The sequence below is a fragment of the Lycorma delicatula genome, chromosome 6 (genome assembly GCF_047948215.1).
Source record: "Lycorma delicatula isolate Av1 chromosome 6, ASM4794821v1, whole genome shotgun sequence".
Lineage (NCBI taxonomy): Eukaryota > Metazoa > Arthropoda > Insecta > Hemiptera > Fulgoridae > Lycorma > Lycorma delicatula.
In genome coordinates this window covers 49,163,252-49,235,340 of record NC_134460.1, presented here as the reverse complement: position 1 = coordinate 49,235,340, position 72,089 = coordinate 49,163,252, and the positions used below count along the sequence as shown (strand labels likewise).

General features: G+C 29.5%; 3 protein-coding genes across 8 annotated transcripts in view; 2 read left to right on the top strand and 1 right to left on the bottom strand.

Moving 5' to 3' along the window:
• Mp (collagen XV/XVIII-type protein multiplexin) overlaps positions 1–7,501 on the top strand; it is a 1,718,393-nt gene extending 1,710,892 nt beyond the window's left edge. For both annotated transcript variants that reach the window (XM_075369827.1, XM_075369826.1), the window contains 3 exons: positions 2,637–2,831; positions 5,559–5,674; positions 6,468–7,501. In XM_075369827.1, coding sequence (XP_075225942.1) covers positions 2,637–2,831; positions 5,559–5,674; positions 6,468–6,768 — 612 coding nt within the window. In that variant the 3' untranslated portion in view covers positions 6,769–7,501. The remainder of the gene's footprint in view (positions 1–2,636; positions 2,832–5,558; positions 5,675–6,467) is intronic.
• A 25,937-nt stretch (positions 7,502–33,438) lies between these two features.
• On the bottom strand, positions 33,439–38,499 carry mRpL52 (mitochondrial ribosomal protein L52). Its single transcript, XM_075369203.1, has 4 exons — positions 38,331–38,499; positions 36,467–36,548; positions 33,894–34,026; positions 33,439–33,635 (listed from the first exon to the last, which is right to left on the bottom strand). The coding sequence occupies exons 1-4, from the start codon at positions 38,359–38,361 to the stop codon at positions 33,501–33,503; spliced, it is 381 nt and encodes a 126-aa protein (XP_075225318.1). The 5' UTR covers positions 38,362–38,499; the 3' UTR covers positions 33,439–33,500.
• Positions 38,500–38,750: 251 nt separating this feature from the next.
• LOC142327052 (serine/arginine-rich splicing factor 7-like) lies at positions 38,751–65,916 on the top strand. 5 transcript variants are annotated; one of them, XM_075369822.1, is made up of 6 exons: positions 38,751–38,806; positions 46,132–46,196; positions 47,089–47,242; positions 53,345–53,536; positions 62,553–62,702; positions 65,520–65,916. In XM_075369822.1, exons 2-6 carry the CDS (start codon positions 46,139–46,141, stop codon positions 65,557–65,559), a joined length of 594 nt encoding a protein of 197 aa, XP_075225937.1. In that variant the 5' UTR covers positions 38,751–38,806; positions 46,132–46,138; the 3' UTR covers positions 65,560–65,916. The 5 variants fall into 5 exon arrangements, with proteins under 5 accessions (XP_075225937.1, XP_075225936.1, XP_075225939.1 ...); XM_075369821.1 differs by having other exon boundaries at positions 38,780–38,864; positions 53,348–53,536; XM_075369824.1 differs by having other exon boundaries at positions 38,780–38,864; positions 62,583–62,702.
• Positions 65,917–72,089: the final 6,173 nt, after the last annotated feature.

Here is a 72,089-nt window from a genome sequence, read left to right as displayed (position 1 = left end):
AACTCTATAAGTCGGTCCCCTCTTTCATTCCTTTTGCCCAGCCCGTATTCACCCACTATATTTCCTTCCTTGCCTTTTCCAATGCTTGCATTCCAATCTCCAACTATTATTAAATTTTCATCTCCTTTTACGTGTTTAATTGCTTCATCAATCTCTTCCTAAGAAGAGATCCATATATTTTAATTATAATTATAATATTTATGGGTTAGATTTCTAGGTATGTCGTTTGACCAATGACTAACATGGGTAAATATATTTGAAGGAGCTGTAGGTAAAATGTCTAAAAATGTTAAAACATGCTGAGAACTCTATTTAATACCCGTTGTGATGCAAATTGTGTATGCACATTGCACATCAACTGAGCTCTGGTCCATTCTTGTTCAGACTACGGCAGCATAGCTTATTCCTCGGCACGGTCTATGACACTAAAGATGCTTGTGATGCAGCAGTCCATCATTTGTTCATCTGTCTTGCCACAGGTGCTTTTTTCTCAATCCCCAAGGTAAGTCTGCTGGTGGACAGTGGTGAGCCATCTCTTTGTATAGATGGAGGCAAATAATATGCTTCTATGTGGCTCGTATTAAAGTACAACCAACTCGCTCAACCTTTAATGTGATATTCTCAAACCATCATCTTAATTAATATCAGGAAGAGCCGAGATCTACAACTTCGTTAGGCACAAGAGCTTAATGCCTTTTTTCAACTCTATGTCTACAATTGCTTCCAGTCCTTACTATTGTGCCATGTTATATTACCTTCCTTGGCAGCCCTCTCATAATTGCTGCTTTGATTTTTATTATTATAATAAAAATAACACAAATCTAATTATCGTACAAAGTGTTCTTGTAGAACTGTATGCCATTGGAAAAGCCTTACATATAATTAGCCCAAAATATCGGCATGTTGTTTACTCAGATTCCATGAGTGCCCTACAACGATCAATGACATGTACTCTAAACACCGTGTTGTCTGTGAGATTCATTGTGTCATTTCGCAAATGACTAGTTGTAATACAACAGTGAGCTTCTACTGGATCCCCAATCATATAGGAATTTCAGGTAATGAGTGTGCAGATAGTGCAACAAAGGAGGCTTGTCTCCAGCCTCCTTTCACCAATCGTGTCACTTCTAACGATATTGTTTGTTTCCTGAAGAGGGTGGTTCATAATGAGTGGTAAAGTGAATGTGGGTGCTACCATGAACAACAAACTTCGTCCAATTAAGAACACTATTTCACATGGAGCTCCTCATGCAGAATTATCTGCCATTTGTGAATAGCGCACACTAGGCTTATACGTGGATATTTGATGACTCAAACAGATGCACTAGTTTGTGCTCGCTGTGACTGCTGACTGTTTACCACATCCTTGTGGATTCAAAGAATTTAGACAAACTTTTTTTTTTCAGTTTTCATTACTCCACCATAAAATTTAATGTAATTCCAATGTATGAAAAATAAATATTTTAAATTACAATATAAATTAGAAAGTTTTCATGTCTTTTTAAAAATATATTTTCATATACTTTTTTTAATGTTGCTGCTTTCTTTATTTTAAACTACTTTCTTAAATGTCTCTTCGCTACAAATGGAATTTTTTTCTACTTTTTATTTAAGATCAATTTTAAAATTTACAGTACAGTAGTTTAATGCTTTTCATACACCATAAAACATTACCTTTACTATTTTGTGTTAATTTATAATTTTATCTTGTAAATTTTGGGTACATATATTTTTTTAATCTCGTATTTTTGTTTTTATCTTGCTTACTTAATACAGTGGCATCCAAAAATGGTAAGTAATACACTAATAGTAATAATTAATTTAAAGATTATTTAATCTTTATGTTACCAGATATAATTTTATAGAAAATATACTTGTAACAAACTAATTCTGTCAATAGAGCTTCTATTATCACATTGAAAATTACTGATAGTAGTTCTTGTATATCAGGAAAACATGATTTTAAAATGTTGTTAGGTGATGATTTTAAACTGAGTTTTTTTCCACAGACTTTTTTATAGCTCAATCATATTAGGTTCATCATGTATTTATCTAGTTAAATATGGTTATTGACATATGAAGAAACAATTGTTTGTTTCTTCATCATGGTTTATGGTAACTGTTTTTCTTTCCTTTACTTCCTTTTTATATCACTTATTCTTTACAGTCTCCATACCATCAAAATTGATTTCAGCATCAAAAGTATCAGAATCTGATAATTTTATAGGTCTCTTAGCTTTCTGTTCTTTTTTTAGTACGTAGTTTTTATTGCAGAGAAAAAATTTCTACTAGAGCACAAATCTTACCTAAATTTTGTTTTCAAAGGATACTAGATTCTGCCTTATTTTTCAAGATAAGATCCATATCTCTAAATAATAGTAAATTCAGGGTTCAAATCCTGTTTATGCTTGTCAGTTTTAACATGCTACAAAATTCATCCTCATAAACAGCTATAATCAGGAATTAATCTATAGTTAGTAAAAGAAAATAAATGATGTATTTTCCTGTAATTCTAAATTTGAACAATTATTCTTCCATCTTCCATAAAGACATAATCCTTCTTTCTTTTTTTTTTTAGTTCTGAATTATTTATTTATAATTATTATCTTAATATTTAGTTTTTAATGTTTTTTTAGCTTAGGATGGCTGCTCTTAATGAACCATATAGTGGAGATATAAAAGGACAACGTGGCGCCGATTATGCATGCTACAGACAAGCTAAGCGAGCTGGTCTAAGAGGCACATTCCGAGCATTCCTGTCATCTCGTGTTCAGAATCTTGATTCAATTGTCAGATTTTCTGATCGAGATTTGCCTGTTGTCAATATTAAGGTAAATTTAGAATAGATTACCTTCATATCATAGTTAAATTCGCTACTGTATTACTAATAAATATATTTAGAATATGTAATTAATATCTAGTTCATCAACTCTGAAAAAATTAAAAAATTCTAAACACTTTATTTTAATTATAATCTGCATACTTTTTGATTTAATGATGATATTTTAGGAAAATAAAGTGTATCTTCTTTCAGATACATAAACAGTTTGTTTATGGAACCAATACATTTCTTTTCTTATCATAATTGCAAATTATTTCTTATAAATACTTATTTTTAATATAGACAACCGTGTACCTAATTTTCAGTCAAAAAGCTGTTGAACTTCAATGTGTAACACAACATCAGAACTGTAGCAACTATATTATATAAATCCAAATTCAGGATTGACAATTATTTAATTAGAATTATTATATGTTAATTATATAACTGCATTTCACAATCAGTACATTTTATTTTTACTTTCTTGACTTATATCACAAGAGATGAAACTGTTGGTTGAAAAAATATCCCTTTAGTCCCAAATTTTTTTTAATTTCTCAATATCTTTTAATACCTTAGCCACAACTATTAAAAATCTGTTGAAAAATTGTGTATAATTCTGTACTTTGTTAATGTGATATTCTTAACCCAAAAATAAAAGCCTTATTAATTTTTCCAACTTTTTACTACTCCTTTTACAAGTCAACAACTACTTTGTTTATAAGATTTTTCTAAATTAGCCTTTAGGTCAAAAGGAGGTTAAGAAAATAACTGGAGAAACAAAAATAGTTTTTCAGTCATTATTTTGGAGATAGACTAAATTTTTAATTTAGATTTCTGTACAAACATCTTAAAATATTACTATGTTAAGTGTTTATAACTGTATTTTATGGTACCTTAGAAGGCAGACTTAAAAAATAATTCACAGATTATATATTGATGAATTTATTTTGGTTTTACAAAGTTTTTCAATAAAAATAGGCTATGTAATTTTATCTCGATCACTAATATTATTGAAAATACACTAGTAATTGTATTAATTTGAAGTTGTATTTGTTTTGTATTAGGCTATTTTACATCAACTTTCTCAGAATTAAATTCTTTACAAGTTTTGATAATAAATTTTACACATTTATTAGTCATTTAACAAAGTTTTTGTATTACAAACGTAAAAAAAATGTGTTTTTAGATTATAAATTTTTCTGTTTTATGTCGGATATTATAAAAACCTTTTGAAATATGGTTCTGGAATCTGTTTTATTCAATTTTTCAGGTCAAAAACCATAAAACTAATCAGGTTTACTTCTTAATTTGGGTTCCTAGAATTTCAGTATGGTTTTATTTCACTATTTTCCCAGGAATCCAGGACAAAATCTTTCAATAGCCTTAATTGCTAACGGAGCGTTTCTAGAACCATGTTTATATGAACTTTTTTAATTATTTACACTAGTAGAATGAGCTCAGAAAGCACTGGTAACGCTATGTGAATCACTCTGTATTTGATATTGCCAGTCACTCCAGTACAAACTAAATGCAAACTGATTTAAAAATAAGGTTACAAATTTTAATGAGGAAAAAATTAAAAAAAAAATTGTTTCAAAAAATTATAAAACGTATACAGAACATTTTTTAAATAAATACTTTTTCAAATCTCATTTTAAATTTGATAACACTATAAAATTAAAAACAATTGCCAAAAACTAATAAAATTTAAAAAGAATTGAAAGTTTTTTTTTTATTTTTTGGGGTTTTTGTTGTTTTTTTGAAGTCAGCTTTATTTATTTTTTTGTAAAAGTTTACTTCATTTGCACCTCTAAATTCTGTCTCTATTAATAATATGGATTAGTAACAAAGAATCAACACATAGATAAAGTAGCAGTTTGAAAAACCATGAGTAGAAATAACACATAATTTGTACAGAAATGACACATAAAAAAACTAAAACTTTTAACTAAAAAACTAAACTATGTTGTCTTTTAGAAAACATGAAAAAATTGTTACTGAGTATGCATTAAGAATTCAGGAATATTTTTTTACTCAAGTTTTCTATTTAATTTTCTTAAATTTTTGCAGAATAGTTTAAATACTAGAATAACATATGTTCGTTCACTCTAATAATCCAGTACTAAACAGTGGTAATGAGATTAATATTAATAACATCTTTAAGTTATATACAAATGCGATTTGTGTAAAAAAATTAATTCTTCATCTATAAAATTTTCTATTCGTATAAAAAAAAACTTCCAATGGGTACAACAAAGAAAGTTTGCTCTCAAAAATATAAAAAAATCAGTCCATTTGATGAAAAATAAACTTGGGATACCCACAAAAAGATAACATAAAGATATATATGTCATGAATTAAGAATCTCTGTTACTTTTTAATTATGTTTAAAGAATGTAACATATTCAATAGAATTAAAAAGAAAATTTTTTAATGCACTTTTGCAGATATTAAAACTGAGGATAATGTTCAAATAGCAGTAACCTATTCAGTATTGCCTTGGGGCTCTTAACAAAGAATACTGTAACTCAAGATTGTATTTTTCTTTACCCTGACTTCAACAAATTATCGCTGAATAAACTTTATTTTCTTATATGAAAATAGGTAACAGCTTAACAGTAATGATAATTTACAGTTTTAACACTGCAGTAAGGATTATATTTTGAGCTTTATGTAATTGCTGGGTAAGAATTGCTAAAATTTTTAAATGATACATATATTTATTTTATTGCAGGGAGATGTATTATTTAATTCTTGGAAGGACATATTCAATGGCGATGGTGCATTTTTCTCACAACAGCCAAGAATTTATAGCTTTAGTGGAAAGAACATATTAACTGATTTTTCATGGTAATTACTACTTATTAACTTTTTTTGTTATTTTAAGTACATACATTCCCATATGCTGCTTTTTGCCTGTTTTTTATCAACATAAATATTTACTTAGAAAATTTTTCATAAAAATCATCTTAAAGATAGTAAAAAATCGTTTTTAATAATTATAATCAATATTTTTATTTATCATATTCTCAATCTATAACTTTGGCAGAAATAAGTATTTTGTTACAGTCTGGTGTTAGAGTAATTACAGAGTGTTGTCTTCTAATTATTCTTAAAGCATATAAACAAACATGTTGGTAAATATAACTGATGTACATTTATTTTTTCTTACAAAGTAATTTTGATTGTAAATTTTCAAATTTTTGAAATACTTATGATGAAAAAGTAGTTTATAATTCATAGAGGACTCTCTATATGGTAAAAGGCAATTTCAACAAATGTTTTGTAAAAAAGAATCTAATCCAACGAATAAGAAAAACAGAAAGAAGATAAGGTTAGAAAAAGGAAATAAGTTTAAATTATAGTTAATATGACTTTTTCTAATATAAAAACACTAAAAAAAGTTTTGTACCTACTTTTGCATATCAACAAAACAAAAAAGATGTTTATCATAAATCAACAAAAGTATTAAATCATTTACGGCAGTAGTTTAGAGGAATGTATACATGAAGCATAGGTAAACAATTGGTAATAGAAAATAAGGATATATTATTCTTTTTAAACTAAATTGTTCTTGTTTTTTTTTCACTGAAAATAATTTAAAAAAAAATGGAATTAATAACTAAATGTATTATGATTTTAGGCCTCAGAAATATATATGGCATGGTTCACATAAATCTGGGGAAAGAGCTATGGATTTATACTGCGATGCTTGGGATTCAGACAGCTCTGATAGGCTTGGGCTTGCATCATTGCTTCTTAGTAATAGGTTATTAGATCAGGAAAGATTCTCTTGCAATCATCGATTTGCTGTACTTTGTATCGAAGCAACTAGTCAATCGAGCAGGCGACGGCGTCGACGTGATCTTGATGATTCATTGAGGGAACTTCGAGAAGAAGAATATCAATTACTTTTACAAGACTTACTTGGTGATAAAGACTGACACCAACCGACTTAGTTCTTTCAAATGAAATCACAGTGTTAACTTAAATCATTAAAAAAAAACTTAATATTTGATGGTATGATGTATGTATTGTGCGGATGTATTTGTTTGTATGATTTATTTGTGTTCATGTTGTGTGGATGTATATATAAATATATGTAAGTGTTTGTTAAAGCAAGTGCAAGATAACCATGTGCGTGTCTTAAAGTGCACATGAGTTTTGTAATTTATTATACATCTGATATGTAGTCTATTTATAATTCAATCCGTGCTCTTGTTAATTAAATATTTATACTACCAACCACTCACTTTGTGTTAAATGAACTAAAACAAATATAATCTGGTACTGTACTTAATTTATTAATTAAAACTTTTTGAAATAATTTAATCATTTTAACAATGAAAATTGTCAAATAGGATATCATATATTAATATTATTAAAAAAAATAATAATATGGTTTTCTCTATGGTGTAACAAAATATGATATATATATCACTTACTATTAATATAAAAATAGTTCTGAAATTCTTCATGTTCATATATGCACACATAAATGTGCATAATGTTGTCAGTAAAGCCTAATATGGATAAGTAGTGACTGTATATATATGCATTACTTTCAATTATGTTATTTTTATTTGTATAATTATAAACATCATATATATCAGTTTGGCTTACAAATTCTATTTAAATAAGTTTAAATAATTGAAGTGCTTAAATTAAATGTAGATGCTCATAAAGGAAATGAATTATAGATTTTGAAATCAGTCATGTCTTTTTTATAATAGTATATTAAAATAGAAAAACATTCTTAATAAATTTAAAATCATAGTTTTTCAAATTCTTAAATGCTAAATTATTTGTGTAATAAAAACTTTTATTACTAATACTTATTTAAACCATCTTTATTTCTTTTGAATGTTATTAACCATTATTCTTTCATTTTATGAAATTATAATAATTTCACCGTAATATTTGTTTATTATATATGCTTTAAATAGTCTGTAAGTTCAACTAAATTTCAGCATTGTTCTTGTCCAATTATAGTTGATGATTCATTAGACACTGCTGTTAATTAAAAGTGTTATTTTTAATTAAAGTGATTTCATGTTTGCTGTTACATAAAATAAAAATAATTAATTTGAGTCTGACTGTACTCCAATTCCTACAGTTATCAGTGGCTGTAGACATCCCTCTTATTTTGGTTTTAGTTGTTATTAATAAAATGGTTATATTTACTCTAAATAAAAATGGATATTTTTACTCTAAACATAAAAAGAAAAACTTAATTTTATAAAGTTGTATAGCCATTATACCTTTCTTATTTTAACTGAAAATGACTATTCTGTCAAAATCTTTTATAAAATACTAGCAGACCTGGCAATGCTTCGCTATTGCTAGATTTTAGTATATATATCGATGAATGAATGCAACTGAAAGTCTGGTAAAACATTAAACAACTGAATATTACGGAACTTCACAAAATTTAACCTTTTCCTTTATCCCTTTTTACTTTTTTCCTTTTCCCCCTTTACTTTTGTATATTTCCCCTTTTTCATTTTCTTTTTTCTATATTTCCCCTTCCCATTTACCTTATTCCCTTTATCCTTTCTCTCCCTTTTTCTTTTCCCCTTTTCCAATTTTCTTCTTACCCTTTCCTCCTTACCCATTTTCCCCTTTCCCTATTTTCCCGCACGCAAATCGGTCCAGTAGTATTTTAGTCTATAGCAAACACACATACAAATTTCCTTTTATTTATATATATATGTAAGAAGAAAGTCTGTTTGTATATTTGTTTTTTTTCGTAAATATATAGCGGGTATAGTTTTTGATAAAATTTATCTTTTCATTAACTAATGCTGTAATTATAATTAGCATCGTATTGGAATGCACTGAGATTCAAATCAGCATGAGTGGTTGTTCTGGTTCGAGCAGTGCTCACGCGAATGGTTTGCAGTCTGGATTCTCGTTGCTCGTTTTTTTCTGATGAACTTGCTCGAACATTACCTTCTCGATTGGACTCCAATCTTACTTCTCGTTGCTCATTTGTTTCTGATGCTCGTGTTGCCTTTTTCTTTCGTGCTTGAGACGTAGAACGACCGATCGCTCATTTTTTGGGAGGCACACCTGCACAGAAATGGCGTTGAAATTGGTTGAAATTAAAGTGTTGAAATGCAATGTTCATAACTATTGAAAGTTTTATATTTTAATTTTCAAAATAACAGATTTAAATTAAGTACGCTATCATTTAAAAAAATATCAAATCACCTTTATCTTACAATTCTAAGTCTGGCACCTATATATGAACTCCAGTTTTTTAAAGCACAATATTATTTTTTTAAATGTCTCATTTTATCTAAGCATAGTAATTGTAGGAGTTATTCAGAAAAGTTCGGGAAATTTCGGAAAACCTCAAAACACTTGTTTCTTAATTTTTAACGGGATACCTATACACCAAATTGCACTACTATATCTCTATTGGTCCCCGAGATATGAAGGCTCCATACTCCTAACTTACACCATTTTTAGTTTATTTTAGGATTTATTCGGAAAAGTTCCGGAAATTTCAGAAAACCCCATATTTTACTAACTCAGAAACCTTCCCTGGCATGCGTCCAACCATTCCCCAAAGTTTCATCGCTATCGGATGAATGGTTTAGGAAGGCATAAGAAACATACAGACTGACAAACATTCATTTTTATATATATAGATTTGTCTTATTAAAAGTTCAAGCTTCTTTTAAAAGTTATATTTTTAATTTTTCAAAACCCTGTTAGATTGTGTTGATTCAGAAAAACATTGTACACAAAAGCAGATTATGTTTCATCAATTTTAAAGGTAATGTTATTTATTTCTACAGTTATTTTTATTAATTTAATTATAAATTCATTTGTTACATAATTACATTACACTATTATTTTATTTAGTGCATTCTTAGGTGAGCATTTAGATATTGATTATAATAAGGAAAATGAAATGAATAGGTGACAAATAACACCAGATGAATCTTTTTATCAAAGATTCATCTGGTGTTGTGACAACTAAATCAGATCAATCAATAAAAATATAATAGAGAATCATATATAATAACCAATTTACACCACACATATACAAAAGATTTAATAATAAAAGTGAAGTGAATAAATGAATGAAATGTATAGTACATATTGTCTTAATGTGATAATTATAATGTAAAAATATTGTACATTTATCTTTTAAATAAATATTTCATATCACTTATAGTTAAGAAGACATATTTTTTTTATGAATGAATTTTGTTTTTTTCACATTTCTGCTTTGTGTAATGTTCATACTTTAAAAACTTCATACTAGATATCAAAAATTTATAAACAAATAAAACCTCAAAATATAAACATATAAAATAATTTTTTTTTTCTAAATTTTGTTTATATTCTATTAATTTTAATTTAGATTTTGTACATAACAGTAAACATGTCTCTCTTGATAATAAAATTTCTTATTATAATCTTATTAGCAAGTTATTTTCATTATGTAATTTAAGCATTTCTGTCAAATTCTTACCAGACCGATTAAAAACATTGTGTTATAACTTAGATATATTATTTATTCTTTGTATGTTGTAATTAATTTATCATATTTGCATGAATGTGTATGTTTTATATATAAGTAGTACATTTAAACATAAATTTTCAAAGAATTTCTTAGTGTTCAAATTAAAATAGTATATAGTATAAAAATATTAGTACTAATTACTATTAAAAATACTCAGTATAATATTCATTTTCAGTACACCATGATTTATATTTTATTTAAAATTTATTGAAAATAATTATATAATCATGCTCAGCAATTATTTTTCTTGTCACTACTATCTTGGGGTGACAATTAAAACCATAATTTTCTTAAACACAACAGCCTATTACCAAACTTAACAGCAGAATTATTTTTATAATTACACATTTTATAATATAGTCACATAATTCTTTTTTCATTTTTTAACTGTAATATAAACAAAACATTAAATAATAAATTTTGTCTTCAATTTATAAAATGTCATTTTAAACCAGTTTCAGAATGAATGTATTTTTTACAGTTTTATTTATATATATCCTAAATTTTGAATAGTTAATTTAAAATAGTTTGAATGGAGTCTCATTATTGAACAATATTTGAATACACTAATGCAAATTTTCATTAAATAGCTATGTGTTTCAATTCAGCTAGTAACAATAATACTAAGCAACAGCATTATCTCCAAGAAAACTGTATAAATCTGAAAAAAAACTGGCAGACTAATTTTCAAAATTAAAAATATTAATTAGAGTTTTAATTATCATTAGTTTGTAATAGAACAATAATCGTGAAAGCAATTTTATTAAAAATAACATCGCACACTGTTATGATTTGTTTTAATAAAAATTCTTATTGTAAAAAATCCATATTACTACCTTGTAAGCCATGTCACATCCATAAATTGATCATTCATGATTAGTATATCGCTTTTTATCATTTGTATGTTTATTATTATGCTTTATTTATATATTTATTTATGATCCAATAATAACTGATGTAAGAGTTTTTAAAATAAATTTTACAACTAATAGTAGTATATTTTTATGAATATGTGTATATGACTGTTCTGTTTCATCAATATTCCATGTGTTTTATACCACGACATTAATGGTAATGTCTCATAAAATATTTATAATAATTAAAAATTTAAATAAAACAAAAAAAAGATCTTTATTACTATTCTTTCTGTCATCAATCATTTCACTGATTTAATGTTATTTTCATTCCTTTCTTTTTTATCTATACTAATCTTTTAAACTGAATTCAATTTTTACATCCTACTTTCAGTTATCTGAAATAGCCTCCCAGTAAATTTTATAAATTTCTATTCAGTTAATATTTCTCTTTTTAATTTAACAGAAAAAATTGATCATAGTCATAGGTGAACAATTTATATGGCACTATAATATAAAATTAGTATTTAACAATTTTATTAAAATTTGGTATTTCAATTTTTTCATAGGCTATATCTTGTGATAGTATCATAAAGAACACTTTTCGGTATTTAATGTTTGTTTGATGGATGATTAACTTCGATAGATTTTTATATTAAGGGTTAATCACTATATATCTGGTCAGAAACGGAAATTATGTATTCCGTAACTAAAATCTATAGAATTCATCACTGCAGAAAAGAAAAAAAACTTTTTTTGTTTTGTTTTTTTTTTTATAACTAGTGTTGTGGACAATTTTAAAATTCCATTCATGTGTGTTCATGACAGCTAAGTTACCTAACATTAGATGCCACGTTTGAGTTCTAATGCCAAATTTAGATGTATGTGGCATTAGAACTCAAATCAGTCCCATAGATTGGCTGAAGCACTTTTATCCTTTAAATAAAATATGTAAGAAATTAAATTAAGTTCACTTAACAACAGACGTCATCCAAACAGATAAAGAAGCATAATTTCATATTTTTAATTAAATGAAAGTTAAAAGTTTACCGGTATCATTGTGTTAATTTTATTATTTAATTTTTTAGCACATGTACGTAGACTACATCTTTACTGATTATTATTTATATTAGTAACAGATCTGCTCATTGTATTTTGTATTGTCTGCCTGTCACCAAACTATGAAGCAATTAAATATAATAAAAAACTCTTCCATGAAACTAATTTTAATTAACTAGGCTAAGCAATGAGTTCTGCTCTTCTATTTTTTCAGAATCCTCTCATTATTAATAAATATGATTACTTATTTCTAAACTAAACAAATCTTACAGCAGTACAACCAAAAAAGCACTGTAGTAAATTTGATAAAGAAATATAATTAAAAAAAGAAACCTTTATGAATCTTACCATATACTTATCCATATAATTATGTAATTATAGGATTTTTTTTTTACAATCCAGACAGAAAAAAAAAAGAGAAGTAAAGAGAAATTTCTTCTTACCACAGCTAAAATCTGTTGATACTGTTATTTACTTCAATTACACAAATACTTCAGCATGTTTTTGTATAAACAAGAAAGTAGGTTTCTTGGCTAAGTAGCTTAATAAAAGTAGCTTCTAAGGCTACTTTTATTAATACTAGTTCTAGATTAATTGAATCAATTATTTTTTATTTATATTCAAAATAACATCAACAACTATTTAGTTCTATTTGCTAGGGCTATAATAATCTCTCTTAATTAAGCATTCGCATCATAAATGTAGATACAGTCATGAGCTTGCTAAAAAAGTTACAAATTATTCATCTTTGTTTTACACAAAGCATATTATCAGATTTTTTAAATTGTTAAATCCCTAATACAATAATAACTGAAATTAAATAATGGATCTTCATCATACTTAATTAGTTACCTAATACTAAATACATGTAAAATTAGAACCCAAAACAGTCCAAAAATTGGTTGAACTACTTTTTACCATAAATTAAAACATGTAAATTTTAAGAAATTAAGTAAATTTTTGTATTTTTTATCTTTTACTGTTTATTCTCTATATATGAACAACCAGATTTAACATCACGTTAAACATTTTTGGAAGCATCTTCATCTGAATCACTTGAATGATCTGATACAAGTCACATGCTTATTTTCCTATGTGTCTTAAGACAAAAAAAGTCTTTCATAAAGGTCTACCATAACATTCACCATATTTATCTAATAATTAAAATTTGTTATCAGTAACTATGATATTTATTACTTATATTTATGATTGATTCTGATATTTTAATTGGAAATATTGATAATGATGATAAAAAATTGCTAACTTTCTTTTGATTTTTTTACAATTGCCTACAAATAACTGTCTTTATTTAGCCACAAACCATGTAGGTTAGGTATGTGGCTACCCAATCATCTTACAAAAATTGTTTTTAAGATTTATCATGTGTTTTATGATACTAGAGAAACCAAACTTCAAATCTAAAGAAAAATATAGTTAATCTCTTTTAAATTTTGATGCTATTGTTGTATTTTAATCATTGGGATTTAATTAATGGCACCCTTTTAGATTTAAACTATAAGAGATGTACAAGGCATAGCTTTACCTGATGGCATCTCAGATACTGGTTCTTGATGGAAACTCCAGGTAGCAAACACAATTCCTGGTTTTTCTACCACCAGAATTGTTACCCTATCAAGACCCACTGAAGAAGCACTCATTGATTAAGAGATGTGCCATTGTATAATCATTAACTATGCCAATGCAGTAACTGATCCAATTCCCAGGATCCCTGTCCAGAAAAAATATCATGGATAAAGAAAGGGTAGAAGTAGTGTAGAGTGAGATGAATAACCACCCACAGAAGAATTGCTTCAGAAGACCATAGTACTTCCATTGTCCAACACCAGATAACTTTTTTTATCTTAATTTTCCAGGAGAAATAAAGATAAAAAAATTATTTTAAAAAGTGATATAATAAATTATGATTTTTAGTTTTTTTTTTATATTTAAACTTCATATTGTATAATTTTAAATATAAAAACTTGCACCTTAATTTTTTAACTTGAAATCATTCTGTTATGAAATGTAGAAAAAAAACAATAATTTTACAGCAAATGGTTTGAATAATCATTATAATACTGATATGAATTAACATAAGTATTTAATAATTAAGTAAATTGTTTTCATCTAAATTAGTTCCTTACAATTAAGTCTTGATAAATAATTAATCATTAAAAAACCTTATTTATATAAAACATATTACAGGTTTTCTTTTTATTTGATCAGAGATTTTTCAATCATTTGTGATGCGAGAACATATTACTTCAAAACAGGTTTAAATTTATTGATTATAATTACTATAATTAATTACTATAATTACTATATAATTTACTGAACTTCAACAAAAGTATGTGCTGTTTTTATAAATAAATGTTTGATTTATTACATTATAAATACCTATTTAATATTTTATGTTTTAAATAGCCATTAATTACTCAAAATTTATCACTATTCTTAAAAAAAGCAGGCTTATTTATAAAACTAACAAAATTTTAATATATGAGTGCTAGAAAAAAATAATAAAAATTTATAACCTTTGCTATACATAAATTTTCTGATGTAGAAGAGGTGAACTAGGCAACTTTCCAAGTCCTTCCATTATGTACTTTGAACAGATAATAATATCACCATCTCTTACATCTCATTTAAATTTAAAAAAAACATATTTACAAAGTTGATCACACTGATGAACATAAACCCCCCAAAAAAATTAAGAACTTTACTTTTATTTCCGTAGGAAAATAAATTTTTGTTGAAGCAAATATTTAATCTGATCTAGCAAGATAATTAATCAGGTATACGCTGTACGCATCTAGATGAAAATGCCATGATCTCCTAAACAGTTATAATCATGAAGGGCCTGGAAGGAATAAGAGGAAATATTCTTCTGGGAGGGGTTATTTTTCTCACACTGCTCTGAGAGTGATTCTTCCTTTATAGTAACATCTTTTCCTTACTTGTATCCCATTACCCAATTTTTGGTTCTTGCTTTTTCCAATTTTGAGGATTAGGGCCATAGAGCCCTGGCATTATTGTATCCTTTTTATGATCTTATAAGAAGCTACATGAAGATTGATGGAGAATTTTATTTCCTGAAAGGTACACAGGTGTACAGTTGGAAAGGTATACAGCTAGGTTAAAGTGTAAGCTGAAGGATACAATAAATAAATCAAACCTCAAAAAATACAAAATACCTACTTAGATATAAAATAAAAACATACATAGATATAAAAATAGAAGTACAAGAAATTATTTACTGTCAGTATAACCATAAATTAATACAAACTATAGAAATAAAATAAATTATAATAATGGTGCACTTAATATTGACAAAAATAATATTGTTCTTATTAAACAAAATAACAAAAAAAAACCTGGAACAGCAACTCAGATGTAGATAATCTAATCCTAATTATTGTTCTTTAATAACAGTGACTAAAAACTATGAATTTTATTAGGTTTCAAAAATAAGTTAAATGCACAATCAGAATAGAACTGTATAATGGATGAACACATTCAAGATAATGATTAACACCAGCTACCAATTCAATATCATCAGACTTTTTAGAATACCAGTAAATTTTAATTTCTAAGAAACAATTTAGTTTTTTTCTCATAAGAAAAGTGTTATCGTTTTTTTTGCTTATAACATAAATCACATAACAATAATTTGAGGAGCATATTTTTTTCATCACATTACAACAACAAAAAAATCATTCATTAATTATAAATCAATCACTTCAAAAACTATTAACATTATTGCGTAAATATTAATATAGTTACACAAATTACCAAAAAAAATTCAAAAAGATCTTTTGTTGTTTGGTAAAGAAATTTAAGTTTAGACATCATTTTGCCATAGAAGCATTCAGTTAATCACTAATCATACAAGAGCAAGGGATCACCATTTTTTTTTACTAAAAATGTTTAAAATACATGCAAAGTTTGGGTTGGGTGAAAGAATAAACAGATTCAAGAAAGGGACACAAACTTCACGCAGACAATAACAGTAACAGTAATTTGTAAAAAAATATTGAATTTTTTTTTTGGTCCATTTAAATATTAATTAACATTGAAGCTATCTAAACTGCTATTTTATACAAATACTTTCCTTTTTATCTGGTTAGCAGTATCACCAGACAACAAATATAATTGCTCTTCTGAGATGCAGCATGACTAAAATTTTACATTATTTTGGAGTCTGTGTACTTTTTGGTCATCAGTTTTTAGTTCTTATAAGAACTGAAGTTCTGTATGTCTTGCACAGACAAATTCATACCTGGACAAGACCAGATGTCTAATGGTAATCAAAATAATTATCAGTTTTGTTATAAAAAAATGAATCATTTACATCATGTATCATATCTTTAATATTAAAATTTAAAACAGTGCTACAGTATGAATAAATATGTCCACAAGAATATTAGGTTTATTTACAGGGATAATTTTCTAAAACTTTTTACCTATTTTCTTGGCAATTCCAGAATTGATAATGATATTTTTAAAGTAACATTTTTAATAAATATAATATTTAAATGTATAGTTTTTCTTTCCACATACTGAGAAGTTTCAGTTCATTAATAAATTACCATGATAATTAGTGGCTCTATTACTAATAACAATAGTTAATTAATTGAGCTATTTTCAGCCAGCATCAGTATTAGAAAAAAAAGTAATACATTGTAAAAATTAACATGATGTAGATTAGGTTAAATATTGTAATATTAAAATACTAACTGAACATTTAATGTTATTATTATCATTATTATTATTATTATTATTATTATTATTATTATTATTATTATTATTATTATAAAAACATTCAACTAATTTATTGTAATTTAAAATATATAAAAAATATCGAATGTTCTATATTAGTTTCCATGATTATTATAATGCTAGTGAATAAGTTGTAAATTTAGATTTTGATACTAGTTTTCTATTTATGTTATTTTTATTTATCACTGAATTATAAACTATTATTATGATACTCTACAATGTTTATAGTAATTTCGGTTACCATTATGAATTTAAAATTTGAAAATTTGTTGTATATGTAAATGCAAACAAGTGTGCTGCATTATTTAAATAAAATGCATTGTTTGAGATGTACGTTTTTATGTGCGAATATTTTACTAATCATTTTTCCCTCATACAATGTTTCTGACCACCAGAATTATTATTTTATTTTTAAAATATGAATGAAAAACTGAAGTACTTATTTTTTAAAAATTATTTTACTTCAAAATTCACAGAGAAATACTAAGACAATCATTGTTGCATTTGAATTATGTAAATTACAACCAGAAAGTTGGTGTGCAAGATGAATAATAATGAACACATTACATGTTATACAATGGATACAACAGTAAGTTACACAAGGAGTAATAAATTATGTATTCTAAGTACTTCACAAAAGAGGATATCAATTAACCAATATTTGTAATCAAAAGAGAGGTTCTCAAAATGTATCGTAACAGGATTATAGATGAATGAACTTCCTTTATCACTTTCTGCTCCAGTGGTTTTCTCGTTCTGAAAAAAAAAATTATTGAGTAGGTACAGGTGGTGCAACGAATCTTGATGCTTGGTACCACAGCAGTGACAGCTGCAATTCTAATTATTCTACTATCCTTGTAGCGTAACATTTGCTTCATTACCTAACAAGGCAAATGGGCCTTTATAAGATGTATTCTGGAATTATTATTAGATCGTGAACACATTTTTTTTAAATTTAAATCACCTCAATGTATAACTAATATTTTGAACATTATTAAATTTAATTTAATTATTTATACAAATATATTATATACATAACATTTATAAATTTAACTGGCTCATGAAAAATTTTGAATCGGTATCCGACCTTTTTTAGTGAAAATATACATTATGCATTTGTCAAAATGGTAAACATGACAAGAATTACAGAAGTGTTTATGTGAAGCTGAGAATTGTACAACAGTAGGCCTACACATAAAATGGTCTAACATGCAAATCAAAATGTATTATCTTCATTGCATGCTGGTGTTCCATTTCATTTTCAAACAGATATTCAAAAGTAACAAATTTATTTTTAAATATTTGAACAAAATAAAATTATTTTAATTAAAGAGGGTGAACGCCATCCTCTTCACAAAAAAATATTCGAATTTATGTGGTTACTGTCATCAGAAACATCATCATAATCATCAATGTCACTATCATTGAGTAAAGAAATAATAAATGATTCCATAATCTTATCAATGGTTTTTTTTGCTTACAATCTACTTCTGTTTTTCCTCACCTTCATCACAATACACCTTCCAATTTTTTTCATTCATGTTGACCACTTTAATTTCACATAGCTTTTGAACACCTGATATCAGAGGTTACATGATGACTTGCTACAAATCCTTTAACTTCTGGCCAAACCAACTTGATAGGATTTAAATCTGGGTGGTATGGAGATAGTCGAACATCATGCCCTTTTTTTACAAAAGTTCATCAAACACATAGACAGTAAACTTTTCTGTTTGCTTTTACCAGTTTGTACAACTGTGGTTTCAGCATAATGTAAGAATAAGAAACAGAATGCTTCTTCAACCACCTTTATCATATCTTTTTTTCTTGAAATGGTGATTTTCAAGAAAATCATCATCATCAGAAATTACCACAGGATTATCAGGAAGGTTTGGAATTAACAGCTCTTCTGTCCATTTTAAGTAATTTTCTGCTTTCATTTGACTACTGTAATTGTCAGTTTTTAAATTTACTTGCCAAATTGGTAAAGTGGTTTGGATAAACCCATTTCTCCTCCAACACTATAAGTCTGAAATAGGAACTTTCAACCTGTCACCTGAATCACTACACTACAGTGATTGTGATGTTATCTTCTCACCCAACAAATATTTATTTGTATTGTGAGATGATAATATATGACTCATCGTAAATATACGAGGTGCTATCCAAAAGTTCGGAGAATTTGAATTTCGTGCGCAAACCACTGCTGGTACGCCCTGCTGCTGCTAGATGTGGCTAACAGTACTCATTGTGAATCAGTGTTCCAACAGCTGTGACAGTGAGAGGCTGCATTGTTGACTTTTGAGCGGTTGTGTAACGTTGTGTTTTACTGCTTCGGCGAAGTTCTAACTGGCAGATTTAAAGAGCTAAAAACCTGCATAAAATTTTGCTTCATGCTTAAAAAAACTGGTGCAGAAACCCATCGCATGCTTGTGGAAGCATTTGGTGACAATGCTATGAGTAAATGTAAAACTTTTTTGTGGTACAAACGATTCAAAGATGGACGAACGACAGTCGATGACGATGAGCGTTCAGGAAAACCATCAACAAGTGCAACACCAGAAAACATCACGAAAGTGTGAGAGGCTATTGTTGCAGATAATAAACAATCCATGATGTTTGTGCAATCGTACAAATGTCATATGGGTCCATGCAACGCATCTTGTCGGACAATTTGAACATGAGACGCATTGCTGCAAAATTCATACTGAGACTGTTGAACAGCGACCAGAAACAAAATCGTGTAGCTGTCTGTATTGAATTGAAAAATTCAGCAAGAGATGACCTTAACTTCATCTGCAACATCATAACAAGTGATGAAACATGGGTGTACGGGTATGACCCTGAAACTAAGCAGCAGTCGTCGCAGTGGAAGTCGCCAAGTTCACCGCAGTCAAAAAAAAGCACGCCAAGTTCGCAGCAACGTGAAGTCCATGATGATTGCTTTTTTCGAGATCAAAGGCATTATCCATAAGGAATTTGTTCCTCTTGGTCAAACTGTTGATGGGATGTTCTATTGTGAAGTTTTGAAGCGGTTACGTGAAAGCATTAGGTGCAAACGTTCAGATCTGTGGGGTAACAACAGCTGGGTTCTGCACCATGACAACGCGCTTGTGCACACATCGCTAGCCGTTTGGAATTTCTTGGCTTCCAAAAAGACGGTAGTGATTCCTCACCCACCCTATTCGTCAGACCTTGCCCTGTGCGTCTTTTTCTCTTTCCGAAAATAAAATTTCGTTTGAAAGGCCGTCGTTTTAACACAATTGAGAAGATTCAGGAAGAAACACAGAACGTGCTTCGAACACCTACACCTGCAGACTTCCAGGGATGCATGAAATCATAGCAAAACACTGGGAACACTGTATCAATGCCCAAGGGGATTACTTTGAAGGAGACAGTGGAAATTATAAGTTATGGTAAGGTAATTTAATTTTATGATAAAATTCCCCGAACTTTTGGGTAGCACCTCGTATGGCTATACGCTGTAAATATTTTTTTGGCAGTCAGGTACTGAATATGGTTAAACCTTAGTTATGTTATTCAGTGAGAACCTTCCTGTTATTTTCGATTTTTCTGCACCACAAGCCCAATTTTTGTTATTTTTCTCAAACTTGTCTCTTTTTCTGAATAACCAATAGCATCTTTAAACGCTAACATTATCTTTTTCATTGTTAGCAATTGTTTTTGAATTTTGTGAAATTCTTTTATAGTCAATCTCACCACCACACACCTTGTCAAAGACATCTAGTCCTGTTGCAGGCATTTCCCAGGATTTGTATTTTTTGGGGTAGAGAAAAAGTCTTCGCAGAATTTTTGGCTAATTTTTCTAGCAACTGCTTTTTCTCTTTTTTCACATTTTTTAATGTGGATAAGGTATTTATTATCTTTTTCTGGCTTGGGAAATTGATCACTTTCTTGTTTCATAAACTTTTCTTCTCTGATTACATTTCTCAATCAAAACTCAAAAAGAAAAGCAATGTGCACAAATACTTTTGCAGAATCAACAAATACAGGACAACTTGTTAATTGGATTATACTCGAGCATTCAATCATGTAGGTTTATGTGTAATTATTTATTTCTACAAGTAATGTGACACAAATTTTTGGTCGAGATGAACTAGTTGGACCATAAAAGATAAAGATTTGAAAAACTTGTTACCTCACTTACGACATGATCACCATACTTCCCCTTCAATATAGCTACTCTAGCTTTAGTCAGCGGGAAAGTAATACATTCATTACTTTTTAATGATGGTTTTATAGTTTGAAAAATAATTTTTAAGTGAGTGATTGAAGGGCTTTCTGAGTTATTACCTAAAGGTTACAATCTCAATTATAAATAAAGTGAAATTTTTTCTGTCTCCCTATGGTAACAAGCTAGTTTCTTTCTTGTAAACACTGAACCTATCCTTTGAGTTTCTTGTGTTAAGTAACTTTGAATGTTACTTACCATGTAGTGTTGAGAAAAGTAGACCGCTTCATTCTGCTCCTCTCATTTGGAGAAGATAGAGTAATATATATTCTTCTTACAAAGAATGAAGAGATACTTTTGATAATTGGATCATCTTCAGTTCCTAATTTAATCTTACAATTTACATTATGTATTTCTATAGCCTTCACTTTTTATTACACTGCTTATATCAATCACATTAACATAAAAAAATATTAATACCACAGATTAAAAGAGAAATTCTCTTATTAGTATAGTAATAATAATGTAGGGTGTAAACTAATTATTAAAAACTTTTGTTGGTAAATAAATTGTGCTTCTTGCTGACAGTTATTTTTTTGGGGGAAAAAGTAAAAAAAAATTGGTTTATTGATTACAAAAAAATAATAATGCACAATTTATTGCTGTCAAAAAAACAAACAGGACTATTATTTTGTCACTGTTCCTACAAAGTAGCAGATATTATGCAGAACAACATGTTGTGCTGCAACACTCCAAGTATTGCAGTTTTATTATCATAACACACAAATTAAAAATTTGAAGTAGTGAGCGGTATAATCAGCTTTTTCTCCATTATAATGATCTTTGTTCCAAGTCAGTCACAATGCAGAGCACAAGCATAACCCACCAACTTGCTAACTCCTTATAAATTAATCATACATCAGGTGCCACACTACTACTTAATTTTATGTTAGAAAATGGTATCTAAGGAAGTATACTAGTCACAACGTCTCTAATATTCACTCCATTGGCTATATAGTGCTGATCTTTGTTGCCTTCTTCACTAAGTCAAATATATGGTTGCATATCAGTATCTCAATCACATTGACATACAAATCTTATAAATGACAGCTTCATTCTGTTCTCTTGTTGCTAACATTATATTATTACTCTCACATAAATCAAATCTGGTTAATGCTTCTTGTACTTCACACTCCATAGATATGTTACAGCCATATGGAAGACTGAGGCGGATAGTGTAAGGCAAATATCAGGTAAGTAGTATTAAACAAACAATATTCAAAAAATTAGAATTACTTCTGTTAGAATGATTTCTGAATAACTATTTAGCATATTGCTTTATATATTATATTCCAATGAGAGCTTTAACACTCCCACATGGACAACTTTTGTTTTATATACATAAACTAATAATAATCATAGAAGATCCATTAAATACTGTAATATATTCTTCAGAGAAAAAGCTGATTGTACTGCTCACTGCTTCATAATTGTGTTATGATACTAAAACACAGAGATGCTAATAAAACTGCAACACTTATTGGAAGCAAAAAACAGTAATGTATGAGGAATATCTCTAAAGTAAAGACCGTTGGGAAATTCTCTCCTTAAGGTTGGTGAACCTGTGTCTCATTCATGGCCACACTAGTAATGTACGCACTGCATTGTTGTCTGTAAGTTGTCACGTTATAGTAGCTTTGATTATGAGCGAGTTATTACGTTATAAAATGAATAGGAAAATTAATGTTGCCACCAACTATAAAATACACGGTCATACATTTTTTTAAAACGTTAAGCCAGCTGAAATAGATAGGCAGTTGTTGCTGTGTACAGTGATAATGTAATGAATGAAAGAAACGTCCAAAAATTGTGTCATTCTCAATCATCAAGCAGACCAACAAAGATCAAGCCACAGTCATTTGGACGCAAACTGATGGCCAGACTTTTGGGATCGATTAGGCATACTGCTGATTGATTTCATGCCATGTGGAACAACTTTACATGCAGAAGCCTACTGCAAAACTCTACATAAGTTATGGTGTGCCATTCGAAATTGGCGATGTGGGTGCCTGACCGACGGTGTCATCCTGCTTCACGATAATGCATGTTCACATGTTGCAGATCCAACACGTGATTTACTGAGAACATTACAATGGGAAATTTACAATCACCCACCATATACTCCGGACTTAGCTCCTGATTATCATTCGTATAGTCTTCTTATAAAGAATGAAGAGATACTTTTAATAACTGGATCATTCATAATTGCACAAAGGCTGGAGATACTATCAAGTCATTCTTAAAAAATGATCTGTTTATTCCAATATTTCTTTCTAATCCAGAGTTAACATCTGTATTTTAATAAGCAAGTACAGTGAAGAAATAATTGAAGGATCTAGAAATAATTACCTCTAGGATCAAGATTTGTTTCGCAGACTAGTTTGACTTGAAGAATATGTGTATGACTCAATTTTTAATAATTTTTTTTTTAATATGAATAAGTATTTTTGATCAAAACTGACTAAAGCAATAATACCATCATTTTGAGCAAAATTGGTTCATGGGGTATATATTTATTCAATATAACTAACTCATATTAATCAGATATTTTATTGTAATACACATATGAAAAAAATTTATGAACAGTTTACAAAAAAGGCATTATCCTACGGAGGTGAATAAAAAATAAAGGGTATTTTTATTTTTTTAATTTATTGATTAATAATATTCACAAATCATACCTTCATCATTTCTCTACATAGTCTACTGCACAATCTACACACTTTTGCCAATGATTTGGAAGCTTGAATATTCGTTGTTCATAAAATGTTTAAGGACAAGTCGTCAATCAATTGCACACATGCTCCTCGATGTCTTCATTGTTTTCAAATCGTTCTAATTCAAGCAATTCTTTCAAGGGTGCAAACAAAATATAATCACACAAGGACAAATCTGAGCTGTAGAGAGGGTGGTCGAGGGTTTCCCAGTACATTTTTTTCAATTTATCCCTTGTCAAAATCAGTGTGCAGCCTGGTGTTGTTGGGAAGGATGACATCTCTGATGGGCATACCCTGTTTTTTGTTTCAGTAACTTTTGTTGATTGTAGCACCTGACAATGGTAGGCCACATTCACCATTCATTGATGGTGGAGAAAATCAATGAGTAAAACTCCCCTTGAATCAAAAAAAAATCATTGCAAGAACTTTTCCAGATGTAATGGGTTTTGGCCTTCACTGGGCAGCCCTCATCCTTCCTTTGCCACTCCTTACTCACCATTTTTGACTCTGGAGGGAAATGATGGACACGTCTCATTACATATGATGATGCTCCTCAAAAAATCGTCTCCTTTTTGCCGAAATCGATTCAGAAGCCTCTCACAGATCTCCAACTGACCTGTTTGTGATTTTTGGTCAACAACCTCGGAACCCATTGAACACTAATTTTTCTAAAGCCAAGATGTTTAGTGATAATGGATTGAGCATTTCCATAGCTGATACCCACTTCTGACGTGATTTCTGCAACAGTGAATCGGCGATCACATTCGATAAGCTCTCAAACGGCATGGATGTTGTCAGCTGTGAGACTTGATGTTGGGCATCAAGTTTAGTTTTCTACACTTTCTTGCCCACGTATACACCTGGTTCTAGTACAGTATAGCATCTCCAAATTGTATCTTTAAACGAGTAAATTTTTCCTTTGGTAACGCCTTCATCAGTTAAATCCAAGGAATCTTTATGATTATACGCTGTTCAACAGACGACGGAACCTCTTGCTTACTCGTGGCATACTGACAACAGAACAAAGCAGAAAAGCTAACAAGCTCTCTCAGTCTCTCTCTCTCTCTCTCTAACAAACCGAACATTAACTCCCCATTCTGTCATCCAGCTCTGAACAGCTTGCTGTGTAGAATAGCAAAATTACCATTTAAATTTGATTCAACATTGTATTTTATACTACTTTTGTTAAAATTAATGGTTTACTGATTTACATTAAATTGTTAAATTAATAACATAATCCAATAAATTATAGAAATAGGAAAACTAATTTTGCAGAAATGTAAACTAATTTAAAGTTATACTTTCAGATTAAAATAATTTCTTTCTTATCCAAAGTAGTTCTAAAAAAGGTATTCAAACAAAACTTGAAAGTCATGTTCCTTTCCTCTCTTTTCAATGATGTGTTAAAAGTTCATGAAGTATGGTTTTATGAGTGATATTCTATCACTCATATGGTTTTATGAGTGTAATTTTGTTGTGTAGCTCAAATAAATCTAAAATATAAGAATGCTTAAATTTTTATACATTATTTTACCACAATTCGAACAAAAAGCTGGCAATGTTTTTTGTCCAGCAGTGAAAATTGTGTAAATTAATTAAATTAAACAATGTTTTGATAATTCATGCTGTTAACACTTTTAGTTTCTTTTACAGCTATCTTCAGTGACCAATAATCGAGTGTTTTCACACTCAAGCATTACCTGATAATGCATATTTACTTCTAGCCATTTTTTTTCTGTGTAAATTTTTTTTGACTTTTCAGTTCCTTTATTGTTAAAACTGTGACCCTTGTTTCATCTACTTTTGGAGGGATAAGTTTTATCTTTGCGTTTTTTCTTTTCTTTTGTTTGATTACTAACACCGCCCCTCATGATTCGGGTAGGTTAATCCCCTTGTTTTAGATAGTGTAATTTTTTTTTTGCCTTGGTTTATAACTATTTTGAAATTTTTCTTTTGTATAAAAAAATAATAAATTATCAATTAATTATAAAATAGTATAGTATAAAATTTTATTATTTATTATGTAAATAATGCTGTAACTTTTCTCTAAAGATATACAAACAATGATTCTTTCTTTGGTGGGAGAGGAGTTGTATGATTTTTTTTTGTTTATTTTATCTGGAACATTGAACAAAGATGATTGTGTGCATTCATTATTTATTTAGCAGTTTTTTTTGTCATTACAGTCTTTTCCTCCATCCACTCTCCAACTTCCTATCCTGGGTTCCTTCATCACACAAACTATGCTCCTCCATGCTCTTCATCATATCCTCCATGGCCTTCCTCTTCCTTCTATGGCTGTCATTCCCAAACTTGATGCAGTCTGTCTGGATCCATCCTGTGCATATGACCATACCATAGTAGCTGTGTAACTGCTGCAACCTCTATCAAAGATGATGTGACCTTCAAAACTTCTCTTACTCAAATTCAAACTTGGCAACATCTTCTCTAGTACACCATCTCTACAGCTGTCAGTCTGTTTCATCATTTTATGTAGAGTCCATAGCTCAAATCCATATGTTACACTGCTTTCAACTAAAGTTTTAAAAATATTATGTTTATTTTTCATTGAGATATGGCTATTCCACAAAACTGAATGCAACCTTCTTACAATCTATAATCCTATTCATAATATCTGTAGAATCTCTGCCATCAGATGTTATGTTATCCTGAAATATTTAAATTCATCAGAATGCTTTACAATTCCTAATAATGTTTCTAAATCCACTCCTTTTCTTCCAATCGCCATGTACTGTTTCTTTCCTACATTAATTTCCAGTTCCCATTTCTTGTATTCAGTTATTAAGCTCTCCAACATGTACAAAATATCATCCTTATCTTCTGCCAAAATAACTTTATAATCTGCTGCAAACAATAAATTGTAAATATAGTTTTCCTCCATCAGAACTCCCATTTGACCACATTAATGAGTCCGGCATTTCATAACTTCTGAAAATAAATTTTAAATAACATTGGGGAAATAAAGCACCCCTGTCATAAACCCTTAGTGACAACAGTCATCAGACAATTGATCAGCAACCTTTACCTGATAAAAACCCAACCTTTTTAAAACCCTGATAAAAATTTTTAACTGCGTTTATATGAATTTCTTTAACTCCACAATCTTTCATATCTGTCCAAAGATATTTAATAAGAACACTATTATACGCTTTTTTCAAGTCAATAAATACCATATGCAGCTTTCTACATAGGCTAATGACTTTTCAATAAGCTGTTTTATGCAGAAAACATTCTTTATACAAGAACGGCCAGGTCTAAAATCACTCTGCTTCTGGAATTCCTGATCTGCCTTTCAATACACTGTATTAATACCCGCCTATAGTTTAACCACTGACATCTCTGTAATTTCTACAGTCCAATTTATCACCTTTTTTAAATATAGATATTATATTTCCTAAGTTCCACTCATGCGAAATGTTGTCACCCAAGCAGTGTTGGACAACAAGCAGTGAACAAATCATAAATTATTTCCGGCACTACTAGTGGAGAATTCTTAACCAGCTCAATGGGTTTCCTTTCAGGGCTCAGTGACCTACTGTTCTTCATACCCTTTCAAAGCATTCTTCACCTCGTCCACTGACACACTAATGGAACTAGAATCTACTGTTTCTGGGACATAATCAATCTCTGTAAATTCATCTCTTTTCTCTGACAATAACTATTGGTAATATGTTTTCCACTCTTCAATGCTAATAAGTTTTATCCTTAAATTCTGTTTGACATTTATTTTCATCAAATTCAACACCCTCCATACCTCTCTTGACCAAAAGCTTTCCAACAAAGTATTTAGTTTATTATATATTCCTTCCCAAAAACCTTTTTTCATCTTTTTAACTTCAGTTACATCTTAGATAAGTTTTTCTATCTTCAAGGTCTGCTGAGAGCACCCATTTTTGATAAGGCTCTTTTGCTCCACCAATCCTGCCAATTCTTTAGATACCAAAAATCATTTTTCTTCCTCACTTTTAACTTTTTCTCCCAATGCTTCTTTGGTGATGCTATGAATAATTTATTTTATCTTTCCATACTGCTGCTTGTATCTTCCTGCTGGAAAGATCTCATTTTCTCTGCTAAACATATCTTGTATAAGAAGACTTAGAATCATCCCTCAAAGAACCCAGGTTGTACTTAATATCATCTCACAAATTTCTCGTCCCAAATGTGATTGCATCTTTTCAGTTTACATATTTACACCTAAATTTCATCGTAGATTTTACCAGAAAATGATCTGATCCACATATAGCACCTATAAAATGTTTGGCATCCTGTACATCCATCTTTGAGATCTGTTTCATCAAAATATAATCTACTAAGAGTTCTAAAGGTATGTTAAATTTTAATTTTGTTCATTCCATTTAGTAAATCATTGTTGAGTATTTAATTACTTTATTGCATTCAGATATATTAGAATGTAGTAATTTTTTGTATATGTGTACAATATAAACAAAATTCCATAGCAACATAGGATTAATATGTCATAGGTGCCAATCATATCACCAATACAGATCTGCCAAAATTAGTAAAATCTTGATATTTAACAAGCACAAATAAAATATAACATCATGAAAAATTCAAACAATATGAAATATAAAAACAGAAATTCTTCTCAAATTTTGTTTTCACAATATGGAACACACAATAAAAAAAAAAAATAACCAGTATATTTTGGAACCACATTTCTAAACATGTATCCTTTAAATTAAAACTAGTCACCAGCAATAACATCAGCTCATGCCCTGGTGAGAGTTTCAGAACTATTCACTGCAGACAGACAAAAAAAGCAAAAGAAATACTCGTATAAGTCCTAAGAGAGACAATTATAAGGGGATCACTTTTTCTGACTTCCTGTTCGTCCCAGACCAAAACCCTCCCAGATTTCCACCGATCCGAACCTCTGCTATCCCATGACCCCAAAACCGAAAAAACCTCCCCCAAAAAAATCATCGCCAGGTCAAATTTGTCCATTTCTAGGCGTTTCACGGCATTTATGAACTATCTGACCGCTGACCCAAACTACCCTACCCAAAAAAATATGTGAAATGAGTAGGAACGGAACGATTTGGCCTGGTGAAGATTTTTTTTTGGTGGGGGTAATTTTTGGATTTCGTGTCAGGAGATAGCGGAGGCCCGGATCGGTGGAGATCCGAGGGGGTTTTAGTCTGGGACAAACAGGAAGTCAGAAAAAGTAATCCCCCTTATAATTTTCTCTGTGAGGACTTAGAATATATTTTGTGTTTGATTTCAGTTTATATATGATTATATTTCAGTGGCTTTGAATTCAACCTCCGCCCACTTGCCTCCCACGATCTGCAGGAGATCAGCCAATTTGTAGTTTTCCAGGGGAGTTCGGAACTATTTTAAGGCATCCAATCAAACAAACTTTCAATGACATTTACTGTTCAAAGTAACGAAACAGTGAAGTTTTCGCATAGCATCCTATGCAAAAACTATTTTGTTACTGGGGACTGGGTTTTTTGGATTTGTATTATTGGAAAGTGTTGGTGTAGTTTTATGATTTTTGGTGGACAGATCAATTTTTTATTTCAATATTTCTGATTCCAAGTTTTGTTCTATAAGAGCTCGTGTATTTCTATAGGAGACTGCAGTTGAATATTCAAGATTTAGCAGGAGTGTGACCAAGTTGATTATGTCATTAGACTAAGAAAATGTTCAACATTTATACAGGTGAGCAACTTACCTTTTTTTCTAAGTGCTGGCAGCAATTATAAGTGGGATTTTCTACTCATTATTTTCTTTCTTTTCCGATCCTATCCTCCCCAGATTTCCATCAATCCAGAGACCCTGCACTTCTGACCCCCCAAAAAAAATTCAATTTTTTGTGGGATATATTTACCCCCCCCCCCTCGTAATAGTCATGTGGAGGTGTCTTAAGACATTGAGTTGGCATCACAGCAAAATTCTGATGGTAAGTTTTTGTTAAAATCAATTAGAGACCAGTAAGATGGAGGAAACTCCTTTTAATTCAGTAGGAAGCTGTAACATTCATCGGTTGGGAGAAATCTGACAGGACAGAGTAAAACAACACCTGAGCCCATGGAGGCAATGGTTGAGGGACCGTTGAAGGCGGTACAGAGAGAAATAGTGGCATCCTCATTTTTGACACTGAGAGTTGCGTCGTCAGAAGTATAGGACGGTACAGTGAAGAGTCTGTGGATGCTGGTGGCCAGGCCAGAGGAATTGATAGACGCTTTACACGATTGTGTTGACTGTAATGTAAAAAAAGAGATTCAAATTAATTTTTGTAAAATTGTAAGTATAGTCCTAGTATAATTGTTAATATAAGTGATTTATTTGATACTGATAACTTACTGGATAGGATTCTGTGATGTTCTCATGTTACTGTGATTCCTGATGAAATTAGGGTGATTGTATTTAAAAACGGTACTTCTATTGGATTAAAAGGTTTGATTGACTTTGGTGGTCGGTTTATACTGATTTCAATTGATGGAGCAAGACTTGAGTGAAAAATTATTCAAAAGAATGAAAAGAAGAATGTTATTTCTGATATGATTATTCCTATTTTTATTAGTGATTTCATTTTAATTGTGTGATTTCCTTGAAATGAGAATTCTAGAGTAATATCTCATCATCATATGATTGAGATGATCGACGTTGTGGCTCTCAACATTATTAGGTTGTATTCTTTTGTTTGGATTCATTTTACAGTTCCTGTCAAGCTTGTTATTACATTGATTGATAAAATGATTGGTCGTGGTCTTGTTGAAACTATATGGAACGGGTGATTTTTTTCCTAAGGAATTTCTCTAGAGTACACTGTTACAAGTGCAGCAAATACATATGCTTGAATAATTGAGATTGCTAGTTCAAATTATTTGAATCGGTAGTTCATTTTTTAATAGGTTAATTGACGGTGTGTTCCCTAGGAGTTATTAGTAGGTTTCCTGCAATTACATTTGCTGTTAATCGGACTGATAATGAGATTGGTCGGATGATGTTTCCTGTTGCTTCAATTAAAATTATTATTGGTGAGATAATCGATTTGGTAAAAGATGTTTAAATATTTCATTTGTGAATTTTGTTCATCTGTAAACTGTAATTATAATTCATCTTGGTAAGGCAATTGACATTGAGATTGATAAACGTCTTTTTGATGTAAATACGTAAGGAATTAATCCTACTTATGTTTCTTGTTAAAACGAATATAAATATTGATATTGTTAAGATTAAAATTTATTTTTGATGGGTTATAGATTTAAATTCATTTATTAACAGATGTTAAAATAAACTGCATTGTTATTTTTTTTATTTGCGTGAAAAAAATTTCATTTTTAAAATATCCTGTATTAAAAATAAATAATCTTTTTTAATTTTTATCCTTTTTTAAACATTCAGAACCTTATTTATCAATTACTTTAACTCAAATCTTAATGACCATTCCCTGTCTGATTTGTTTACAAATAATGTGATCTGATTTACAAAGAATTTAACTTATGATACAAACGACTTTCTAAACTTAAAAACCTAACTACAAGTTAGAAATTCTGTTATTTTCTTTTCTTTTTTTTTGACTGTTGTAGAAGAATTTGTAGAAGTTTAACGTTGTTACAAAGGATGAGAGTAATAAACAAGTAATAAAAGAGGTGTATTCTAAGAAGTAGGAGGGCCCGACTTGTGTTAGATGCAGACATCTTCAGCAGGACGATAATGACAATCACTCTGTGAACAGTAAGTATTAAGCGCGTTATAAGCGGGCTCACATTACGAATTACAATTAAATATTATTAGATGTTTAAAATTCAGCAATTAATTTCGTAGAGTGCTTACATTGCACAGATTGAACTCTGCAAGATCGCCATGCGTAAGGCGTTGGATGTTGTCTTGTTGCAGGATTTGCCAGTTTTTCTCGTTGGAAAATACTTTATTTTGGTTCTGTTTGCATGTCTGATGCACTGTGTAGAAAGTAACAACATTCGACAATTCGCAAACGATCATCACGTTGTTGTCCGTACGGATAATCCGAACTTTGATCCGTAGGTTGAAAGTCATATTTTTATATACGAGGTGCGACAAATAAAGTAATGAGACTGATTTTTCTTTGCAAGATGTGGCACCCTGCAGCTTGCGTAGGCACACCATCTTTGACCTTGGTCTATAAGCTACTTCTAGTCCAAGCCGCACATTGATGCAACTGCTCAGTCATGAGTTGTGCTGAAATAAGTGAACACGTGTTTGTGTCTCTCGTCACAGGAATGAAACCGCAAAATATTGCGCAACGGTATGCAATTTCTTTTTGCGTTAAATTGGGTGAAAACGCGACAACTTATGGTAAGCTTCAGAAGGCTTTTGGAGAGGAGGTTATGTCAAGAGCTCAAGTTTTTTGGTGGCATAAAATTTTTAGTGAAGGCAGAATGAACGTTGCAGATGAAGACCGTCAACCTCACGGACAGATGTCAACTTGACCAGGGTGCGTGAAATCGTACGATCTGATCGAAGATTATCCGTGAAAATGATTGCAGAAGAACTCAACATCAATCGAGAAATGGTTCGTCTAATATTAACTGAAGATCTTGGTATGAGAAAGATTTGTGCAAAAATCTCACACAACACCGAGAAACACGGAAAAATGTGGCAGCCGATCTGTTAGCGCAAACGGAAATCAATCCAGATTTGTTGAGCCGTGTTATCACTGGTGATGAAGGTTGGTTTTTTCAATACGATCCAGAGACAAAACGCCAAAGTTTGCGATGGTGCTTAAAGGGATCACCCAGACCAAAAAAAGCTTTCATCTCAAACTCAAAAGTGAAATGCATGCTTGTGTGCTTCTTCAATTCCAAGGGAATTGTTCATAAAGAGTGGGTGCCTCCTGGACAAACAGTTAACCAATATTTCTACAAAGAAATTTTAGAAAGACTTGGTAAACGAGTTCTTCGTGTCCGTGCCAACATTGCTGAAAATCGGATTCTGCATCATCATACTGCTCTGTCAGTACAGCAATTTTTAACCTCAAAACAAACTTCAGTACTACCACAGCCACCTTATTCACCAGATATCGCTCCGTGCGACTTTTTTCTATTTCCAAGAGTCAAAATGGCGGTCAAGGGACACCATTTTCAAACAACACAAGATCTCTAAAAAGCTGTGACGAGGGTCTTGGAGGATATTACAGAAGATGAGTTCCAGAAATGTTACCATCAATGGCAGAAGCGCTGGAATAAGTGTGTGCAATCAGAGGGTAACTACTTTGAAGGAGACAACACTAAACATGACTAAAACGGTAAGCAACATTTTTTCCACATCAGTCTCATTACTTTATTGTCGCACCTCGTATACTGCAGTAATATATATAAAAACTTATGTCTACAATTAAAGAAGTAATTTGGATTTTGACAATAATTAATTAAAAAAATAAAAATGATTAACTAATTATTTATTTTATAAATTTACAGATACTAGCACAAGTATATAATTAAATTTATTTTAAAAATCCACCTTTGGGTTTTAATTTTTTATTCAAAATATTCTTAATTTCCTGTTTTTTCTCTTCTTCAATCCTTTTAAATCTATCAACAGCAAAATCTACCTCTCCTTTAAACTCAACAATTTGTTCCTGCAAAAATAAAAAATATAGTTTTTCTAACAATCAAGAACAGTTTTATAAAAATTAAAAAAAAATCACTATGGGTAATATAAACACTACTAACAATTTACAAAACGACACTATTGAGCATATGTACAGTTAGCTCATTGTCAATTTACAACAGTAATTCTCTTAAAAAAGTATAGCTACCATACAATAATATTATATTATATATATTAGTTAGTATATTAGAACACATTAAGTAAACCAATACAATCAAATACTCACTGCTAAAGATCTTTGAGCCAGTAAACGTCGATACTGTTTAGATCCATAAGGTGTAAGTCTCCCATCTAAAAATCTATAATCAGCACCATCTAATAAAGATTTATGATGATTTATATGTGATGGAAGTTTGTGTCTGCATGTAACAAAAAGAGAAAATTTAAATTACTCTTGTTACAATAACAAAATATTTATTATTAATTTAGAAACAATTTATTACTGTTCATCAAAGTTTAGAAAGCATAAATACATATATTTATAATAGTTGTACCTGGGATGTTGGAAGTAGTGTTGGTACATAGAAGGGACTTTTAAAGTTCAAAATATGTGGTAATTTTAATTTTAACTTCCTAGACAACTCCATATTTAAAAAAATAAATTATTACCTCAATTTAGATTGAAAGGAATAAATATTTCAAACTCTCAGAAATTTCACTATCTTTTACCAATTTACCAAACAACTTACTCAGATTACCAGATTAGACAAGATTACTTTGACTTACTTAAAGACACTTTAAATTTTACCAATTTATCTAAAGATTGTTTACAATTTTTTTTCAGATCTCAACTGTTAAATTGCAATAGCATCATTTAATAATCAAACATGCGATGAGACAATGATTACTTTTATTCCTTTAAAAAAGTGATTACTAAAGGTTTAATTAGAAATATGAAAACCTTGTCAGGAACAAATCTGGAAAGTAATATTAAAATTAGAGTTGATAAAAAATTGTAACCCTTTCCAGAAACCTTCTTTTCAGCTTGCCCAGCTGAAAAAAGGAAACTGTTTAAATGCAAAAAGAAAAATATATGGATTACTAAAATAATTATAAATTCTGGGTCTACACTAAGAAATCTCTGTGAAAAATTAAATATAATTTGTCTGATAACTTCCAGAATTATTTGAAAAATTACAAATAAATTTATGCTTAACTTACTCATAACGCTAAAATATTAAACTCTGATAATTTAAGACCTAATTCAAACAAATCCATAACTGTGAGTTACCAAAAGTGAAAATGGCTTTGGAAATAAAATAAGGCATATAACCAACCCAAAAATAGAAAAGAACTCAACTTTTGTAATCTCCTCTGCTACCCCATTCGGGTAGCAGAGGATTTTATAAATTCGTTTCCAGTATTTCAAATAACAATGAAAATAATCCACTTCAAACAAAATCATCCAACTTGATTGGGTTTGTTGAAGAATCAATATTTTTTTGCCATTGATTATTAGGAAGTTAAAATTTTTAATTAAAATATAAAGAGTAAACATTGAGTGGTTATTAATAAACTGTCAATAATATAAAAGAAATCATAGATGCTATTATTGTTTCTCTTACAAATTTAATTAATGAATCTTTCAACAATGGAGGATTTCCTATCTGCCTAAGACTATTGTTATTTTCCTCCTTAAGTAAAGTTTGACACAATTTACAGAACTAGACTAATTTCATTTTGTCTGTATTTTATAAAATATTTGAAAAAAATTATAAAAAATAAACTTTTCTTAAAAAGCATACATATTAACAAACTTCCAGCAAAGTTTTAGGAAAAATAATATACTGACAGCCATTTCTCAATTTAAAAAAATATTTTAAATTGTGAAGTTGACAAAAAATTCAATTTTTTTAGTTTTCACAATCTCAGTAAAGCATTTAATTCAGTTGCATATTTTTTAGTGATGAAAGAAACCTGGTAGCTAACATATTAGAGGAGCTGTTTACATTATTAAGTCATACCTTATTAATTGTAAACAAGTAATTTAATTTTATGAAATTACTTGTTTACTTGATAGTACTTCTGTAAACCATAAAAGATAAACTACTGGATGTTTTATCAGTTGAAAAATTCTCTAGGATAACCAAACCTACTTTGCAACAAAATCAAACTGTACTAATTTAATTTGAAATGCCTTAACAGAATAAGTTTTCATTTTAAATTAAATATTTATTATGCTTACATATATTCCTACATACAGAAAAGTCATCTCTCATGGCTCTCCCAAAAAAAGTCAGAACCAATTTTAAATATATAACTGTAGATTGTCAGATCATTTAGTACCCAAAGTATGAATTATGTATAGTAATATTTAGAAAATTAAAAGTATTAAATTATCCTTGTACGATTTTATAATCTCTTCTAGAATGAATAATCACTTATTCTTAAAAAATTACAAGATCTCCCTCTACAAACTAGACAACAGAAATACTCAATGCTTTGTCTTACAAGAACTGCCTTAAGTTTATATACCATTTTTTTTAAATTTCCCAACCATTAAAAATAATCTTTTCACCAATTTATGTAAAATACAACTGGTGGATTTTCTTTAAGGGAAACAATATTGGTCTGTTGATAAATATAAATGTATACATATATATGCTCAAATAATTTTTTTATAAGTGAATTCCTTTGTATTATATTTTATATTTGATATTTTCATGTAGCATTTACCATATTTCATGTATTTATATTTTAAATAATTAATATGGACTTTAATCATACTAAAACTAAAATCACTAATATGAAAAAATTTATATCAATGATGATAAAACCATACAAAAAATTTGAACATACTGTTCTCTCCATTTTCTTCCTTCTCTATTAATTTTATTAGTTGGATTGTAGTTTCTGCAAGGTACGAAATTGCTCATGACACCTAAAATAAATTAAAAAAATATGATTAATTTTACTGTTTATAATATATATCATATAACAACACAAAAAATGTATGTATAAAAAAGAAAGCCCTCACTTTCTTTTCTTGTTTAGAAAAAAATTTCGCAATTCTCTAATATCATTGTGTCCACCTCAATTGTTTTACTACCAAAATATGCCATCTATTTAGAGTTTAGAAGCAGAAAATTACATGAATGAAGTTGCAAAGCGTTCTAAGTTAACCATTTTGCATTTTAAAGGTTTTTTAACAATTTCTCATTACTTGATAACCAACTAACTTAATGAGAATTTTTTAAACTGCAAAATTAACACTGCAATCGCTAAGTGTCGCAATGCATTTGTGAGGGTCTCAACTGCTAAAGTCGTGATTGCAATGCATTCAGTCACTGTTTACTAATTTTCTTACAGCATCTTTAATTTTGAGATAATTTCAATGTTTTAGTACCATTTTAAAGAGGAAAATGTGTTATATAAATATTTTGTATCATTTAAAATTTTTAGTGAATTATGTATAATTGGCTGACCTGCAAAATACGGGAATATTTTGAGCACAGTCAGCTGTTGTTTGTTGTTGTAACCGAAATTGATACTTTCATTTGTGGTTTGATCATCAAATATTAGTAAATTATCAAGAAGTAGTGAAATTTGTGATTATTTATGTGAATTAGACGGCGAAGAAGTTAGTGATGTGGCGATAGATGATTTGATGACCATATCATAACTGGCTGCCATGCCAAGGGCAAAATTGGTCAAAACAGAAGTGGCAAACAAAATTTTAAATTCCTCCCTCCACTTTCGGTGGTCCAATAAGGCAGGCAGAAAAAGAGGAAGATACGCTCTGAAGATACGAAGGATGAATTCAATTAGAGTTTCTTAGAGCACCAAAATGTTGCATATAGTATATAAATAACTTAATTTTTTTTCCTAGTAATGTAATTTAACAAAAAGTGTACATTTTCTTGATCACCACAAAATTGTAAACATTATGTATATAAGTTTGACTATGGTAGTGTTTTGTTTCGGGATGTGGACCAAAAGTGAAAATGGTTTTTTTTATTTTTGTGATACATCATCAGGTCTTTCTCAAACAACTTTGAGAGTACAACTATTGTATTATATTATTATTTTCTAAAAACAATGATAAATAACGCTTATGATCTATGAAAGAAATTTTTTTTTTATAATTGCTTGTAAAACTCCTTAGTGGCTGAAGGTAATATATTCAGCAGTTTTAGTGTTAAACCCCTTACTTGGTGGTCAAATTGTTGCTAGTTTGTGTCGAGAGTAACCTTCCAACTGATAATATATAAAATGTTAATACTCTTAAATGGTCAGAATACTTATCTTACAGATAAATTAAACTTTTCAAAATTATTCAAACTTTTAAATATGGCCATAATCCTAAAAATAGTTTTAAAAAATCATGTTTAACAAGGCTATTTGCTTTTACAAATTGTATACCAACTTTAACTAAAAATTACAAAAATCTTAATCTGAACAGTATTACGGCCATAATCGTATTTAATAGAGAGGTCTTTTAAAACCCATACATAAAATACATTAATATTACAGGGCATACAATCCTATTAAAATCTGGGTTGGCAACGTTCGAAATAAATTTGCAAAACAAACTAGAATTGCATACAAAAACAAACAAGCGCTTGTGAACAACCATAGTGCTACTATTACTTTTAACTACTAAACACACATTTGTAAATGAGGGATTTCAAAAATCACATCTGTAACACATATAAAAACTTACTAAGTCTGCCATAACGATATACGGACATCATATTAATAATATTTTTCCCTATACAACACCAATAATCAGTGTTTATAGATTAACGACGATCGCTCCCAATTAACCAATATTTTCCTCACCAATCTAAACACTGTATCCAACCTGAAACAACACTAAATAATCCGTGAAAAATTACTTAACCCCATGTAAAATACAAATAATATGATATATCAAACAGTGCAGTTATATAAAATATTTTAATCACTAATTTTCAGAATTACTTTGAAAGTTTAAAAAATTTGAATTATAATACAACCAAAAAGTAAATTAACTAGTTATTGAGTAAACAAAAAATGATAAAACATAATTTTAAAGTTACTGAAATTATTTAACATGTTTTGTTTATGCAGGTTTTTGAGTTGAAAATTTACAGATACAGAAGGCAATGAAAATTGTGCTTCCGCCCACTGCTTGTTTTGGAGCGTCGTCTTGTTGGTGTAAGTTGTTGTAATATTATTTTTAAATATAAATTTTGGCGTCTTTCAATATGTTTAGGTACACTTTTGTATATTTTTATATTTCTATAGCAAGCTATTAATTAATTAACTAATATAAGCTTTGTAAATCTTTAAAAATGTACTTATATCTTGTGTATTTTTAAGTTTAATTATAGGTGGTTTTAGCTGTAGTATTGCTGCTATACATCAATATAGCCATTTGTACAGGTTGCCATATTCATTATTTGATGGTGAAAGAACTTGCGTAGCTGTTTTACAATTCTTTTATTGAATTATACATTTCTTGAAATGATGAATTTTTTACGTAGTATTTCGGTTATAATTGTGAAAATCATATTATACTTGATTGTTAAACATTTCGACCATTGCTGTTCTGGGGCATTTTTTTTTACCGATGTCCAAGCCACAGTTTATTTTTATACGCATCATAGATGATTGTATATTGATATGTAGGTGTAATGGAAATAATCTTGTTTTTCCGTAATGATCTTAGTTGTTGAATTTGTATGTATTTTTATTCTGCTGGTATTTTTCTTAACTATCGAATAAGCTCATTTTACGAGAAAGTGTGGATAAAAGGTTTGCCTGTATGTTTATTCGACCATTTTTTCATTTAGCAATTTCATTTTTATTTTGCATTAAATCCGAACCCTTAACACAACGTTGTTGAATGAACGTCAATTTAGTGCCCGGTTTTAAAACTACCATCTTAGAGTTTACAGTTTTGCCTTCATGAGCAAAAAAAATATTGTTTCACATGTAGTAATATATCTTGTGGCAAGGGCGATGTCAAACCACTGCCCCAAGGGTCGATCACAAGCCTGAAGGAAGAGTTTATCGTTAGGCCTTAAATAATAAGGAAAGTAATATTCAAAGAATATTTTCGCAAAAAATCATTTTTAATTAAATTATGTTTTAAAATTTTGTATCTTAATATATCATTTTTCCCTGACTGTACATTTTAGGACAACCACCAAGAAAAGTAATTGTTTCAGTTTTTCTTTGAATAAATATGTGAAAGTAAAATTACTTCCAATTTTTTTTATACCAGATTCTTTTATTTTTCTTATATAATAAAATAATATAGATTTTTAGCTTACAAAAGTTACAACAGTTTTTGCCTGTAACTTGAAAATGCTTTAACAATTTAGTCTGTTATGACAGGCAAGATTAACAAACTGAAAGATGGGTATAGTCTGTGATAATGAAGAGCTGGCAAGCTTTTTGCATTGTTTTATTAACTAATTTTTTTCTAATCTGTACTTGTAACATACTTAGAGAAAAAAAAAATTGATTTATTTTATAAACACGACATTGTGTTTTCATAAGCTATATTTTGCAAAAATACTATGAAATGGCTGACCATTTCTTTTGTAATTGAAAGAATTAGCAATAATATTTCTTAGACAATACTTTTTTTTTCCAAAATAGTAATTTTAATAAATACTATTTTTTGTACTAGGCATATGAAACTGACATTTAGTAATGTAATAGTTTTTTATTAAAAATATTTGTCCTGTTCTGAACAGCTTTATACTGTTTGCAAAGTTTGTTAAATATTTCAAATAAATTTTTCTCAAATGTTTTCAAGTAATGTAGTTTCTATATTTTTAAAGTTTAATTAGTTTCTCAACTGCTTCAGTTAATTTAAACTTACTTGTGTAACTACATTCCCAAATAAAAATAAAGTTTTAGACTCTTTTTTTTTTCATTACGAATCTTTAAGTAGCGAGTTATTTATGACTCGGACTGTTTTTTAAGTCCATAGAAAAGGACATTTTTCAAAAAGTGTCAAATTTTGTGTTGAGTTCAAATTTATGAAACCAAAATTTTGTAACATTTCAAGTATTAAATGATTATGTTTATCAAACATGGTAGCACGTAACAGAAAAAAAGAAGATTAAATTTCAAACCATCATACATGGATGCTATTAATTAAAATTGGTTTTTCAATGAAAAAAGAATTATCAGTTTATTTCTTATGGATTGACAACGTTTCCCCTTTTCTGGCTTTGTGCTCAGTGGCTACAGCAGTGATTCAGTTGTGATTAAATTTTGTAGGTAATTGTAGTGGAATTCATAATTATAAGGGTGTTCTGTTGCTACAGAAGAATATCAGGAATGAGGTATAATATAAATTATTGTAATTACTTACCTCCTGTAACAAAAACATTGTGTTATTAAAAATGTATAAGTAGTTGTAGGCATTTTGAGTGTGATTCAAATATAAACTGGAATTTTTTTATTGCTGACACGTGGCTAATGGATTGGGGCATGGCTTCTTATGTATGTAGGGGATCCCACTCTTAGAAAGCCAGCTCACTACTTTTTCTAGTCGGTATCACAATGTCAGAGCAGGAGGTATTGCATATTGTGCAATGTATTATTAAATTTCTTAGCAAAGGGTGTGAAACCATTTGAAATTTTAAGAGTTCAGGGACAACACACTTAAAAAAGCTCAAGTATAGGATTGAAATAAGGAGTTTTCAGAAGGACGAAAACTAGTTGAAAATGGTCACAAACATCGCCCAAGAACAAGTGGTACTGCTGAAAATGTTCACATGGTTTGTCACCTTATTGAGGACGACTGTTGATTAATAATTGCAAAAATTGCTTCTGAGATTAGAATAAAGTACTGCAGTGCTCAGGCAATCATTACTGGCGATCTTGGATGTAAAAAAGTGGCAACATGATGGTTCCCTTGTTTTCTCTATGAAGGTCAGAAGATCTATTGGCTAAAGGTGTGCCAATCTTACCAAGCTAAAGGTGACTTTTTTTGGCTTTGAATCATGACCTGCAATTAAACTTGGATGCACCATTACACCCCAGAATCAAAACAGATTATTAGATTTCATAAGAAAAAACTACCTATTGTAATGGGTACCATGATTCGATTTCTGGAAATTTTTAACATATCTTCATGTTTCATATCCACCACAGTCAGCCCAAAAGTTTATATATATATATATATTTCACTTTCTTGTGGACACAATAACTGCCATAATTTTGCACCAATCACTTTAAAATTGTTCCTTATAAATAACTTGTCACAAAATCTCAGTTGAGTTCATTAACAGCCAAAATCAGACCATGGAGTGGAAATGGGGGCTTTTTCAAAAAAAAAATATCACTATAACTTTCTTATTAAGTAAAATATCGAATTTGTTTCAAGTTCCTGCTATTCTTTAGATAAGGGCCTAAGACTTGTGTAAGTAAAGTTTTTTGATGTCACCAACCATTGGCCCAGGGGGTGGTTAAAAAGGATTTTGAACAAAAAAAAATCATACGTCTTAATATGCACAGTATCAAATCTGTCTAAAGTGGTTGTTAGTCCTCTAAACATTACCTAAAACTTTTGTTTGAAACAATTCTTGATATGACCCAATCCTGACAGCAAGGGATGACCAAAATGTTGCTGGCATTGTAAAAAGATGGGGCTTGTCATATGCTAAATATGTGAAACTTTTTTCCATGCAATCATTTTAGTTTTGTGTAAATTTGAAGTTTTTCTTAATTACAAGGTGGAAATTTATTTATCCCCTACTTAGCATGGTGAAAAAATCTTCCTTTGCGTTCTGGCGTGCTGAAAGGGATTTTTTTTATTTCAAAGGAATTTTGCTTGTTGATTTGTTCCATGAATGTGTCGTACAGTGAATTCTGCATACTACTGCAAAGTTTTAGACAAAGAAAAACTTGCATATCGTAAAAAAAGATTCATTCTGCTTCACAACACTTGGCCTGATACTAGGGCTCAAATTCAAAAAATTGCATCCTTATTCTGGACTACATTGGAGCACTTTCCATATAGTCTAGTCATATAGGATTTATTGCCCTACGATTATCATTTGTTAGGCTATTAAAAAAAAGCACTTGGAGGATAGAAATTTGAAGACAATGTAGCTGTTGAAGTGTTCATGCACAATTGGTTGAAGTCACATCCATCTTCATTTTACGATTGTGGGATCAAAAAAGCTACCTATCCACTAGGGAAATTGTTTCCAAAATATGAAATTATATAGAAAAATATAATATTGTGTGTATTTTTATTTTGCTTCAATAAATTATATAATAAAATTTCCAGTTTATATTTGATTTACTCTCATACTTGGCGATTGATATAAATTTATTATTTTTGATGAATGAACCAGTCACTAATCAATGTGCAGCAACCACCTTTATATGGATGCAAAATGTTTTGACGGCAGTGTAATTTATAGTTTACTTTCCGAATATCACAGTGTGAATATTTTTGCCCATGAATGCAATAAAACATTAAATTTTTACATTTCAAAGAAACATTTGGTGGTGTTTTTATACATTTACAGAGCTTATTAAAACAGTTTCAGGGATGGTCCTCGACATAGAAATAAAGAAAACTATATTCCATTTAGCCAGAAATGCTTAAGTTTACCAGCTGTATGCCATTTTGTATTTTTAGCAAAAAAAATTTTTTCAGGAATTGTTAATTGTATAGCTGAAAATTTCATATACTGCTGCTAGGGTACTACAGATTTAAATGTATAAAAATATTAAACCTGATCTCCACCCATTTCAAAATGGCAGCCATATAAACTTTTTAATTGTTAATATCTTTGCAATCACTGGTTTATTTAAATATTACTTTATTACAAAAAATGTTAAGCATTTTATGACAAAGAAAAAATGACACCTTATTTATTCAAATTTGTTGCATAAAAAAAAAGTTTTTTTCAAAAATTCTTGAAAAGAGAAAACCACTTTTCATTTCCTCCCAAATAAAATGGACTAACTCGACGTGATAAATAATTTAATAATGAGGTGGAAAAATGTTTATATTTAAACATTTTATTTTTAATATAATGAGCCCCAGTAAGCATGGCTGCAAGGTCGTCTCCCAATCTCAATCCTCTTGGCTTGACCATATGAGGCTGTTCAAAGTCATTTTAATGCAACACCCCTGTGGATATCATAGAAGAATTGCACACAAGAATTCTAAATGGAATTGTGAGGATTCGTCAGACACCTGGAATGTTTGTCCGGCAGTCAGTGAAAAAATGCTGGTTGTATATATTTTGAATATGGGCTGCCGTTTTGAAAAGCTACTATAGTTTCTTTTATTATGTGATATGATAATTTATTTTTGTTAAATTAATTTTAATTAAAGAAAAAATAAAGATTTTCGTTATATTCATTGCCTGTTCATTAAACCAAAAATGTGAAGAAAATTATTTTTTGGTATTATTTATTATTGTACAAAGGTTGTTCAATAAGTCCTTAGAAAAACAAATTATTTTGTGTACATTTTTTTTTCAACATAATCTTTTAATTCTATACACTTTTCCAAGCATTTCTCCAACTTTTTTAAGTCCAAAAAGTAGGATTTTGGCAGGTTCCCAAAATTATCATCAGTTCAGGCGATGACCTCCTTGTTTGATGTGAACCATTGCTCGTTGAGCCATTTTTACTTTTACAAGTATGGAAATTAAAAAAAAATCCCTGGAGGCCAAATACGATGGATTTTGTAATAATTTTAACTTTAATTCCATAATTTTGGCCATTGAAACTACGCAGGTATGCACTAGTGTATTGTCTGATGGAAAAGAATCTTTTTTTTATTGCTTCGCTCAATCAGTGCTGTAACAACGCATAATACTTTGACAAGAAAGTCATTGTTTGTCCTTTTTCCAAGTAATCAGTATAGATGATAACACGTGCATACCAAAAAACTGGCCATCACCTTGCCGGCTGATTTCACCATCAAAAACGCACTGTTTTGATAAATTTTTTTTCTCAAGTGTAGTAGCATATCCATGTTTCATCAACATGTATTGACGCAGAAACTCAACAGGTTTGCAACGGAAGAGCGTCAAAACAGCCTCAGAGTCAACCACACAATTGTGTTTATTCTCCACTTAGAGAAATTTTTTCACACCCAATTTTTCATGCAAAATTGAAAACACTGTGTACCTTGCGGTATGCCTGTGGCCTCAACTATGTTACACACTTTGATTCATCAATCGCTTAAAACCATATTGTGAATTTTGTCTGTCATTTCGGAATTTGTCACTTCAACTGAACATCCTGAATGTTGTTCATCTTTTGTAGATGTATGATCACGTTTAAACTCATTTACCAAATTGTAAATGGTTGCAAACACAGGAGCAGATGTGCCAGTGAATTTCATCCAACTCAGCTTTGATCTCTTTCAGTGTTAAGCCTTTAAATATGTGTTCAATCGCTACTCAAAACTCACTTTTTCCATTTTTCTAAATAAACAATAGCTTTTTACTTCAATCGACTATTACAATAAAACCACATGATTGATACAGCCGAATCTTTAACTCCACTCTAGCTACAGATGACGCTAACTAAAAGCAAACAGTTTTCGATACTGTGAGCGCCATCTCTTGAATTTTCTAAGGTCTTATTGAACAACCATTGTAATATTTTCATGATTAATACTTAATTTTATTGTAATATTTTCAATATTATTAAATTATTTCAGTTGAGATTGTCTCTAGTATAAGCAAACCTTTAGATACCCTAGCAATATAAGAAATTTCAGATGTTTATTTGAGTTTTTGTAAATGCTATGTTAAAATTCGGTGGCTTGAAAATCTCCAAAACTAAGATAAATTTCCTTGAAATTTAATTGTTGAGTTCTAAATGAACAAAGCATGAAAGTCATTTTCACCTAAGTTGAAAATGACTTTTAACTGTTATTTAACAGTAACTGCCGTACTGTTATTTCAAAATTAGGAACATATAGCAACTTGATTGTACATGACAGTTATTGCTACATTTTTAATCAAAACGTCCACATTTATCAGCAAGTTTTATCAATGAAGGTGAATGGGACTTAAATATTTTAATTATGGATGAGTAAGACAGCATTCTATGTGTTTGCTTAAATTGATCATTAATGGATGTGAATATTAGTTATAAAAATTTTTTCAACTCGTGATTTTTCTTTGAAAATTGTGTACTCTATGAATAAATATTTTATCACAAAATATAATTTTAATTATTATTAACGTGCTACTTAACAGGAAGTTAAGCAGTAGTTGAATTTGCAGATTTGCCTCTTTTTTTGTTTCAAATTACTTTACAGTGGTGATTTGTGAAAATTTGTACAGAAGTTAATCAATCGTATATCAATAAACGAGTAAAATAAAAAAAACTTGATCTTTAGGTTATAAATGTTAGTTTTATAATGAAGCAGATTTATTTGCATATATAATCTGATAAAATTATTTTAAATTATGGTAATAATTATGTCCAGTGTTATTTTTAAAATAAAATTGACATTAATTTTTGTTTTTCAGAAAAAGGATGTCTAGGTATAGAGATTCTGGGAATCCAGATTGTAAGATCTACGTTGGTGATTTAGGTCAGTAATTTTTTTTATATTTGTTAAAATTAATTTGCATATGACCCACAACTATTGTCTAATTAGAATTATTTTATGGAAATCTACCTGGACAATATTTTTATTTTTATTTTTTTTTGTAATACCGTTTTCATAATTTAAAGGTTTTGTATTTAAACTTAAAACATTGATTCTAGGGGTAGGATTTCTAGTTCAGACAATTAATTTGCTTGCTATCTGGTGACTGAATAGTAATTTCTTTTTCGTCCTTTAATATGTTAGAAATTGGGACCTTTTTCGTTAAGTGGCAGCATATTTTTTTTGTTGGGACTAATGTAAACAAACGCGTTTCAGTATAGACTGGAATGACATTGTTGCATAATGCCATCAGCACTTTAGTGACTGCAGCTCAGCAGTGGCAGATTATCTGAACAGTGACAATTCAGTATCAAATTGATTACAGTTTTAATACTTTTTTAATTTTTAAATTATTTTTTTTTATAATGAATATTTTTAACTTTAATAATAAATGTATGTACAAAAATTAACATATGATGACAACAATGAATGAAGTATTAAACTCTATGAATGATTTCTGAGGAATGGAATATTGTGAGTGGATTAATTACGGTGTGGTAATAATGTGTCATGTGACTATAATATCATTATATCCCATATCAAGGCATGTTTTCACTGTTTCTAACAAAATGCAAGTGCTGCCACACAAAAAAGCTCCAAATATTGTTTGTATTTTAAATCATTCTTTAAGAGATATTGCGTTGGTGGGTGTTTTGCAATAAAATATGTCACAGTTGTGTGTAACTGATGTTTTTCAGTTAAATGAAAATTTAATTTCTAAAATTTACCTGTAAAAGACAGCATGGTTATATGAAAATTGTCATTTTCTTTATAGGATCTTCTGCTTCTAAACAAGATATAGAAGATGCATTTTCTTATTATGGGCCAATCAGGAATGTGTGGGTAGCTCGTAATCCACCAGGATTTGCATTTGTTGAATTTGATGACCCTCGAGATGCTGAAGATGCAGTTAGAGGACTGGATGGAAGGTAGTCTTGATAATATATTTCTATTAAATATCTGTTTTTTGTTTAATTAAATATCAATAACAGTAACACGTAGATTAGACAAGTATAGGCAGTTGTAGATGTAAGCTGGAACTTAGTTTATTTTCACAGTAAAATATTTGCTATTAAATGTCAGGTTATCAGCTATTTTGTTGCTAATGTTGTGCTACTTGGTTTGTTTGATTTTTTTATTATTATTATTTGTCAATATTATTGCTTTATTATTATTTGACAATATTTGGTCTTATAGAAAATTAAATTTTTATGATTTTAGGAAAAGAAAATTTTCCATTACATATCCTTTGCTAGAATTTTTAAAGACCATCTAATTGTAAAAATAAATAGATGACAGACAGATTGAGTAAGGAACTCTGTAACCTAAAGTATCAGTAATAAGAAGCGCTAGAGATTTTTATTTGTTAGTGTTATCCTTCCTAGCTAAGGTGTGGTCTGATTTAATGAGTCCTAATCTGCCAATTCTGTGAAGTTTTGTTTATTTTCTAATATACAAGGTAGTCAAAGTATGTTTGAAGTTGATTTTAAGGAATTAGTTTACTTGAAGTAGTTTTATTTGGTTCATACTAGGTAATTATAATCTTAGTAACAAAAATATTTTATTTTACTACTACTTCTAGAAGTTTTGCTTATATTTTGTTGATAAATGTTTGTGCATGTGAAGTACATAATGGATTTTTATGTTGTCTCAAACATTACTCTTTTCAAAGCAATGTTAGTAGAATTACAGTTAAGATGTGAACAGTTGAATAGGAAGATGCAGAAAGGGGACATGTGAATATTTTAAAATTTTACTGGAGCTGGTAAAAACTGAATAACATTACAAATATTTGTTAAATATTCTGATAAAAATCGACCATACTTTTTCAGTGCTTTCTTTTGTGCCTATTATGTTTTGAACACATTTTTAGTAAAATTTCATTATTTATACATTTTTTTTAAAAACATCACATGTCTCCTTTTTGTAAAGTTCAGCGATTTTAGGCAAACTCCAATTGAACTTTTATTCATATTTGTTGAAAACATTAACTTAAATCTTTTATAATGAAACAAAATTTACATTCGATCTGAAAATTATGCTCAAGGCAGTCTGTATAACTTCAAAAGTTCATTGACATGAACATAATTATTCCTTAGCATTTATGTGTTCCTAAAAATGGTATTACACAATTAATATCATTATTTTTTTTATCTAGTAGAATATTACAAATTACTAAAGGTAGGTGTAGAGTTAATGAATGTGAAAATAGAATTCTACAATTTCATGATTGTATTCCATAGAAAACTGAAATATGCAGTTATTTTTTTACTGTCTACTCAGCTATTCTGCAATTGATTGTTGTATCTATTACCATATAAAACAACTGAAAAATCTGCTTAATGATGTGTTGGAATTAAATATTCGTGTTAACAGACTGATCTGCTATTGTCATATGTTTTGCCATTAAATTAATTTTCTCTGATAATAGAAGCTGCTCCCTCTATGAATCATGAGACCTTACCGATGGTGAGGAGGCTTCAGTGCTCAGTGATACATAGCAGCTGAACCAAAGGTGCAACCATGTCGGAGAGGTATCTGCTGAGAACCAGACTAAAGAATGATTCCTGAAAGAGGGCAGCAGCTTTCTCAGTAGTTAAGGGTATAGGTCAAAAGGACTTAAACTGCCATATCAACATCACTCAGTCTTCTGAATACTGCATAGTTGAAAGCAATGGAAAAGTACAGCTGTTTTTTTCCCCCAAGAAAATGTAGCTCTTTGCTTTTTCATGTAACAGAGATGGAGAGGCGCCTTCCTTGGTAAAAACTTCCAGAGGTAAACTAGTCCCCCATTCAGATCTCAGAGTGGGGACTACTAAGGAAGGGATCACCATAAAATTAAAAAAATAACATTCTACAAGTTGGAACATGGAATTTTAAAAGTCTAAAAAAAGTTTGGTAGGTTAGAAAATTTAAAAAGGGAAATGGGTAGGTTAAATGTAGAGAGGAATAAGTGAGGTTCAGTGGGAAGAGGAAAGAGACTTTTGGTCAGGTGATTTTAGAATATTTAATTCTATGTCAAATAAAGGGCAGGCACGAGTAGATTTTGTAATTAACAAATAGATAGGGGATAAGAGAATAGAATATTTCAAAAAGCTTAGCGATAGAATCATCTGGATAAAATCAAAACCTAAGCTAACAATGATTGTTAACTTTTATATGCCTACAAGTGCCCATGATGATGAGGTAAGAGTGTGTATGCAAAGAAATTGACAAAGCACTTAACACATAAAAGGGGATGAAAATTTAATAATAGTTGGAGATTGGAATGGAAACATTGGAAAAGGCAGGGAAGGAAATATTATGGGCTGCAGAAAAGGAATGAAAGAGGGAACTTATTGATTTGTGCATGAAGTATAATTTGGTAATTGCCAACACCCAGTTTAAAAATCGTAATGAAGAATATACATATGGAAAAACCCTGGTGATACTGCAAGGTATCAGATAGATTATATCATGGTTAAACAAAGATTTAGAGATCAACTCCTCGACTGCAAAACATATCCTGGGCAGACATTGATAGTGACCATAATTTAGTGATAATGAAAAGTAGAAGGGGTTTAAAAACCTGAGTAAAAGGTGTCTGATGAATCTGAATTTAGAGAAGCTTGAGGAAGAGGAAGTGAAGAAGATTTTTGAGGAGGACATTGTAAGAGATCTAAGTAAAAACAATAAGGTAGAAAATGTAGAAGAAGAATGGGAGAATGTTAAAAAGGAAATTCTTAAATCAGCAGAAGTGAACTTAGGCAGAACAAAGAGAACTAGTAGAAAACCTTGGATATCATAGGATGTATTGCAGCTGATTGATAAGCGTAGGAAGTGTAAGAATGCCTACTGAAAGAAAAGTGGATTAAATAAAAGTGTTCAGAAGTGGAAAGAGGAATTATTATTGGTAAAATAGATTGAACATATACAGTCAAGGAGAATTTTGTGGTACATATGTTAAAGTATAATAATGTGTTAATTAAAGATGGTAAACCAATTTGTAATATGAAAGAATAGGTTGATAGGTGGGTGGAATATATTGAAGAGTTATACGGAGGAAATGAATTAGGAACAGGTGTTATAAAGGAAGTCAAAAGGAAGATACAATACTGAGATTTGAGTTAAATCTACTATTAAAGGACTGGCAGAAAGGCTGCTGGTATAGACGGGATACCTGCTGAATTATGTGCAGTGTAGGTGAGGAAGCGGTACATAGATTATACTAACTGATGTGTAATATTTACGAAAAAGGGGAAGTTCTGTCAGATTTCAAAAAGAGTGTTATTGTCATGATACCAAAGAAAGCAAGAGCAGATAAATGGAAAGAATACAGAACAATTAGCTTAACTACTCGTGCATCAAAAATTTTAACTAGAATTCTGTACAGAAGAATTGAGAGGAGAGTGGAAGAAGTGTTAGGAAGTGACCAATTTGGTTTCAGGAAAAGTATAGGGACAAGGGAAGCAATTTTAGTGCCAAAATTAATAGTTGAAGGATGATAAACAAATCAACATACATGGTGTTTATAGACTTAGAAAAGGCATTTGATAATGTACAAAGTGTGGCTATTAAATAATGAGACTAATACTGTAAAATATTTTGATTCATATTTAGTTATTATCCTCTTCAATATACAACCCCTCCTCAATCCCTACAATGCTCCATGGGAATTTTCCATTGTTCGAAACAGTGCTGGAAGACTTCTGCAAGCTCTTTCATGTGCCACTTTTTCTTTCACAGCTTTAACGGTTTGAAATGTTCCTTTTAATGCAGATTTGACCTTGAGGAACAGAAAAGTCACATGGTACCAGGTCAGGTTGATGGTTTAACACTGGGATGTTATATTTTGCTAGAAACCTTGTCAGACAATGCAGTATGAGCCGATGCATTGTCCTGTTGAAGAACCCATGACTTGTTCTTCCACAATTTGGTCTTTTTTTCATGGAAGGAAGACCTGGACGAACATCATCTTTATTGTCTTCTCAGCCATCGTGAAAATACTTAAACCACTCAAAAACCCACGCACTTGATAAACATTCATTGCCATATACTTTACTAAAACTTAAGATATGTTTCAGTAGCAGCTTTTCAAAGTTTCATAGGAAATTTTGCAATTCTTTGCACTAATAAAACATCATTTTTTTCAGCAAAACAAAAAAAAACAGATGTTATCCATAGGAAGGCCATGGTCAGACCTATATGTCTATAGAAACTGGAGTAGCAACAATCAAAAGAAAGGCTTCATACTACATAGCTGTCGGTCATACAAATTTGGTGCATGCACATTTCTTCTGTAGGAGCATTAGTCTCATTATTTATTTAATAGTCACACCTTGTAACTGGAATAAAATGTTCAGCCTTCCTTTTAAAAAGTTTTAGGGTTCAAATATAGAGATAGAAGAACAATTGCTAACATTTACAGGAACCAAACTGCAACAGTAATAATTAAAGGGCATAAGACAGAAGCAGTATTAAATCAGGGAGCCTTTCAAGGATGTTCCGTATCCCCGTTTTTTTTAATCTTTACATAGAACTATCAGTTAATGATGATGATAAAGAACAATTTTGATCTGGATTAACAGTGCAAGGTGAAAAGATGCTACAGTTGGCTGATATAGTAATTCTAGCCTAGAGCAAAAAAGATTTAGAAGAAACAATGAACGGCATCTATGAAATCCTTCGCAAGAACTACTTACCATATGAAAATAAACCAAGAACAAAACTAAATTAATGTAATATAGTAGAAATGCAATGATAGGTAGAAAAGTAGTAAAATAAAGAAGAATTTGTTATTTAGGAAGTAGAATTACTAAAGATGGACAAAGCAGGAGCGACATAAAATGCTGAATAGCACAGGTGAAATGAGGTTTCAATCAGAAATATAATTTACTTACACCAAAAATTAATTTAAACATCAGGAAAACATTTTTGAAAGTGTATGTTTAGAGCTTAGCTTTATATATAATGGAGGTGAAACTTGGATGATTGAAGTACCTGAAAAGAAAAGATTAGAAGCTTTTGAAATGTGGTGCTATAGGAGAATGTTAAAAAACAAAAGGGTAGATAAAGTGACAAATGAAGAGGTGTTATGGCAAATTGATGAAGAAAAAATTATTTGGAAAAATATCGTTAAAAGAAGAGACAGACTTATGGCCACATCTTAAGGCTTCCTGGATTAGTCTCTTTGATATTGGAGGGACAGGTAGCTGAGAAAAACTGTGCAAGCAGGTAACAGTTGGAATATGTAAAACAAATTGTTAGGGATGTAGGGGTATACCATAATGAAACTATGTCACTAGTTAGGGAATCTTGGAGAGCATCAAAATGGTCAAATGACTGAAGAAGGCAAAATATTACAAAAATTTTTAAAAACTTGCTTTACCTTTTAGTTGATGTTTTAATCAAATTATCATACATTGCATGAGTAATTAGTAGGTTAATTCGGATTTCAAAAGATAGAACATATTGTAATTTCTAATATTTTATAAAATATCAAACAAATTTTCAATCAGACATTTACTATATAAAGTAACAAAATTTTTGCATAGTGAAGTTTTTTTTTTATTTACTTAATTATCACAATTTTCAACAATTGTTTTTATGAGTTTTTTAAAAGATTTGTCAAATGGCTATCAAATTTGTCATCTGCAACCCCAAAAACCCTGCATAGGCATTTTGCAATTTTTTACACTCATACCTTTAATTTACCCCTTACCCCCTCACCAGCCGTATGAGGTGGTCTACAAAAGTAATTGTGGAATATTGTATGTCACCCTTAGTAACTGCAAATTTTCATCAATATGCAATGTCAGGAAGTATGTTAAATTAAGGATGCAAGATTTGAGGACAAACATGAAAAAAGATATTGTGAGTTAAAGAAAAGCAACTAAAAAATAATAAAAAAGTTCAGCTGAACATTTTTTTCAGGTGCAATATCAGTGGTTTTAGAGATGTAACATGTTGACTAGGAATAGTAAGAAATGAAGTAGTCCACTATGAAAAATGGGTGTTCAGTGTGGTTAATTAGATGTACATTTTTTTACCAGAAGTATTTGTGGAAGGAGAGTACGTGTAGAAATGTCAAATGGTGCAAAAAAGGGAGGTTTTCGTGGCCCTCCTCCAAGACGTGGTAGACCATTCCACCCAGAAGATAGATGTTATGAGTGTGGTGAAAGAGGCCATTATGCTCGTGACTGCAATCGCTATGGCAGGGGAGGCGGTGGACGTGGACGTCGAAGGTATGTTATTTTTTTTTGTTTTTCTTGAGTATTTCCTTGTATTACAAGTGATCAGTTTCTTTGAATATTTTTTTCCAAAAATAAGCTATTTTTAAAATAAAATCCACGGTTGGTAACTATGTTCAATCAAACCATTGTTGAAAACAGGTTTGTTAGCAGGAAATAAATTGGTAACGTTAAAAATCCCTGTAATTGTAACTATGTAAAGTAATACTGGCTTTTATTTGCTAAAAACTGGAATTTTTTCATTTAAAATTTAACCAATTATTTCAGTAAGATAGATGGAAATGTTTATCTCATACAATTATCTTTTACTATTAAAGATTGAGGTGATAATAGTAAATACAGGCATTTTAAGTTAATTAAATTACTGTTTATTTAGTATAGTTTGTTATTTATTAGTTAAATAAAATAGTACAGTTCAGTATCTCACGAATTGTTAAATTCATTCTTGAACTCTTATAATTATGTAATTAACTCATGTTTATAATTTTTTTTGGCTTTGTTATTTATAAGAATAAAAAATTTAAAACTATTTTCTTGCAATTCATAAAATCTACTTGTGTAAACACGGCTATGTATTTAAGGAAATTAAATAAATTCTATCAAACATTTTATGTGACCTTACTAAAATAAGGTATTTTTTGTTTTTTTACTAACAAACATTGATGTTTGTGAACTATGATTTTATGTCATAGAGTCAACTAATTGTAGTATTGATATAAAGTTACTACTGATTGATTGATTCATAGGCTTTTTTCCCCTTTTACAAGATTGTGCAATATTTTAAACTGTTACCTGTTTACCTGTTAGCATTTTGCCAATGCTAATTATAAATATAATTAACAGTGTTCCCAAAGTGAATACAAATTTGAATATTAAAAATTTGCACAAAATTTTTAATATTCAAATATCTGTACCACCATGACATTTTTTATTTACTTAACCATAGTTACCAATATAGTTGATATTTTTCTGAGTTGTTTCAGTGTATTTCCCTGTCTTTCATGATACTTGTTAATCTTTATTGGCCCCATTGGTTTTCAGTCTTTTTAATTAACTGTCTTTCTTCTGTAACTATTGAACAATATTATAAACTGTACACTTGTTCATGCATGCTTGAATTTTCTAATTATTTTTGGGCTTCACGTAGTTGTAAGGCCTGTGGAAGCTGCACTACTGAAATATTTCATATATTAAGCTAAATAAAAAATAATTTTAATTATATCTTAATCCATTTTTTCTTAAATTTTCTGTCTATTTTCTATCATTACAGTACTAATTTAAAAAATATATTTCCATTTAAACAGTTTATAGCTATGGATTCAGTTTCAAAGAAGTTTAACTGTACGGATTTTTTTAAAATTATTTATGTTGAACTCTCAGAGTATGTGACTCAGATAATTTTTAATATTTTAAAAGGAATTTAAAAATATAACACTGAATAATGTAAGTTAAATCTGTTGTTTTGTGATCTGCCTTTTTTCTTGGAAAACATGAATTAAATAAATTTCATTTAATGTGTAGATCTGTTGAAAATAAAGAAATCATTTGTAATATGGTCCGGGTGAGTTGATACAAGTGATAAGTGATCCTATGCAGCAGCATAGGATATCACTTGTGTGTAACAAAAAAAGTCATTGAATCTGCTCTATACTAAGATCATAAGTGTCGTAACTTTTTTGAATTGTTAAGTCTATTATTTACACCTAACTTTTTAGAAATATGTATTGGATTTATTAAAAAATTATATGAAAAGCCTTTTTTGATCCTCCCTCAAACAAAAGCTGTAAGAAATTGATTTAAAATTTTTAAAGAGTAAGTAAAAAAGAAAAATATATATTACTCTAGGAAGAAAATCATAATTAAGATTATGTAGTGAACTGATAGTTCATTCCACATAAGGAATTTCTTTTCTTGTTTGGGCAAGTTCACATACTGGTTAGGTTATTTGTTAACATTGGGTGGGTAAGGTGTTTTCATAGTTGGTGGGGATCCATGTGAAGGTCACACACATAACGTTACAATTCTAGGGATAAAGAAAGGGAAATAAATCAAATTAAAAAATGTCATTATGAAATAATTTTAAGCATTTTTGTTAATGAGAAGAAGACAATCATCAATATTTCCTTTTCTTTGGCAGAAAACTATCCCTATGAGTAATTTGGTGATAAGCATTCTAGTTAACATATTTCAGGAAATTTATATCGATGTTAATTTTATTAGAGTGGTACAAGAAATGAGTGTGTTAAATGATAATTTTTTAAGGGGCTCTAATGAATAATCTGTTTCATCTATGTATGGTGAATTAACAGGTTGTGAATGATGCTTCTTCCCCTCCCCAAACTCACAGCAAGATTTTACTTTTGGATTGAACAGCTTGGATATTTAGATAACTGTTGTGATTGGGAGTGACTTCCAATAACTTGCTGAATAAAGAGTTAGTTTATCGGTGTGTATGAATAAAGTTTGTGACATCTCCTTTTCTTCTAAGATCTTTCCACTATTCAATTCTTATTTACTGACTCGATGGAAAAGTAAATAACAGTAGATAAAACCATGAAGATTTGAATATAAAAACACTCAGGCACTTTCAGATTTTTAATTTAAGGAACATCTTTCCCAACATGTTATAGTGTGCTAATAGTCTTAAAAATTTGTTACGTGGTATAAATAAAAAAAATTTAGTGTACCACAATTTTATTAGACAATAGTGTCAGAAATTTGTGTTTTGGATAACATAGGGAAAATTTATACAAGAATATATTAAGTATCTTTATACTTAATAAAGATACTAAAAAAGATCTTAAGTATAAAGATTGTTGCTGAGAATTGAAGATAATTCTTCATTTGTCAGTGACAAATAATGTATAGAATCAACCAGCAGATTTAAAATTTTTCTTTTGAAATTTCTCCCCTCTTCCGATTGTATTTTTTTACCATATGGTAAGTTTAATTTTATGTGATCGGATGTGGCATTCAGTTTTCTTTTTAAATTCCTTTTATTTTAAAGTATGAAAAAAATTAAATATCTAGGAACAGATAATTTAATTATTCATTATATTATATGTTCATTATACTTATATTTATTTTAATATGTATCATAAATATTATTTTAAATCATATAATATAGCTAAAAGTAAACCATGCTCCTTAGAATATGTAAACTATTATTCACTGGTGTTATAAAAAAAATCTCATACACACATTATTTACATTTTATAACATGAAAATATAAATTTTTTATGAAAATATAGTGTGATATGTTGATCGCATGTTTTGTGTGAGTGAAAAGGAAAGTAATGTTACAAAAGAATCACTGCTTTACTGAAGACTTAGTTGTTAAATTTATTTTATCTATATTCGAGTGAGCATGGTTGAATTGAGTTGGGAGGGAAGGCATTTAATTTCTTCAAAATAGTTTTTAACAAGTTACATTTTTTAAACAAATTTCTTCCTGACGTTTTTGTAGGAAGTTCGGCTGAGAACACACAGCCTGCTTCTGTCATCGCAGAGTCTAAACTTGCATCGCACACATTATGTTGATGTTGAGTCTTCTGCCCTTCGTAGAGACATCATGCATTACATATATGAATTCCCCCTGTTCTCATTACCAATCGTATTAGTATAATGTTTTAAATAAGGTACAGTTGCATTATTTTGGTACCTAGTTCTGATATACACCTTAACTTGTTTTTATATAACTTGCTTTTATGGATTTTTATTTTGTAACATATTTTTAAAATATTAATTTGCTAATTAATTAATATTCATTTATGATTGTGGCTTTTGTTTTGTATACAGTAATTTAAGTATTTATTAGACAAGAAACTGTTAAGTAATATTTTTATTTATTGAGAAAGATTCAGGTTTTATTAAAATACTTGGTAGGAAAATTATGTTTAAACATTTTCCCCTATATTATGCCATTTTTCAAAATTTGTACTATGTTTATTTTTGGTAATTTTTTATAAAAAAAGTGTCTTGACAAAGAGATATCCAGTCAACAAACAATGAAAGATATATATAGGTTTATAAATAAATGAATTTATTTGTGGTAAAATATCCTCATTAAAATATATCCAACAGGTTATTAGATTATTAAAAAAAAAAACACCTGTAATGTTTATTAATTGTAGAAAATTAATAAATAAAAAAGAACAGCTTTTTTAATAATTGATTGTAGTTTTTGAAAATTCTGTAATAATTTTGTTTAATAGTTTATATTTTAAATTAATAAAGAAATTCCAAACAAAAAAGGAATTTCCAATCATTAACAAAAAAGCAGCAGTACTTAACAATAAAACCAATTCAAAAGAAACTATTGTGAAGATTTGATGGATGACATGATTTTATTTTACAAATATCTAAAGATATGATTTAGTCATTAAGCTATAAATTTTCACTGATATTGTACTAAATTGTAATCATATTTACATAATTCGCAGATCCAGTACTCTGAAGGGGTAATAATTGTATATACAGTTTGATATGTAAAAAAAAAAAATATTAATTTCCACTTACCTAATTGAAGAAGGGGTGTTAATTGATACTAGTATTATTGATGTTATTAAAGAAATTGTTAATGCTGAGAGGAATAATCTAGTTGGGTGCTCTGAAATTAAATCTATCAAATTAATTAAATTCCAATAGTACTGTGATTTATTGCGACTGTAAAATATAAAATCAACCAGTTCAGTTTCTGAAGATTGGAAATGCTTCCGAAATATAATTAATTAAATTCATTAGATAGGAATTTCAATCACGTAATTCTTTTAGTATAAACTGTAATGTTTTTACAAAATAAACAAATTCTTTTTTTGACAGCAGACCTTAAAATAGATATTTTAAGAAATTAAATATACTTGCAGGATAAAATAAAAATCATTTAATAAAATGATAATAGCGTAATTTCAGTTATATTCAAATAGTTTTCAAAGAATAGAATGCCCTTTTTTTCATATAAAGTAATGTAAAATAAAATATGTAGTGGTCTTCATTATGTGTTGGAAAGGAATGAATTATATATTATACTTTTTTTTTATCTATGTGTTTTATAAAGCGGGTTTTTTTGTGAATTTTTATGTAACTAAAAATAAAAGTGGGCTGTTAATTAGTTCACTAATTCTAAATGAATTTAATATTAATACTAAGTGAATTTAATACAGTTGTAAAAAAAAAATTTTCATTCAAGTTCTATTACAAATTATATTATTATTCATTATAAAATAATAATTAAATTTTAAGATTTTTATTAAATATAAAACATTTTAATTTAAGTCCAGTTAAAACAAGAGAAGGTGTAAAATATCAGTTTTTTTAATGGAATAGCTATGATTTGTTTTCTCTGTGATGTTAATGTAAATGTAAAATATGAGTGGATTTTGATACGATTGGTATTTGAGTATGAGATGATCTTCTGTCTGCCGACATGTTCGCTAGAATGAGAAAGAAAACAAGAGAATTACTGAGCAGTGAGGCATTGGTTATGATTTGAAAAAGTAGCTTCTTCAAGGTGGACAGTCCTCGCTCACTCACTCGCCCACCTTCGGTTTAGACATGTTCACGATCAGTCCGTCAGTCGCTCACGCTTGCTTCTTGACCTCCTCCACAGTTGATCTGATTACTACTCCAATCTCCCTCTTTTGTAAAATGTGAGTTCTCATTGTTGTTATCAATGAATGTGTAAGCAAGACTACTTCTACTTCTACTGATCTATATTATGGTAATATTTTATCACCTCTTTTAACAGTACCGTAAAATAATTTTTATTTAGAAAAACAAATAAAATTAAAAGTAACATTTCAGTTAATATTACATTAGAAAAAATATTAAAACATTTTAATATTATTATTATTTCAGACATAGCACACTTGATTTGATGATTTGTATTTTGCATACTGATCGTTAAAAAAGAAAATATTTAGAAATACTTCAAACTTTTTATGCTATATTATATGAAGCATATTATTATTTTTGAAGGAGGAAATATTTTGATTTAAAATAATTCTCAATTGAAATATCATGCAGTAGATATTTCCACCTCTCCGTGTTAACTACAAGTACAAAAAAGGAAATTATTTAAAAGTGCTGAATTGATAGTTAAGCACTGTGTGTCAAGTATTGGCACTTTTTAATTTTTGAATAATCATGTGTTTGAAGAAGTGAGCTGTAGTGTAGTATTAATAATACCTGTAGGGATTGCAATCTTAATTTCAAACAGATCGACTTGTAGATTATTTATACTGTTGTGCTTTCCTTTTTATTTTTCTGATTAAGTATTCATGTGTAATAGGATCCATGAGAGATTAAAAAAAAGACATGAGTGAAGCTGTCACAAACTAGAATTTTTTGTTTTCGTCAAAGAAAGGAAAAGGGGTAGTTTTAACTATTCATACAAAAAAAAAAATAATGATTGCTATGATCTATTAATACCAGTATCAATTAATGAAATATTGGTATAGTTTGATAAAATTTATAAAAAAAATTACCACTTCAAGCTAATTGGCAAGAGAAAACTGATAAGATATGATGAATACAAAGTAGGAATAATAAAATATTAGATACAGATGATGACTAGTATTATGCATGATGAGACCAACAAGATTGCATTATACTCTGTTACTTTTTTTTCTTAAAATTTCTCATGGATTTTATTAAATTCTTTTAGCGCTTTGTTGTGATAGTTTTTGTTTTTGTAGTACAAGCCTTAATAAATATTCTTTGAAAGCAGTTTTAATAAATACTAGATTAAAAAGTAGAGGGGTTGTATTTTTACTAATTTTCAGGTTTTTATGTAGAAAATTAATTTTACATAAGTACCATTAATATTTTTCTTCATTTTCCATGCTCAGGAAAACATTCAAGAAGGCTATTCTAACTGTGCTGGCATTTATAACATTTTTGCCTTCTTTTGAATCATTGGGGTATAAAATTGCTTTGCTAAGTTCAAATTTAAATGGCTGATATAATGATGCTTTTATATTAAAGCCACATCAACAGTTGCTCATTCCAATAGAACTTTTTCACACTAGTTAAAACTAAACTAATCAAAACTTTTCTACACTAAGCTGTTTAACCTTGTTAAACAGCTGAACTATTACGTACTTAAATTTAGACCCAGGACTTAGACATACTCTAGGTAGACTCCCTGTAAAGTAATTATTTTGAATATAACTGCATTGTTATATTGTTTCTTTTAATACATTTCTACAGACTATTAAATCAGAACAAAAACACAGAAAAAAGAAAGGTGAGGTTCATTTTAAAGCGTGATTGTTTTTTAATTTTAGCTGTTATTGATAATTTTATGTTACTGTATTTCTAAATAAAATAAAAAGCAGGCGTATGATTTCTGTTATGAACATAAAAAAGCTCTACTGGTTATTTTTATGCTGTGTGTGAAAATTACATTGAACTGTTGCTGTGGATTCTTTTGAAACCAAAACAACATACCACGCCCAGGATGAATGATAAAAGCTGTAATGGCTGGGGGTGTAAAATTTTCAATTGCACACTGTCACCACCCATGATGAAGATGTTCGGTGCTATACGAGTTATAACTTCATAAACCTCAGTAGGGGTTGGTGTCAATAAATATTTATGGGCTTTTATGAAGTGCTATTTGAGTAGCTTTTATTTTAGATTTTGATTTTTTTTAATATATACACATTTATTTATTAATTTGTTATTACATTAAAAATGTGTTTCAGCAATCTTAAATATTTGACTTTATTTAATATATTCACTTTGTTGAAATAAGTTAAAAGTATTTTTTTATGTCAGTACTATCAATTTTATGTATTAGCAGGGGCTTGTGTAAGGCCATTTTTTTTTTTAACTTTGTATTCTGAAATCTCCTAAAACTGAATACTTTATCATCCATAAAATATTTATCTACACCTTCTGGGCAAAAATTATTTCACAAGAAAATAATTTATGAAGAATAATAATTGGATGATTGTCATTTTACAGTCATTGCCCTTAAAAGAAATGTTTTGGATATTGTTTCTCGTAATAAAGTTCTACTACAAAAAATGTAAAAAAATTGTTGTGCGATGTAAATGAAGAAATAATACTTATATATTCCTCCTGCATTAATTTTATAAGATCCAGCTTATTGTGGATGTTTCTACTTTATTAACTGAGTCTACCAACTGTACTACATGGCACTATTTACTTACCGTCTCATATCTGTAAATTTTCCTCCACTGGTTCTGCTAATTATATTATAATAAATTAACATATAATTAGAATAAATTGCTGGGTTAACAGAAAAAAGATATTTTGTAATGAATAGTTTTATTAAACCTGCTTTCAATTAGTATATAAATCAATTCCTACAAATAGAATTAGGTGGTAAGTGGTATTAATTATATGATAGAGAATTTTATATTTTAAGTGTGGCCAATATTAATTGGCCATAAATAATTCCAAAACAGCCTTTATTTTGCTGATTTAATTTATTCTATGAAAAGAGTAAATATAAACTTGTGTGCATTTTTAACCTTGCATTTCACTGATTAAAAATTGATTTATAAACTTTCTTTCATGATCTCGGACCTGTCATTCAAAGTCATGTATATATTTTTAAAGTTTTTTTTTTTTTTTAACTGCAAGTGCCAGTTGTACAGTAATACTGTCAACAATACAGCATTAAGATCTTAAATTTTCTTAGTTAAATATTTTTCTTTGAAATAGTTTGACTACAATTTATTCATTTAGTAAATCTTTTTTCTTTCTTTCTTTCTTTCTTTTAAATTTGTAGTGAATTATTTTATTTGCTTGTTCTATTATAATTAAAAAACTAAATGATTTGTTTTGACTAAGTTGTAGTCTTCTTAGTTTTTGAAAGTTAAAAATGTTAGTTTGAACTTAAATATCATTTAAATCTATCGTAAAATTCATTGTTACATAAAATTGGCACTCGTGTATACAGTAATTGTTTCAAGTAACTGCAGGCCGTATATTTGTGTATTTGTCATAAAATCTTGTGCAAATATATGTGACTGTACAGGTCTTATACTCGTTCAAGGTCTCGCTCCAGGTCACGGGACAGGCGTACCCGATCTCGCACTGTATCACGGTCTGCATCTCGAGGACGTTCAAAGTCAGCAACCCCGAAAGATCGCAGCAATTCCCGTTCCAAAACAAGGTCTCGTAGCAGGTAAGTTGTTAGTAAATTAAGTTCAATAGTTCTTGCTTGTTAATGCTTGAGAAGGTGTTAATGATAATCAAAATCTTATATTTTTGAATTAATAGTAATTGATCAATGGGTTTAATTAACTGCACTGGAGTAAAGTTTAACTTAGGTTTTCCTAATTAATTAAGGAAATTAAATTAATTAATTAATCAGATTATTGCCTGAAATTAATTCTGATATTAAATTTAATTAATTAATCAGATTATTGCCTGAAATTAATTCTGATATTAAATTTAATTAGACTGAGATTTTTTTAACCTTTGTAACCTTTGCACACGTATGAAGTTTATTATAATTTTTCCTTCAACCAGCCCAGTACATTTATTTTACTGTATTGCCACAGTTATATTCCTACTTCATTTAACCCTTAGAGCCTGAAGGTAACGATATATCATACACGAGTGCTTGTGCTAAAAGTCTCACCTGTACAATATATCTGTATGTAGTTTTTATGTTCATATATTTCTTTACGTTACTGAGATCACTCATATAGTATCTTTTCTTAAACCTTACAATTTGTAGATATCGATAGTGTAGGTTGTTTTCATTTTACGATACGCATTTTAGAGAATAATCGATTTCAAAATTCCAATAATCTCTGATGCAAACAAAAAGTTTGTTCTGTGCATTCATGGTTATGTTTTGGTTACTCCATGCGTTTAGGGATTTTTTATATGTATTATAATATTCTTTTATAAAATTAGAGTTTCAATTATAGTGTTCTGTAGTTTTAGCTACCGTGATCCGTAAAATATTCAGATTTATTCGTTAGTTCGGTGTTTTTTTTTCTACAATGTCCGGGCGTTGTAGACATCTTACCGATGCAGAAATTAATAACGTTTTGTTGATGATACTGATAGCGATTTCGAATTATCTAATGACAGTGAGGCTGAAGAAGATGATAAATTAATCACAAGTGTTAGTGATGGGGATTCAGAAGAAGATGAGGCATACAGAAACATCATTGAACCGGAAGATAATGTCCTTTCTTCCACATCAATTTTTGGAACTCCCTGGCCCAAAACATATGCTTAATCCAGGTTGCACACCTATAATTTATTATTTACACTTAATTTATTTGAAATGATGGTGAAAGAAACCAATAGATCAGCCAATCTGTATTTAAATGCAAATAGAGATAGGCTGTCTGAACCATACCGAAAATGGAAAAATATTACCATTTCTGAAATGAAAGGTTTTATAGCTTGCATAATGAATATGGGGATAATTAGAAAGATTAGAGTTACTCTAATTAAAATTAGAGTTACTGGAGTATAGTATTATATCACAGGCAACCCCTTGGTTTGGTAAAATGTTTTCAGCGCACCATTTAAGAATTATTTTGAAATTTCAAAGCTTAAATGTTACAAAAAAAATGGTAACAAAAATTTCAATAACTGTAAATAATATGAATTTTTAAGTGATTTTTTTTATTTTCACAAATAAGTTTAGTTTTTAGAAACAGTGATAAATTAGATATAAATAGCAAGAATTTTTTTCAAATAAAGAACAAATTCAGTATTTTGTTTTTTTAATGAAAAAAAGTTGAATTTTATTTTTTAAATAATTAATTAAGGATATAACACCATTTTGGATCGCAGCACCACAATCTACATAGTTTACTAAGTAATTACAATTTTTTCATAATTTTATCGTGTATATTTTTATTTTATCTACTTTTTCTGAAAAATGTGGTTGAGGCTTTTAAGTAGTACTTACAAAATAGGCTTGAGGCCCTAAGGGTTAATGAGCGTTGCATATAGTGAATAGTTTTCGTTCGGTTTTTGAATACATTTTACATGTGTGATTTTTATTTAAAACATATAAGTAAAGTTAGAAATTACAACAAATTTCATTTCCAACTGTTCAAATATTGTGATTTTAAATGAAGTAAATGGACAATGAGTCTACATGTATGATATATTAAAATATGATTATTCATTTGTAAGAATTCATTCAGTTATTTTATTATCCAATAATTATTAATATAATAAATTTTATATATAATTATGTAAGGTCGATCCATTTGAAGTGACCTAAGGGTCACTTGACCAGTTCAAAATAAATTGAAACTTATCCACTTGTTTCCGACATGTCTCAGGATCTTAAAACTATTAAACTAGTTGCACACACCTATTTTTGTGATTTTATTTTACAGAAAAATCTAACTAAAAAACATTGGTCCTGGAAGGATGAAACAAGTAGCAATTTATTCATATTTTCTCAAGGTAAAAGATTGGTCCAATCTTTTCAATAAACAAACCACTGGTCCATTGGTTTGTTTATTTATCTATCTGTCTTCTTTCTATGATAAAATTACTAGTAAAGTTGAACATTAAAACATTAAAAACTGTGAAATTTCAATTTCTGGTAATTTTTTTCAAGAGACGGATGGTATACACATACACATTTTGTATTATTTTTTTATATGTAGATATATGTTAATAGTTCTAAATTTTTATGAATCTTTGAAAACTAATTTTTTTTTTTTTTAATTCAAATTTTGTCTATAACTGATGGGGCTGGTGATAAAAATTTCAAATTTGCACAACTTTAGTGTTAGGTAAACAAACCACTGGTCCAATCTTTTACCTTGAGAAAATATGAATAAATTGCTTTTTGTTTCATCTTTCAAAGACCAATAGTTTTTTAGTTGTGATCCATTAGTCATTGCAATCACAAAAATAGGTGTGCACACTGTTACAAAAATGGTTGCCACTGGTACAATTTCCTCTATATTAGAAATCTGTTAGCTTCTTAATTTTTTAAATTATGTTTCAGGAGCCGAGGAGATTCTGCTGAAAGGAATGGTGATGCATAAATGCCACCTTGAATATTGAATTCACTGATTAATCTTTTTCAATTAAGAATGGATATAGCATAACAATATTATAAGATATAACTCTTAGATTATTGAAAAAAGTAATGAATAATAATTAGTCTTCACAAGTTGCAGTAGTTCAGCTAAGTTTAATTGTTTAACATTAAGTCAGGTTTATATAATTTTTTTCATTATAAATTCATGTAGGATATGCCTCTTGTTGTGGTACCTTGTTGGTTATTTACATTTTCTTAAATGAAATCAGTTGTTACTATCAATATTTGTTTAGCAATTAATTTTTTTTTACATTTTAATTGTATATGTAAGCTTATTTGATTAAAATTCAGACAAACTGGATTTTTTCTTTTTATTTTCATGTAGTTTAATTTATTTTAATTAGTTATGACAGTTGTTTTTCACTTCTGTAATTTAATATTTTTTGGATGTTTAGAACTGACTAAATTACATATGTAATTTGTTAGACTTAATTTTTCCTTTTTTATTGGACTAAGGATATTGTAAAAACTTAGTATTATTTTTTATGGATAAAAGATTATGAATTAAAATAAAATTTTCAACACTGTAATAATTGTCTAAATTTCCTTTGTCATCCTTTTTTATAGTTTCAAAAAATTCTTATTATTTTACTTGAAATTTTGTTCATAAATTTGATATTATTTTTTTTTTAGGTATAGTAAGTATTCCCAATGTTATTTATATACATACTTATCATGGGTTTTATTAACCATAAACCATTAATGGCTTTAAAAGTGTTTTGCTTTATTGATGAAAAACTGCGCGTTTTATTACTGGCCTGGTTTTAGTAATGGTTATTTTATATACATTCTGTTTCTTTAATGGGAGTCCTGCAGTACCCCTTTAAAGATTCAGCTTTCTGTTTATTCATTTTGAGTGAGTAAAACCTTAATTATTAGACTACATTTCACTAATCGGTTTTTATTAATTTTATGTAGTAGTTCATTGGATCTGTTGGTTTCACTGAATTTTAAAAATGCATTAAGGCAGATCTCAAGGTGGTTTTGTTGTATAAATACATAAGAAAAACACGTATTACCATTGATAACTGAGAATGTAGTCTAATAATTGCAGTTTAGCAACAGGTTTTAACTCTACTGCATTTACTTGCTGAAAATGAAAAACCTGAAAGCTTATCCACTTGAAATTGCCAAAGAAAGCTGTCCAGTAGTAAGATTGGCTTCTCTGGTATCAAGACCTGTTTTAACAGGTTGTCTGTCATGAGACATCAATTGATCTTCTTAGTATAATGTCACACTTAAGATGCAATTATCAATTTAAGTTTATTTTTAATTTTTTTTTTAATCAAATTACATATTATATCGAAGATTATATTCTTTATATTTTTGTGTTGTATGTATTACAGAAGTTTTTCTTTAAATTCGAAGTCAAAAAATGTTTTTTTGAAAATCACCAAATAGAAGCAAAGTAAACAATTAAAAGTGTTGTAATAAAATGTGAATTAATTTTAGTTGTTTACTGACAATGTTAGATTTTAATATCAAGTAATCTTAAAAATATTAAATTTAAATTTTACTTCAAAATAAATACAATCAGTTGTTGTTATTAAGTAAGATATTATTATGATTCAATTAAAATATGTTAAATATTCTGAGACATCAGTTGATTTCCTGTTATCCACCAATATCTCAACTTTATTTTTAAATATTTCAAAAAGCATAGTTGCAAAGTGAAATTGCTATCAAAAATTAGAAATATGGTAACAAAACCTTTATTGAAATTGTAAGAAAAAAAATGGCAGCACTGGTGGACATTTTTAGCAAAATAAGTATAGCAGCCTTGGAAATGTTGCATTTTTCAGTCAACCTGCTAAATTTCATTTTGAGAAATTTTTAGGCAAATCATAAGGTGCTAGTTCAGCAGAGTACAAGTAGGATAAGCATCTCTTTTTTTTTTTTTTGAAGAAAATGCCTTATAGTTTTAGTTTTTCTTAATTCTGATCTTTTGCGGTACACAACTCTAGTAGTTTCACAACATTGTAGTGATAGTTGGAATTCACCATAATACCAGGAAAAACTCAGAATAAAAAATATATATTTTTATATGGATCTAGTGATACAACTTATAAGTCATAACTATAACTGCACACCCAACTCGTAAATTACTTTACAGTATGTTCAAATATTTCTGAGTTTGTCCCTGAACTCATCGACAAATGTATTTGTGGACATATCTTTAAATAGTACATACACCTTTGTACTTGCAGATTATTTATTCAATGAATCTGTGTGTGCTATGCTGAAGGTATATCTATGCATCTTCATATCCATGACATGTTGTAAAGCACCTATTGTGCAATAATTCATTTGTTGCTTATTGACATTAGCAACAACATAGGGTACATAGGCCTTGATTATTCCCCATTATGAGAATTGTCAGATATGCGATTAGATTCAAGGCTTTGTGGTAACATTACAATTTGCTGGTGATGCTTATAAACCACAGTCAGTCCAAGTGACCTGGAAATTGAGCACTTGAAGTGCAAAATGAGCTGGAATTCTGTCTTGATATATCCAGAGATGTTCCTTGATATCTTGATGTTGAGTTATTTAGCGGCCATTAGTTACATACTCATTAAAAAAAAAATTAATTAATTTCCAACTGAGGGGTGTGGGACCCCTCAGTTGGAAATTAAAATAATAACGCATGCTTGTACCATGTTTATTGAGTAATTTATTTACAAAATGGTTTCATATTCATATAATGGAGTTAATTGAAGGCTGCACAATCAAATTGGCAATGCCATTACAGGATTGGACTCTTGTTTTTCAACAGTATCCTATTTTTGATAACTGAAAGCATATGCAAGTATCTCCTGAACAGGCATTTTTTTATGAGGAGGGTCCTTCTTAAAAAAACATTTATAGCATTGTTTGTGCATCCAAACACAACACAAACTATGTTCTCTCATTAGCCATAGTTTTGCAACAGAAGGAATGAATGACCTTGAGAGCAGAAATACCAGGAGCATACAGTAGGAAACGGTAAAATAATAACATGAATTTTAAAATGGTAGGTAGCAACATGTTAATTGTTGCAGGGGGGGTATGGAGGAATTCTTGGACATGTTGCTGTTAAAACAAGAAATCTGTCTTTATACATCTAGCAATAGAATAAGCATTAACCAAAATCCATAGAAAATATTAGGGAAAGAAAACTGTTTTCAAAACCCAAAACTTAGAAATTGTTTTATATATATATAAATTAATAAACGCCAGTGATTTAGATTAGATTACTTAACAGTGCATTAGGCAAACAAGATTAAATTATACTGAAGTAACTAATAAGAATAAACCATGATCCTCTGGTTAAATTAATAATAAATATTCTAACCACCATTTCTTATCAGCCTTTTTTCTTTTTCCGTTTAGCCACTGTAAGGTATTATTCAGGTCGACCATTTGTGAGATTAGTTAAAAATAGTGTAAAAGCTATGTAGAAGCATAATCAAAGATTCTTGTTCATAAGGGAGAAATTCGCAAAAATTCATCGATTTTTGTTGGCCTACAATTAAGGAAACCAGTCAGATGAAATGTTGACAGATTTAGAACTTGCTGCTAGTTTAGATAAATTCATACAGAGCTATGTTATATGTCTCTAAAACATCGGATTTCCTGGATGTAAAGGCAATAAGTTGGGCAAGTAAATGATGAAAATTAAATATTACCACCAAGGTATATTTCAGTGTTTGAAATCTGTTACAAAGGCAAATATGCTAGCTGATAATTTGATTTAAATTTGAGATGTACTTAAGGCTACCTACAATAGGAGAGCATCTGTTAAGAAGTATATGGAAATAACATTCCATAACATTAGTTGTGAAGGCGATTATAAATAGAATATTTCTGTTTGTAATCTATGCAAAAAAGTAATTGAAAAAATTTAACTAAAAATAATTAGTGGGAAGGATGTGCATGATGATTGTTGAACAACTGGACAAAGCCTCCCCTCAACTCTTTCTCAACACCGATTTTCACGAGATACTTTGATTTTATCACGGCAACAAAAATAAGGTCACAATGGAATTAAAATTCTCTTGATATGTATCCTTTAGAGTGGATATTACATCCTTTACATTTTGTCTGTTACAAGACAAAACACAATCAGATTGTCTTCTACAGCAATAAATTTATATGAAGTAGCAGCATTAAATAAATCTTGAATCTATGCAAATTTATTGAAATTATCAATTTGAAAATATTTGTCTAAGCTGTGAAAAGTGTTTGTTCATACCTTGAGAGAAATTAATTACATTAGAGATTAAAGATTGTTATAATAAGGAAGACATGCACCAAAGTTTTCATTCATTTTTGATTTTTTGCTTTAACTTCAATTAAGTCAGTTTTTTTGGGCATGACTAGTTTTATTTTGTAGTATGGTTATATTCTAATATAAAATGTTGAAATACATGTGCGATTTAGATTTTGTTAGTGTTAATTTTTGGAAAATTGACAGGCTATTTTTTTTTTTTTGTTATATTATTTTGCCTACTATAATACAATGACAAAACCTAAAGGAGTATTTAAAAAATGGCAGAATAAAGGTAATCAGCATTACAAGATATTTTCTGCAGTTGCTGCTGACATTGTAAAAAAACAAGATGGTTCTACTCCCAAGTTTGTCTAAAAAAAAATTACAATTTTAATGTATGTAAATATATGTGTCTAGAAATAAAATCTGAATATTTTAAGTAAAATAATTTCTGATAATTTTAGTTGCAAATTGTGCAAGTGGGACATATTTTTGTCAGATATTTTGATTGCTCTGAATGGTTTAGTTAACGGCTGACTGTAAAAAACTTAAAACTAGCATTCAATTTTGCTCATCAGAAAAAATGTTAAAACAGTGAATTTTTTGAGATAAATTTAAGATTTTTTTTTTTAGATTTAGATGCATAAATAGTGGTTTTACTGTAGGCTGAACATTATGCTGCATAATGAATCTGCCAAATCCCCTCTAGAATAATAATAAGTGTACTGACAGAACTTATAAAGCAAAATGCCACACAGTCTGTGATATCTACTGCAGAAGAAGCAGTTGTTTTGAATGGGTGATTATGACAAGTGTAGCTTATGACAGTGCATGACTAAAAAGGGGACGTGTTTCTAAAAATTCTTGTTCATTGGTGCAAGTATACGAGGTGCGACAATAAAGTAATGAGACTGACGTGAAAAAAAATGTTGCTTACTATTTGTCATGTTTAGTGTTGTCTCCTTCAAAGTAGTTCCCCTCTAATTGCACATACTTATTCCAGCGCTTCTGCCATTGATGGTAACATTTCTGGAACTCATCTTCTGTAATATCCTCTAAGACCCTTGTCACAGCTTTTTGGACATCTTGTATTGTTTGAAAATAGCATCCCTTGACCACCATTTTGACTCTTGGAAATAGAAAAGTCGCATGGAGCGATATCTGGTGAATAAGGTGGCTATGGTAGTACTGAAATTTGTTTTGAGTTTAAAAATTGCTGTACTGACAGCGCATTATCGTGATGCAGAATCCAATTATCAGCAATGTTGGCACGGACACGAAGAACTTGTTTACGAAGTCTTTCTAAAATTTCTTTGTAGAAATATTGGTTAACTGTTTGTCCAGGAGGCACCCACTCTTTATGAACAATTCCCTTGGAATCGAAGAAGCACACAAGCATGCATTTCACTTTTGAGTTTGACATGAAAGCTTTTTTTGGTCTGGGTGATCCCTTTGAGCACCATCGCAAACTTTGGCGTTTTTTCTCTGGATCATGTTGAAAAAACCAACCTTCATCACCAGTGATAACACTGCTCAACAAATCTGGATTGATTTCCGTTTGCGCTAACAGATCCCCTGCCACATTTTTCCGTGTTTCTTGCTGTTGTGTGAGATTTTTGCACAAATCTTTCTAATACCAAGATCTTCAGTTAATATTAGACAAACCGTTTCTCGATTGATGTTGAGTTCTTCTGCAATCATTTTCACGGATAATCTTCGATCAGATCGTACGATTTCACACACCCTGGTCAAGTTGATATCTGTCCGTGAGGTTGATGGTCGTCCACTGCGGTCTTCATCTTCAATGTTCGTTCTGCCTTCACTAAAAATTTTATGCCACCGAAAAACTTGAGCTCTTGACATAACCTCCTCTCCAAAAGCCTATTGAAGCTTACCATAAGTTGTTGTCGCAAAAAAAAAGGCATACCATTGCACAATATTTTGCAGTTTCATTTCTGTGATGAGAGACACAAACACATGTTCACTTATTATAGCACAAGTCACTGAGCAGTTGAATCAATGTGCCGCTTGGAGACTAGCAGTAGCTTATAGACAAAGGTCAAAGATGGTGTGCCTACGCAAGCTGCAGGGTTGCCACATCTTGTAAAGAAAAATCAGTCTCATTACTTTATTGTCGCACCTCGTAGACAGTGACAAAGTTTTAGATGTTGCAGTATTGACAAAATATTGTCATGGCTGCAGCATTGCTGGTAAAAATCGGG

Bases quoted from the DNA above. Each gene is read 5' to 3' on its own strand.
- mRpL52 (XM_075369203.1), bottom strand. From the start codon at position 38,361: ATGATGTCCGTATATCGTTATGGCAGACTTA. The intron at 34,027-36,466 runs GTATGTTCAAAT...TGTTACATGCAG, and splicing joins GGAAGAAAATGGAGAGAACA to ACACAAACTTCCATCACATA. The intron at 33,636-33,893 runs GTGAGTATTTGA...TTATTTTTGCAG, and splicing joins TGGCTCAAAGATCTTTAGCA to GAACAAATTGTTGAGTTTAA.
- LOC142327052 (XM_075369820.1), top strand. The intron at 46,197-47,088 runs GTCAGTAATTTT...TTTTCTTTATAG, and splicing joins GATCTACGTTGGTGATTTAG to GATCTTCTGCTTCTAAACAA. The intron at 47,243-53,344 runs GTAGTCTTGATA...TTTTTTTACCAG, and splicing joins GTTAGAGGACTGGATGGAAG to AAGTATTTGTGGAAGGAGAG.